Here is a 66,527-nt window from a genome sequence, read left to right on the forward strand (position 1 = left end):
CTTGGAATAATATTCAGCTAGTCCCAAAAAACTTCACACCTCTATGACATTCCTCAGACTTTTCCAGTTCACAATTGCTGAAATTTTATTTGGATAAACTCAGATACCTTTAGCTGATATCACGTGGCTCAAAAATCCCACTTATTGTAGCCAGAACTCACATTTTTTAAAATTTACATACAATTGTTTCTCTCGCAAGGTTTGTAGCACAGTTCTTTGATCTAATCATGATCATTTTCATCCTTTGAGTAAATCAAAATATCATCTATGAACATAATAACAAATCTATCCAAATACGATCGAAAAATTCTATTCACCAGATCCATAAAAATGGTTGAAGCATTAGTTAGACCAAACAACATTACTAGAAATTCATAATATTTGTATTGAGTTCGGAAAGGGTTTTTTGTAACACCCCTAACCCGTGTCCCTTACTGAATTTGGGTTTAAGAGGCATTACTAGTCAAACATAAATCAAAACAGACATCCAATATAAAATAAGTATAATATATCAATTCTACTTTGACCATTTTAAACGAAACATAAGATTTCAATCCAGTTAAACTATAAGAAAATAAGCTATATTCGTATGGCTATTAATTACATATATTGTACATCAAAGTACGACTTTCAAAATATTATCCAGCCTATACATGCCATAAGTTAAAAATTTCAACATTTCAATACCGAGATTGTAAATAGAGTGATGATCCTGCTGACGATCCCCGAGCTTGTAACTTGTTCTTTAAGTCTATAAAACAGAGAGACGTAAAAAAACAAAGTAAGCTTTTATAGCTTAGTAAGTCTATAGCATAACTAAAATACTTATAAAAGAATCATATAATTCCTTTAGTAAATTTGTTGAGATCACAAATATCCAATATAATTACTATTCAAATATTAATATCTTAAGTCATTTTGTTGATATCTAAAGAATGTATATTTAACTAATACATATAAACGAACATATGTATATACATTATATGCATATAACCGAGTTATCAACATTCTCATTAATTGCATATATTGATTGCTAGTGTACTTATCGATTGCACTTTATCGAATGCATATATATTATTCAAATACATATGCCAAAAGCATATATTTATACTTATCAACCACATGTACCGAATGCACATATATATATACTTATAATCCACACATGTCGAATGCATACACATATTTATATTTCCAACAATTTCATGATAACCAATATATATATTCACTAAACACAAAGATTCAAACGTTTATATGCTCATCAAAAACATATAAACAGATGTTCATATATGTATCCAATATAAATAACCAAATCATATATATACCCAATGTATATAATCACTTAATTTAAACAGATTCATCGGCACTTAGCCTGCTAGGCTTCTAGCCTGATTCAGTTCACTGCCACTTAGCCTGCTAGGCTTCTAGCCTGATTCAGTTCACTTCCACTTAGCCTGCTAGGCTTTAAGCCTGAATTGATTCACTGTCAATATACCTGCTAGGCGCTGAGCCTGAATACTCAATTCACATAAGATATAATTCATTTTCGAACTATATACGTATACAAAATCCATGCATAAAGATTCAACTTAAAATTCATAACTTATATCTTTGATACACATAGTTATATAAAGTTCAATCACCAATTCCAAACTTGATAATTCAATGATTCAACCGAATACATTTATATATAGCTTTAAACTATAGATTCAACTGCTACTATCATAATATTTAACTTATTTTATACTTAAATAATATACATTTAACATTCGAACATATTAAAATAATCTAAGCTAACAATTTCATACTTTTGATTCAATGCAAATCTTAAACATATATATACATATACATTTGACCTCATATGTCAATATATAATTCCATGCCTAATTTCGATACAAGAAATTATACCTGTACATACATATATATATTCAAATTTATCATGTACTTATATAAATTCATACTTAATTTCATAACAAGAATTTATATATGTATAATGTATAATCTAACCTCATACACTTAAATAGAAACATATCTAAATTCAATACAGAAACATACACATGTATATTTGCATGCTTAATCGAATTTATCATATACTTTTATAACATACATATCATAAATCAAATCCAAAAGTTTACCATGTATATACATATAAATTCATTCGAACCTTTTGTATATATTTATGATATCTATACCTTTGATTAAATCAATAATTTATACATGTATATTCATACGTGAATTTGAATATTGTATATACATATGAAACCCTCATACTTCAACCATGTTCAAGAACATTTATATATATACTTATATACCTTTCATACTTTAACCATTTGCAAAAATTTATATAAGTATAAACTTATTTGTTCGAACATTAGAAATACTTATATATAAATCATTTATACTTTAAATTTATTAAATCAATATACTTTAAATTATAGTTCAGCAAAAATACAATACATATACATACATATATACTAATTTAATAACATTTAATAGCTAATAGACTTACCTCGAACAGTGAAAAATCGAAACCGGACAATTAATCGACGACTTTAGCTTTACCTTGATCTAACTCCGATTTCTTTGGTTCTTGATCTAAACATATTTAAAATGAGCTAGTTTAAATATTATTATATTCAATTTAGTCCAAAAACACATAAATGGGCAAATTACCATTTTGCCCCTAACATTTACACTTTTTGCAATTTAGTCCCTATTGCATAAAACACAAAATACACAAAATTTGCCTACACCATACAAGGGCCGAATATTCCTAGTGCTCATAAAAGTCCACACATTTCATTTATTTCACATTTTAGTCCCTCAAAAATTTAATTTCATAATTTAGCCCTAATTACTTAATTTCACAAAAAATTCAAATACAAAACATGTTAATCTTTCACATATCTTTCATATTTCACCATTAACTAACAAAAAGCTCAAGCATTCACCAATGGCATATCTCAAAATCACCATCAATTTCTAAAATTAAAGCATGGGTTGGATAGAACACGAAGCAACGATCACAAAAACGTAAAAATTTTCAAAAATCGAACAAAAACGAACCTTGAATCAAGCTCCCTAATGGTCGAACCCTAACTTGGATGTTTCTCCCTTTTCTTTTCTCAATTTCAGCTTGAGGAAGATGACAACTAACCAATTTTTATGTCTTTTAATTAAAGTATATTATATAATATATATCTATTTACCTATTTAACCTTATTTACATAATTTATAATATAAAATCATTAAGTTTAATTTAGTCCATAACCACCCACTATCTATATAGTGGGTTAATTACACTTTTAAGCCTCCTAATTAAAAAGACATCAACAAATAGATGATTTTAAATTAAATCCTTAAGTTTTCATTTTACGCGATTAAGCCCTTTTTATCAAATTGAGCACTCAAACGATCAAATTTTCATTCGAAATTTTCACACACTGTAATTCACATACTGCAAATACTAGAAATAATTTTAAAATATTTTTCTGACTTGTGTTTGTGGTCTCGAAACCACTTTATCCCATTAGGGTCAAAATCGAGCTGTTACAACTCTCCCCCCTTTGGGATTTTCATCCCCGAAAATCTTTCCGGTGAATAGGTTTAGATAACGTTCTTTCATTGCATCCTCTAGCTCCCATGTTGCTTCTTCGACTCTGTGTTTATACCATAGTACTTTAACTTACGAAATTCTCTTATTTTGTAACTCGTTAATTTCACGAGCTAAAATACGAATCGGTTTTTCTTCGTATGACATATCAGATTTAATCTAAACCTCTGATGGATTAATCACATGTGAAGGATTAGATCGGTATCTACGAAGCATCGAAACATGGAATATATTGTGAATCTTTTCTAGCTCAGGTGGCAACAACAATCTATAAGCAACCGGCCCGATAAGCTCAATAATCTCATAAGGTCCAATGAATTTCGGACTCAATTTACCTTTACGACCGAATCTGAGTATTTTCTTCCACGGCGAGAATTTCAAAAACACTTTGTCCCCAAATTGAAACTCTATATATTTTCTTTTCAAATCTGCATATGATTTCTGATGATCCGATGCTGCCATCAAACTATCCCGAATTACTTTCACTTTCTGCTCAGTTTCTTTAATCAAATCAACCCCATGTATCTTATTCTCGATAAGCTCGGTCTAATACAATGGTGTACGACATTTACGACTGTATAAAGCCTCGTAGGGTTCCATTTTGATGCTAGACTAAAAACTATTATTATATGAAAATTCAATCAAAGGAAAGTATCGTTCATGTACCTTTAAACTCGAGAATGCAACATCTCAACATATCTTTGAGTATCTGAATGATTCATTCGGACTAACCATCTGTTTGCAGGTGAAAAGTTGTGCTAAAGTGCAGTTTTGTTCCCAAAGCATTTAGTAGTTTCTTCCAAAACCATGATGTAAATCTCGGGCCTCTGTCCGAAACTATCGAAATAGGTACAGCAGGCAACCTCACAATCTGTGAAACATATATCTCAGCTAGCTGATCAAGAGAATATTCTGTGCGAACCGAAAGAAAATGTGTCAATTTAGTCAATCTATCCACTACAACCCAAATAGCATCTCTCTTGTTCGGTGTTGACGGTCAACTAGATACAATCCATCGTGACTCTGTCCCATTTCCATTCAGGTATCATGATCGGCTGAAGCAACCCTGAAGGTACTTGATGTTCGGCTTTTACTTGCTGACATATTAAACACTTCGAAAAAAAGTCAGAAATGTCTCGCTTCATACCGTGCCAGCAATAGTGTTGTTTAAGATCATTAAACATTTTCGTGCTACCTGGATGAGTGGATAATCGACTACTGTGAGCTTCATTCAAGATCATCTGAATTAACTCTAAATTTTTTGGAACACATAATTGGTTTTTGTACCTCAAGCAATCCTCAGCATCAACTAGAAACTCTGAATCAACGTTTAAGTCACACTGAGCCCGTTTTGCAATTAATTCCTCATCGGCTTTCTGAGCCTCACAAATCTATTAAACAAATAGCGGTTTTGCTTTCAACTCAGCTATTATCATACCATCATCAGACATAACTAAATGAGTGTTCAATGCATGCAAAGCAAACAATGATTTTTTACTCAGTGCATCAGCAACAACATTAGCTTTTCCTGGATGATAATCAATCATCAGATCGTAATCCTTAAGCAACTCTAACCATTGACGCTGTCTCAGATTCAGGTCTTTCTGTGTCATCAAATATTTCAAACTCTTATGATCGGAGTAAACATGACATTTCTCGCCGAACAGGTAATGACGCCATATCTTCAACGCAAATACAATAGCTGCCAACTCTAAATCATGTGTTGGATAATTCTTTTCGTGCGATTTCAGTTGTCTCGAAGCATAAGCTATGACCTGACCTTCCTGCATCAATACACAACCCATACCATTTAAAGATGCATCACTGTAAATAACAAATTCTTTTCCCGATTTTGGCTGGATCAATACTGGAGCTTCAGTCAATAAGGCTTTCAACTGGTCGAAGGTTTTCTAACACTTTTTGAACCACTCAAATTTAACATCTTTCTGCAACAATTTCGTCATCAGAGTCGCAATCATAGAAAAACCTTTCACAAATCTTCTATAGTAACCAGCTAATCCCAGAAAACTTCAAACTTCAGAGACAATTTTTAGAGGTTTCCAATCAAGTATAGCTAAAACTTTACTTGGATCAACCCTAATACCAGATACTGATACAACATGACCCAGGAAACCGACTTTACGTAACCAGAACTCACATTTACTGAACTTTGCATACAACTGTTTATCTCGTAAAGTCTGTAACACGTCTCAAATGTTCGGCATGCTCGGTCTCATCACGGGAGTAGATCAAAATATCATCTATGAACACTACTACAAACCGATCTAGATAGTGTCTAAAAATCTGATTCATCAAATCCATGAAAATTGCAGGTGTATTAGTAAGTCCAAAAGGCATGAGCAGAAACTCATAATGTCCATATCTCGTTCTGAAAGCAGTCTTTGGCACATCAAATTCTTTAACTCGCAACTGATAATAGCTTGACCTCAGATCTATCTTACTAAACACAGTGGCCCCTTTCAACTGATCAAACAAATCATCAATCCATGGCACCGGATACTTATTCTTTATGGTCACATTATTGAGTTGTCTGTAATCAATACACATTCTCATTGTCCCATCTTTCTTTTTCACAAACAAAACTGGTGCGCCCCAAGGGGAGAAACTCGGTCTCCCGAAACCCTTATCTGTCATTTCTTGCAACTGAGCTTTCAATTCTTTTAATTCTGTAGGTGCCATTCTATACAGAGCTATGGATATCGGAGTCGTCCCTCGTACTAACTCAATCCCAAATTCTACCTCTCTAATCGGCGGCAACCCTGGAAACTTTTCAAGAAACACATCCGGATATTCACACACAACTGGTACTGATTCAATCTTCTTGTCAGTCACTTTACTATCAATCACATATGCAAAGTAAGCTTGGCAGCCCTTTCTCACATACTTCTCAGCTAACATCGAATATATCACAGCAGGTAAACCATTCAAATCATTAGATTCAACCCGAATAATCTTATTATTCTGACATCTCAAATCAATAGTCTTCCTTTTACAATTTACAACAGCATCGTGTAAAGTCAACTAGTCCATACCCAGAATAATATCAAACTCGTCGAATGGCAACAACATTAAATCAGCCGGAAAACATCAATCTCGAAACATTAACGGACAATTCTTACACACTTTGTCAACCAAAACACACCGGCCTAGGGGGTTTGATACTCTAATGAAAAACTCAGTAGACTCAACAGGCAGAGTCTTACTGGATACTAAAGTCCCACACACATATGAATGAGTCGAACCAGGATCAATCAATGCAATAACATTAGTATCATAAAGAGTGAAAGCACCAGTAATAACATCAGGGAAGAAGCCTCCTCTCGAGCACGGATGACATATGCTCTGGCAGGTGCATGAGCTTCAGATCAAACTATCGTGTCCTTTGTCCCTCTCTGACTACTACTTACATTACCTGTATACTTGGGTGGTCTACCTCGTACTGACACATTACTCGGTCTGGTACTTTGTATTGTGTTTTGCTCGGCCACCATCGGACACTCTCGAATAAAATGATCCTTTGATCCACACTTAAAGTAAAACCGATCATGCAATCTGCAATCTCCTAGATGCCATTTACCACAATGCTTGCACTCCGATCTATTTTGTCGAACATTACCAACACTAGCAACTGAAGTAACTTGTGAACTCACAGGAGGTCGATCTCGATCCCTTCTAGAAAACCCTGCAGTAGCTTTAGATCGACCGTGATCTTCTCTGAATTTCTATGAAGTCGACTGAAATGATTTACTGAATGTTCTTTTACGAGAATCGCTAGCTTCAAAGTCAGCCTTTCTCTTCTCTTTTTCGAGTTCTTCAGCTTTGCAAGCTCGTTCAACAAGTACCACAAACTCTTTTATCTCAAGTATACCAACTAACAGTTTAATGTCTTCATTCAGCCCATCTTCAAATCTCCTACACATAATAGCTTCAATCGACACACACTCTCGGGCATATCTGCTAAGTCGCACAAATTCTCACTCATATTTAGTAACAGTCATACGACTCTGTTTAAGTTCAAGAAATTCTTTACATTTCTGATCAATGAATCTCTGACTGATATATTTCTTGCGAAACTCCGTCTGAAAAAAATCCTAGATGACATGCTCTTTCGGTACAACTGACACTAAAGTATTCCACCAATGGTAGACAAAGTCACGTAACAAGGATATGGCACATTTCAAACATTCTTCGGGTGTACATGACATTCTTCAAATACACGGATAGTGTTATCAAGCCAAAATTCAGCCCGCTCAGCATCATCATTAACTGTAGCCTTAAATTCTTCAGCCCCGTATTTTTTAATTTTATCAACAGGGGGCTTACTTAACCTTATCGGATCAATCATCGGAGGTATCAAAGGTATCGAAGACGGATTATTTTGAAGTGGGGGTTGTTGCACAACCAGATTGGTTCTAATATATTGAGTAAACCATTCATTCATCATTTGGTAGAAGACTTGTTTAACCTCCCCCTCTTGGCTACTCGAGCTAGGTCGGGACTTAACTGGCACTCCCTATTGTGTGGCAATAGGCGCTATACTTTCAACGTCATCAGCTACAGCACGACTCAGATCCATTACTATACGAAAACATATTTTCAGATGTCAAAAATTATCACACTATCGGAATATAAAATATGACAAGTATAGCTAGACTCACAGGCGCTACGTTAGTCCTATAACTGACTAAACGTTAGCTCTGATACCAATTAAATGTAACACCCCTAACCCTTGTCCATCGCTGAATTTGGGGTTAAGATGCATTACTAATCAAACAAAAATCAAAACAGACATCCAGTATAAAATAAGTATAATATATAAATTCTACTTCGACTATTTTAAATAGAACATAAGATTTCAATCCAGTTAAACTATAAGAAAATAAGCCATATTCGTATAGCTATTAAGTACATATACTATACATCAAAGTACGACTTTCAAAATATTATCCAGCCTATACATGCCATAAGTTAAAATTTTCAACATTTCAATACCGAGATTGTAGATAGAGTGATGATCTTGCTGACGATCCCCGAGCTTGTAACTTGTTCTTTAAGTCTATAAAACAGAGAGACGTAAACAAACAAAGTAAGCTTTTTTAGCTTAGTAAGCCTATAGCATAACTAAAATACTTATAAAAAAATCATATAATTCCTTTAGTAAATTTGTTGAGATCACAAATATCCAATATAATTACTATTCAAATATTAATATCTTAAGTCATTTTGTTGATATCTAAAGAATGTATATTTAACTAATACATATAAACGAACATATGTATATACATTATATGCATATAACCGAGTTATCAACATTCTCATTAATTGCATATATTGATTGCTAGTGTACTTATCGATTGCACTTTATCGAATGCATATATATTATTCAAATACATATGCCAAAATCATATATTTATACTTATCAACCACATGTACCGAATGCACATATATATATACTTATAATCCACACATGTCGAATCCATACACATATGTATATGTCCAACAATTTCATGATAACCAATATATATATTCACTAAACACAAAGATTCAAATGTTTATATGCTCATCAAAAACAAATAAACAGATGTTCATATATGTATCCAATATAAATAACCAAATCATATATATACCCAATGTATATAATCACTTAATTTAAACAGATTCATCGGCACTTAGCCTGCTAGGCTTAAAGCCTGATTCAAATCACCGGCACTTAGCCTGCTAGGCTTCTAGCCTAATTCAGTTCACTGCCACTTAGCTTGCTAGGCTTTAAGCCTGAATTGATTCACTGGCAATTACCTGCTAGGCGCTGAGCCTGAATACTCAATTCACATAAGATATAATTCATTTTCGAACTATATACGTATACAAAATCCATGCATAAAGATTCAACTTAAAATTCATAACTTATATCTTTGATACACATAGTTATATAAAGTTCAATCACCAATTCCAAACTTGATAATTCAATGATTCAACCGAATACATTTATATATAACTTTAAACTATAGATTCAACTGCTACTATCATAATATTTAACTTATTTTATACTTAAATAATATACATTTAACATTCGAACATATTAAAATAATCTAAGCTAACAATTTCATACTTTTGATACAATGCAAATCTTAAACATATATATACATATACATTTGACCTCATATATCAATATATAATTCCATGCCTAATTTCGATACAAGAAATTATACCTGTACGTACATATATATATTCAAATTTATCATGTACTTATATAAATTCATACTTAATTTCATAACAAGAATTTATACATGTATAATGTATAATCGAACCTCATACACTTAAATAGTAACATATCTAAATTCAATGCAGAAACATACACATGTATATTTGCATGCTTAATCGAATTTATCATATACTTTTATAACATACATATCATAAATCAAATCCAAAAGTTTACCATGTATATACATATAAATTCATTCGAACCTTTTGTATATATTTATGATATCTATACCTTTGATTAAATCAATAATTTATACATGTATATACATACGTGAATTTGAATATTGTATATACATATGAAACCCTCATACTTCAACCATGTTCAAGAACATTTATATATATACTTATATACCTTTCATACTTTAACCATTTGCAAAAATTTATATAAGTATAAACTTATTTGTTCGAACATTAGAAATACTTATATATAATTCATTTATACTTTAAATTTATTAAATCAATTGATAACACTCTAGAATAACGTATTTTTATGTATTAATTATGTATTTATTTTGAGTATGATCCTGCTAATTTGAGCTATTTATGATCTTTTATCTTATAGGGACTAAATTTGAGGCAAAAGCAAAATTAAGAGCCAAAAGCGTGAATTTAGAGATAAAATGGGCCAATGTGCGAGACAAGGAAAAGTCGGTGCCAAAAGTGCAAGCATGGAGGACACAAGGGTTGGAATGCAAAAAGAAGAGATTTTATTCTATTAAACTCTATTTTAATTATATTAGGATAATTAATATTGAGATAATTATTAAAGATTATTTTTAGGATTTTATTTTATTTATCTTTATTTATCTTCAATTAAATGTATTTATCTTTTAGGAATTTAAGTAGGATTAGACTATCTCCCCTAGCACTATAAATAGGGGGTGAAATGACTCAAAAGTGATCGATCTTTTTTTGGAAAACACTCTCTCCCCCAAAGTCTAGGCTTTTGTTCTTCTCATACTTCTTTTCAATAAAATTTCCATTTTTGTTTGATTTATTTTCTTTTCCACAACAACCATGAGCAACTAAACCCATTTAGCTGAAGGTTGTCGATATTCCTGAAAAATGGTTCTTGAGGCTTAGAGTCTGTACTTAGCCTCCTCACCGAGTATTCATCATTTCTCCGCACTACGGGACTGACGCTTCTGTCCATGTCCCTTAAGAAGTAAGCTGTTCGCTTTGTATGTTTTGGTAAGGTTGCACAGTCGGTTTGTTAGCTTACTGCGTCAGAGGTTGGCGAGCCCAAGAGACAAAATGGCGTGGGATTCACCATTGAGAAGCGTTGATCTAACATAAGACGATCCCACAGAAGTAATTGTTGGCTAGAGTTAGGTTCTACCAAATCGTAAGTCTAAATCCTTGGAGCTGGTGGTTGTAGGCGTCCTCTTCCACTATAACTGGTTTATTCGATTTGGGAAGGATCATCTAAAAGTCGAGGATTGAACCCAAGGCGAAACGAGACAACTGGAGGCTAGAATCTCCCATAAGAATTTCCTTTCTCTCAACTCTATTTTTAATTTCTCGAATTTTCGATTCAATATTCTTAATTCTGTTTTTATTTTATTTTTTCATTTCCAGATGCAAACTTTTAATTCTGTTATTTTCTTATTTTTTTATTTTTTCCAGAGCGCAGGTTTTCTTGGGCAAGATTCTGCTGAGATTTCACAGAACAAGATATTGTGCAAATCCAGTCCCTGAGGATTCGACCCACCTTCCCTTTTACTATTCTTTTTCATTATTTATTAGGGTTAGGATATTTTTGGTGCTTTCAACGACCGCATCATCAATATACTTTAAATTATAGTTCAGCAGAAATACAATACATATACATACATATATACTAATTTAATAACATTTAATAGCTAATAGACTTAACTCGAACAGTGAAAAATCGAAACCAAACAATTAGTCGACGACTTTAGCTTTTCCTCGATCCAACTCCAATTTCTTTGGTTCATGATCTAAACATATTCAAAATGAGCTATTTTAAATATTATTATATTCAATTTTGTCCAAAAATACATAAATGGGCAAATTACCATTTTCCCCTGATATTTACACTTTTTACAATTTAGTCCCTATTGCATAAAACAAAAAATACACAAAATTTGCCACACCATACAAGGGCCGAATATTCTTAGTGCTCATACAAGTCCACACATTTCATTTATTTCACATTTTAGTCCCTCAAAAATTTAATTTCACAATTTAGCCCTAATTACTCAATTTCACAAAAAATTCAAATACAAAACATGTTAATCTTTCACATATCTTTCATATTTCACCATTAACTAACAAAAAGCTCAAGCAATCATCTCTCAAAATCACCATCAATTTCTAAAATTAAAGCATGAGTTTCATAGAACACGAAGTAATGATCACAAAAACGGAAAATTTTTTAAAAACCGAACAAAAACGAACCTTGAATCAAGCTCCCTAATGGCCGGAACCTAACTTGGATGTTTCTCCCTTTTCTTTTCTCAATTTCGGCTTGAGGAAGATGAAAACTAACCAATTTTTATGTCTTTTAATTAAAGTATATTATATAATATATATCTATTTACCTATTTAACCTTATTTACATAATTTATAATATAAAATCATTAAGGTTAATTTAGTACATAACCATCCACTATCAATATAGTGGGTTAATTACACTTTTAAGCCTCCTAATTAAAAAGACATCAACAAATAGATACTTTTAAATTAAATCCTTAAGTTTTCATTTTACGAAATCAAGCCCTTTTTATCAAATTGAGTACTCAAACGATCAAATTTTCATACGAAATTTTCACACACTGTAATTTGCATACTGAAAATACTAAAAATAATTTTAAAATATTTTTTTGACTCAGATTTGTGGTCCCGAAACCACTTTGTCCAATTAGGATCAAAATCGAGCTGTTACATTTTTAACATATCTGGCTCTTTGAGTTTGAGTTGGTAATAACCCGATCGAAGATCAATCATAGAAAACATGGTTGCTCCTTTCAACTGATCAAATTAATCATCAATACGTGGAAACGAATAATTGTTCTTTATGGTCACTTTATTCAGTTTTCAGTAATCAATACACAATCTTAGGGTTTCATTTTTCTTTTTCACAAATAACATTGGAGCATCCCAAGGTGATACATTTGATCAAACAAATCCTCAGTCTAACAATTCTTGTAATTGTGGCTTCAGTCTTTCAATTTCGTTGGAGTCATTCTATAAGGTTCAATAGAGATCAGAGCTGTTCCTGGTGTTATATCAATAACAAATTTGAACCTTTGTGTCAAGTAGTAACCATGACAATTCTTTAGGAAACACATCAGTGAATTCTTTAACTGTCAGAACTTGTTCTATTTTTTACTCCGGCACTCTAGTATCCAAAATATAGGATAGATACGCTTCACAACCTTTGTAACACCCCAAAATTTCTAATTTTGTTATTGTAAAAATATGACACAACTATGTATCTGCTTTAGTGGTTAAGTGTTCTGGGTGAGTAAGAGGTCCCAAGTTTAAGCCTTCGCTTGGGAAAATTTTGGTATTTTGAATGAATTAGGCCTTACTCTTGTTTAGTAGGCTTTTATTTGATTGTTGGGTAAATTACATCAAAATGGGCTTGCTAGTTTGGTGGTTAAATGGTGTGTTATTATGGTGGAAGTATTGTGTTCGAATCCCTATACAGGCAAGGGTATTATTTTTGGCTCAAATTTCGGGATAGAGTTGTGTAATAGGGGGATTCTGAGTAGTGGATGTGTAGTGAGAATTAGGGGAGAAGATTAAGGGATTTTGGGGGTTATCGAGATTTTATTTTATTTTTTTCCCATAACTAAATTTTGACTTTCTTTTCTAAAAAAAAATCTACCGTCTATTGTTCTCCCTCTCCTCTTGCCAAAATTCTTTGATTTTTTCCATCTTTCTCTTCTTTTTCTTCTTCTTGATTTTTCTCAAATCCATTTATTTTTCTTCGTTTTCGCATGCGGTTAGTGCTCGCTTAGTTTCGGTAACTGTTTCTTTTCATTTCTGTCATGAATCTCTTAGAGACTGAAGTGGTAATGTTTTTGCTCTGCGATTTGGGTGTAGGGGAAGGCCCGGACTGGTGAATTAAATTTTATTGTCTTAACAATAGTTAAATGAAGGGTTATCGTTGGTGGTAAGTTGGGTTTCTGTTCGTTCTTGGTTGTCAATTTGATTTTAAATCTGTTAAATTGATGTTGAGTATCTTAATTATATGCTTTGGAGTGCTTGGGGACTGTTTTAGCATCAAACAAAACCAAGTGTGTACCCAAAACTCAAAAATAAGGGATTCGGAGAAAAGCTAAAATTGCTTACTGTTTGGACAGCAGCAGTAGACTAACTTTGAAAAATCGCCATAAATTGTGGAAATCGAATTAGAGAATTAATGAAATATAGAATTAAAGCTTATTGAGTCTTGTTTCTCATAGAATAAATAGTGTAAGTAATGGAATTGTAAATCGTGAGATATAATAAAATTTGTGAGACAAGGTCAGAATGAATTCGGGTTCCCCTGTTTTGACTTTAGAAAATTATCAAAAATTGGAGAAAAATAATTAGGGGTTAAAATTATCAATGAGTTTATTTTCAATATAAACAAATAGAGACATCATTCAAATTTTGTATTATGATATAATTAATTTTTAGAAAAGAAGGGTCGAAGCTATTGGACAACAGAACCGAGGTAAGTTTAAGGATTTTACTGTACTTATTGGCTGAACCAAAAATTCTGAAAATTTTATGGTAGAAAGGTATTTGAGTCTAGTTTCAAAGAAATCAAGTAGAACTTAATTCAGAATTCTGTATCTCAAGATATAAATAATTTAGTAATAGTGACTCAAGTTGATAGCTTCAAAGGAACATATAAGTAGAGAGTGAAAACCTATATGAATAATTAACTAGCACGGATTACATTAAAAACGGATCATGCGGCTAAGGCCAATTTGGGCCTAGTGGGTCACATGGGTGTGTGAGCCCATTTTTCTAAAAAGTTTTGTAAGGTTGCACGGGTCACCCAAGTCAACTGTGGACCTACTGTAGGGTCGGTAAGCTTTACTTAGACCCCTTTTTGTGTGATCTGTCTGTCTGATTACTATACCGAGCATGACTTATGATATCTGAATGTATGTGCTATTAATTGCATAATGGCATGACATATTTTGTATATTGCATTACATCGGGGTGGGTTGATGATATTTGAAGAAAGTGTCTGAAAGACTATTAAGTTTGTTATTTGGCAGCTCAGCTGCAACCTTCTAATTATGTGCCGCATTTTAGCATAGCATAGTGTGTAGGGATGGGTGGGTTGATTTAATCCCCACATGGTGTGTAAGTTGGACGGAGATGGTGTATAGTAGCTGGTGGGTAGGATTCTAATTTACTGTATCTGTATTCTGTATTTGATATGGGCCAAGGCCCTAATGTATTTTTGAGACTGTATCTGAACGGGTTAAGGCCCAAACTGATTCTGTGATGGGCACAGGCCCCAGACTGTATCTAACTGAATTCGGTTGATTATCTGTATGCATGATTTATGTGGGGATTACACACTGAGTCTGCGAAAACTCACCTTTTCTCTGTTTAATTTGTACAGGTAATCTCCAGACTTGACGGGTCGATGCAGCGATGGACTTGACGTTGGCCAAACATAAATTTTAGACTATTTTCCATTAATGCCTAGAATTTATTACTTATTTTGGGTTTTTGATGTATCTTTTGGACTATAGACTGGTTGGCTTTAAATTTTGAACTTTATACTGTTTTTATGGATTTTTTTAAAAATTGCAACTCCACAAAACACAGATTTTTTTGTAAAAACTAAGGTTTTTCGTAAATAGGAACGATTTTCCCTAAATTAATTGGTTACAAAGGCTTCCGTTAAGAGACAAGTTTTAAAGCAAATCAACTACTTTTTTTTTCGAATTAAATGAAAGCTAACTTACTGTAACGGTTTATAAACTTGACAATCTTATCTTCAAATCCCTTTCCATGTGACATCGTCAGATTCGACCATAACGTCTAGGCTGGGTTTGGGGTGTTGCAACCTTTTTATCAGTTCTCAACCAGACATTAGTGATAATATATTGGTCAAACAATTAGATCTATCTGCCCTAACGTTTACCAATTCACCATTTTTACTTCTTATTGATATTCTTTTCTGTCTAAAGTTGACTACAACATCATGCAGAGTTAACCAGTCCATATCGAGAATAATATCAAACTCGCCAAACGACAACAACATCAAATTAGCTGGAAACTCACGAGTCTGAATTCTCACTTGACAGTCTTTAGATATTTTATTAACAATGACACAATGACCTAATGGGTTTGTTATTCTAACATTGAATTCGATCAACTCTACTGACATATTACTTTCAGGTACAAATGCAATGTATATGTAAGATTGTGTTGATTCAAGATCAATCAAAGCATGTACAATAACATCAAAAGGAATAAAATGTACCAGATATGACATTAAGAGTATCAACTTCTTCTCTGGCCCGTATCGTATAAGCTCTCGCAGGTGAACAAGCTTCAGATCTTACTGTCATGTCTTTGGTTCTGCTTCAACTGGCTTCAACATTAATACCAGTTACCGGTCTCCTACCCCTCGTTAGAGTTAACACTAGCGTTACACTCTGTTCTTTACTTTAATATGGCCTATTTGAAATGTCGTCTTAAATGGTTTTTAGAGCCACATAGAAAATAGACTCCACTTTTCAGTCCACATTCACCCTCGTGAATTCTTCCACAATGTCCATAGGCTACTGTGTAGTCTGCGATCGCATAGTATTCAAACTCGGTCCATCTTTTCTGAAAATATCTGATGGAGTAAAAAATCAACTTTGAACATCTCTCGAATTTTTAGATGTAGAAGTCGGAAAAGATCTGGTCGTAGTCTATTTTTTTGGAATATAAAATCTTGTATTTGTCTTGCTTCATCTAGTTATGCATGTCCTCTATTTACTAAACCCTCTCAGATAGGAAAATAGACTCTTTTAATTCTAGGGCTCCCACTAGCATACGTATATCTTCATTCAGTCCCTACTCAAAATGGGTACACATTTCAACTTCGGTAGGCACAATCTCTCTGGCATACTTACTGATACAGATGAATTCTCGTTCATACTCATCCATAAACATGTCTCCCTATTTTAGTTCCATAAATTCTCTTTTTTTCTTCTTGAGATACAATTGGCTGACATATATCTTTTTGAACTCGATTTGGAAGAAATCTCAATTTACTTGGTCTTTTGGAATTATATATATTAGATTCATCCAACACTTGTATGTTTCTTCTTTCAATAGAGATACAACACATTTCAAATAGTCCTCTAGGGTACACTTCAATTCATCTAGAACCTTCAAAGTAGTTTCTAGCCAATACTCAACTCTCGTTGGATCGTCATCTTTATTGCCTTGAAAATTTTTTCCCCACATTTATGAATTTTATCGATCAGAGGTCGATTAAAAATTACCAAATTAGGATTTTGAGGGCGAGGGGGTGCCACAGGAGGCACAATCAAAAGAGGAGGGTGCATTTGGGATTATGAAGTTAAAAGGGTAGCTCCTGTGAACTATGTTAACCATTGGTTCATCATCTGAAAAATGTATATCTTGCCTCATTCTCAAGCCCTTGCAGATCAAGTAGAATATTAATAACTCTCTGATTGGAAGCAAGAACGTTACTATTGACTTCATTTGATACGACACGGTTAGATTTGACCGACATGGTTTATCTATACGAAAATAGAGTTAATTTGGACCAGAGGGCATCACACTATCGCAAATTATTATGCCCTGTACTTCTAGGCTTAACACGCACTACGTTTTAGTCTTAAAATCCACTCAATCTTAGATCTGATACCACCAAATAAAACACCTTTCACCCAAACTGATCTCCAGGTTTGAGCTATAGGATTCTACATTTGTTGTCGGAGCAACTATCGTAAAATAAACAGAAAAATTCATTCAAACATACTGTAAGAGCCCATTTTTTCCTGGGCCCATACCAACAAAATAAAAAATAAAAACAGTTTAGTTACAAGCCCAAACCCAATAGGCCCAAAAATTAGAAAAACCCACAAAACTTAAAAAATTTTTCAGCCAAAGGAAACCCTAGGTGCGCCGCACCTAGGTCTGCCCATGGCCGCCGCATGCCTTGCAGCTGTAGCCTCGCACGCCTCTGCCGCCGCCTGTATCCACGTGTCTAACATCTGCAAAACGAAGAACAACATGCAACAATGAATAATCCAAATAGCAAGACGACAAAAAATAGAGATTAACAGTTGTAATCGGCTATAAAAAGGCCAAAGATCCTCATTGTAATTTTCTTCTTCCTCTCTTTTCACGAACAGAAGAGAAATAAAAAAAAGTAATATTTCAATGTGATATTTCATTTTTTAGATCTAGTGTTTCATTTTTTAATTTCTTTTTATCTACGAAAATAAAGAAGTAAAATAGAAGTGAAAAACGGACCTGACTCGGCTCATTGACCCGCCGTCGATGATTCGTTGCTGTCGGCGGATTCGGGCTCAGGGGAGGGCCAAAAACCTTTTCTTTCCTTGGGATCTCCGTCTTGAAGCTCTAGCGGTTGAATACACTTCATAGCGCTGGTCAGAAACAACTTCGCGCGATGCCGGCCAGCGAATATGGAGGCGCTATGGTGGCGGCGCGGTCTACTGATCAAGAGGGTGAGGGGAGAGAAGAGAAAAGAGGAGTTTAGCTTTTCTTTTTTTTTCGACAGAAATGAGGATTTTTGAATTTTTTTTTGTTTTTATAATGTAATAAAACGGTGCCGTTTGAAGGAAGGGAAACCTGCGCACTCTTGCCCTAATGGGTAATTTGCGCATTTGGTCCCTCCAATTCTGCGGCACATTCAATGCAATCTTTTGTTTCTTTAATTCTGGCCCCGCAAATTTTCCGCATGTTTCAATTTAGTCAGTGCTTAAACACTGTGCTTTGGCGTGGGGAATATTAACCTGGAAGTCCCTCGCGCTTTGAGCGCGCTTTATTTCAGTCCCCTGGCACCCTGTTTCATTTATTGCAATTTTGAGCCTTGTTTTTTTAGCCCGGTTTCAATTCGGTCCTTATCATGTTTAATTAATTTTTTTTATATTTTTTAAAGGAAGAAAAAACTCTTTCATTAATATTTATTTATTTACTCATTTTCAATTTTTAATCAAACTTACACTGTTATTTATCTTATTTATTATTTTTTCTTTTACATATATGCATCGATTTGTGTATGTTATTTACGTAGTTATTATTACTATCATTTCATTATCAAATTGCTTGCTAATCTTCAAGTATTTTCAAATGCTAGATTCCTTGGTATCATCTTTATCATAGTTTATTATTGTTGTTGTTGTTGGGTATGTCACTCATATTATTATTATTGTTACTTGTATTATCGTTAGTATCATCCTTATTATTTTTTGTGCTTGTTAACCTTGTGATTCATTGGTATTAATGTTATGTATGTTACATTTTGCTATTTCAAATGTATGATGCATTATCATTGCTTGTCACGTGCAACCTTTTACGTATGAAAAGATTTCCCAAGGCATAACCGAAGAAACTACGCATGTACTATTCTTAGAAATTCCATCGGCTTTCACCCATTATTCAAAAGAAAGAAGAATTTTAGAGTAAGACAATATTTTGCGTTTGGAAGTTTGAGGAAACGTGCCCTAATGTGCTGGGTTCGATTTCTCTTTCGACCAAGTAGCCAAATATCCTTTTAAAATTTCAATAATAAAGGTAATATTCCGTATTTGGAAATTCGAGAAGTCGTGCCCTAACTTATTGGGTTTCGATTTTTTCTCGCATTGAACCTAAATGACCGAATATCCTTTTTAAATTAAAATAAATGAGGTTTAAATAAAAAATAGAAGGCAAGCTTACTCTAAAAAATATGAGGTGTCATGTCCTAACTTACTGGATGTGACATCTTGTTACTTCGAGATAAGGAGGCATTTTCTATTTTGATTTATTTGAGTATTTTTAAAAATATAAAGATGATCGTATTTTTAAATTCTTTTCGAGTTTTTTAATCTTTGACACTAAGACATTAACTAATCAACTAGGTACCAATTTTTGGGCGTTACGAGGGTGCTAATCCTTCCTCGTACGTAATCGACTCCCGAACCTATTTCTTGAAATTTCGTAGACCAAAAGCATTGTTTTAATAAATCTAAACCGTTTATTAAGAACAACCGTTTTACGAGGTGAACCGATCACACCTCACCAAAAAAGATTGGTGGCGACTCCCATTTTTGTTTTCATTTTTTAAAATCCAAGCCGACCTCGTTTCATCAAAAAAATGGTGTCAACAGCTTGGCGACTCCGCTGGGGACAAAATAAGAGAGTTAAGCCACGTGTTTATTATTTCTTGTCTTTTTGTCAAAAGTTGAAAATTCGATTTAAATTTACGATCCTCTCATTGCATCTCTTTTGTTTTGAGTTATATTTTTCATCATGTTCTGTATTTTATTTTTATATCTCTGCACATTGCATTGCATGACCACTGGTCACACCCTTTTAAGTGGGAGTGAGAAACTAGTCCTTCGTGAGGTTTTCACCTCCATGTAGGATAGTGAATTGCTTTCGGGATACATCAGTACCTATGTCTTCGTGAGATTTTCATCTTCGTGCAGCCATAAAGAAATGTATTCCCCTGAATCGAACTCAATCTGTATGAGCCTATAATGGGTGAGGATCGAGGAATCTACTGGTTCGGGTACCCTTGCTTTAGAACTAAACCACATGTAGAAGACCTTAAGAGCCACCCTAGGTAGAACTACTTCAAACCCCTAGTGGTCACCGGAATATGTATTCTATTTATTCTTGCTTGCTTTTGCTTTGTATTAACCTGTTATCTTTTTGGTTATGATTGCATTGCATTTTCATCATAAAAAAAGAGGTGTTGATTCACGTTCAGTTGCTAAATAGAGAGCTTGTCATAAGAAAATTGGTTTTTTGATAAAGTGGATGACAATACGGTTGTCCGAATATAGTTCAAGAAAACGTGATAAGAGAAGGATGATAGTTTAATAGAGGACTACACGACTATTGCTCCGTTGCCTGAGGATTCAAGATGACAAAGATTATTTGAGAGCCGCTGAACTTTCATAAAGAGAAGCCAACGAGCATCACGAGGATGAGTGAGCAACGAGTCGCGGCCCGGATCAAGCAAAAAGGAGATAGAAGAGACATCTCTTTTGAAAAGTTCATGAGATTTATCTTAACGCTCGAATGAAGAAGAGGATCGAATGTCCCTGCCTATGAGGGCAAAGCCGTATATATATCTGCATTATGTAAAGAGATCTATTTTCTAGTAAAGTTGTTCTAATGGAATTGAACCGAAATCAACGTCTCTTTTTGCATTCATGCATCTGCATTACATTTTATTGCATGCATCTTTTCATTCATTAACATTATATTTCATTGCATACAATAATTTTCCTAAAATCCAAAAGTGCATTGAGTTCAGAACTCTAGTACAGAGCCAGATGGAGGATAAAGAATTGGAATTCTTTGGAGATATCTATGGTATGGAAAGGAATGATGTTCGTGCCTTTGAAGAAGGAACTAAAAAAATTATCAAGAATTTGTTTCTACATCCCTAGAGGCGTTCTAAACAACCGGACTGTGAAGGAGATTCTTGTAATTATTAGGACCATTTCAGAGTAATATTTGGAACGCTCTTATTGCTCTAAGCCTGGGAGCAATAGAAAATCCTTTTGTGAAAAAGGCACATGTCCACTTTTTTTTTATTTCAATGAAATGCATCTTTGTGTTTTGTCTTCGCAAACATTCTTTTGTTCCTTTCATTTCATTCATACTCATACCACACAGATAATTTCCCTTTGATTCATTGGTTCTTTGAGCCTTCTTTCGTTCCTATAACTGGTCTCTAGATATCAATGATATGAACGACACTGTTATTGACTCAGAATCTCCTTTTGAGCAAGATGTGTCCAGAGGAACCTCAGGACTTTGAAGATGATCGAGACTGTAGTTTATCTCCTAATTTATTAAAGATGGTAGAGCAAGTCGAAAAACAGATCCTACTTTACAAAAAAAAATCAGTTGGAAATTGTGAGCTTAGAAGAAGAGAAAAAAGTGAAGATCAGAGCCTGTATCACCGCAGAGACAAAGCGAGATGTCATTGAGTTACTCCAAGAATTCAAAGATGTTTTCGCATGATTGTACCAAGATATGCCTGAGCTACTAAGACGTGTGGACGCTCTTGAGGCTAACAAGATCTTGGAAGAGGTCTATAAGGGTGTCTGAGGAACACATGCATTGATTTTGCAATAGCCAAGTAAATCATGAGATATGGTATTGCTGGTCCACCATGGAAGGGGATTGTATCAGTTATACCAAGAAACGCCACAAGTGCCAAACTTATGAAGGCAAGATTTATGTACTTCCTTTATCTCTTCATATTATGATTTTTCCATAGACTTTCTCTATGTGGGACATGGAGGTCATTGAGCTAATCGCGCCGAAAGATTTTAGCGGTCATCAACTCGTCTTTATAGTCGTCAATTATTTTGCTAAGTGGGTAGAGGTTGCTTCATATGCCGATGTCACAAAGTCGACGGTCAGCAAATTCCTGAAAAAGAAATCATATGTCGGTATGGAATGCCAAAGGGCTCATATCAGATAATGCACTAAGTTTGAACAACAACACGATATCAGAAGTTTGCAGTCTGTTCAAGATTAACACCACGTCGCCCCAAAATAAATAGTTCCGTGGAGGCAAAAAAAATAAAAAAACAAAAAAAAAAAGAATACAAGAAAATAAAAAAATAAAAAAAACAAAAAAAACCTCTACCAGGGCAACTCATTTGTCATTGGTATACAGAATAGGGGCAGTTTTACCCATCAAAGTTGATATTCCTACCCTTCGAGGCTTGTCAGAGCTGAAGTTGGATGAAGCAGAATAGATCCAGACCCGATGTGATCAGTTTAATTTGATTGAAGAGAAAAGGTTCAAAGTTATCCGTCACGGTCAAACATACCAAAAGAGAATTATGCATGCTCACCAAAAAAGGTTTACCCCAAAGAATTCCATGAGGGGGACCTAATATCAAAGAAAATCCTTCCCATACAAAAGGACTTCAGATGAAAGTGGATGCCAAACTGGGGATGACCTTATGTGGAAGGTCTTATCTGAAAAAGCGTCGATATTGACCAAGATGGATGGCAAGAACCTGCCTAATCTTGAGAATTCTGATTCAAGCAATAAATACTTCACTTGAAAAAGAAACGAAAAGAAAAAAATGAAAAAGAAAAAGAAAAAGGAGAGGCCAAGGTGAAAACCCGCAAAGGGTGCCTTGAGACCAAAGCGGTTTTGAATTGAAAACCCAGGAATGGACAATTCAATTTTTTTATCAAAGGTGGGGCATGTGGTAGTCTTGTCCTTTCCTAAATTAACAAGAAGGAGGGATGCTACATCGCGGGGCATCAACAAAGTCTTCTAGAACTTCTAGACAGATATCAAGTTCAGAAGGGTCTTCAAGGAGCTTGGGGCAGAGAAGCTCATGCTGCGATATTTGGGGCACCTATTTCCATTTTATTCATTTTTTGTATTTTTGAAAAAATACGCCATCTTGATTAATTTATTCTTATTTTTTATTCTAGCAAAATTTGCTATCTTGATTGATTCATTCATTTTGAGCTTTGCTCTCGACAAAATTTCATCTTGTCTATTTTGATAATTTTTTTCAAGCATTTTTCATTGAAATAACGATTAATGGACTGATAATATTCAAGCAGAAGGAGTTCTGCATATTACTCTGAAAGCTTCTAAATAGTACGATGACTTGAAACAGGGTTATTATTTTAAACTAACCAACTTAAGGGTTAGAAGCATTGGAGAAAGAATAGTCTAAATTGTGACTATTTCTTTGGTTTTTCTGTCAAAGATACCAGCTGAACAAGCATCAGTGATAGAACATTGATGAACAGCGAGTAATGACAACCTAAGCATTAAAAGATGATCATTCTCAAAAAATGACATTCTGCATTCATACAAATATCATTCATACACATCTAGTTAGGAGCATTTGATTCATTCTGATCATGTCATCCTAAACACTAGGCATAAATAGGTCCATAAAATGGATTTTACAGGTCATGTTCCCTAGAGAACAGATAAAAAAAATCTCATACCTCTAAAGTTGCAGTGGGATGGATTGAAGTCATCATAGCAAGTCCTGTCTTCCTGTATTGGCAGCGAAGTAGAATGAAGGTAGCAGATCTTGTCTTCCTGTATTGGCAGCGAAGTAGATCGAAGATAGCAAGTCTTGTCTTCCTGTATTGGCAGCGAAGTAGATCGAAGATAGCAAGTCTTGTCTTTCTGTATTGGCAGCAAAGTAGACTGAAGATAATAGATCTTGCCATCCTGAATTGATGGTGAAGCAGATCGAAGACACCATAGTTTGCAGTAAAGAAGATTGAAATTGCAACGGCGAATCTTACCTCCCTGGCAGTGCAGTGGAACAGATTGAAGCTACAACGGCGAATCTCGTTCCCCGACATTGCAATTTAAAATATTGAAGCTGCAACGGCGAATTTTACTTTCCTGGCGATACAGTGGATCAGATTGAAGCTACAACGGTAATATCGTTCACCAACATTTCAATTTAAAAGATTGAAGCCGCAACGGCGAATCTTACTTTCCTGGTGGTGTAGTGGAGCAAATTAAAGCTACGACGGCGAATCTTGCTTCCCCGACATTGCAATTAAAAAGATTGAAGCCACAACGGTGAATCTTACTTTCCTGGCGATGCAGTGGATCAGATTGAAGCTACAACGACGAATCTTATTCCCCGACATTGCAATTAAAAGGATTGAAGCCACAACGGTGAATCTCACTTCCCTGGCAGTACAATGGAGCAGATTAAAGCTACGACGGCGAATCTTACTTCCCTGATATTGCAATTTAAAAGATTAAAGCCGCAACGACGAATCTTATTTCCCTGGCAGTGCAGTGGAACAGATTAAAGCTACGACTGCGAATCGTGTTCCCTGACATTGCAATTGAGGCCGCAATGGCGAATCCTATCTCCCTGAAGTTGCACTGGAGTGAATTAAAACCACAGATCTTATCTCTCTGAAGTTGCAGTAGAGTAGTTCACATCTAGTTTTATCTCCCTGAAGTTGCAGTGGAGCAGACTGAAGCTACTAATCCTATCTCCTTGAAGTTGCAGTGGAGCAGATTAAGACCACAAATCTTATCTCTCTAAAGTTGTAGTAGAGCAGATCGCATCCAGTCTTATCTCCCTGAAGTTGCAGTGGAGCAGACAAAAGAAACCAATCCTATCTCCCTGAAGTTCTAGTGGAGCGGATTAAAACCACAAATCTCGTCCCCATGGAGTTGCAGCAGAGTAGATTGAAGTCATACTCTCTAAATATGCCGTAAAGTGGATCAAAGCAATAAGACGCAGTTGACTAGAGTGAGGCTACTTGAAGAAGAAAGGCACCAAGAAGTCAAGACCCAGCAAGACCGGGTAAAATTGGTCTTTCTTAGTCTTTGCTCTATTCTCGTTACACGAGAATGAGCAATGAGGGGCAGCTGTAATAGCCCATTTTTGCCCAGACCCATACCAACAAAACAAAAAATAAAAACAGTTCAGTTACAAGCCCAAACCCAATAGGCCAAAAAATTAGAAAAACCCTAGCCCACAAAACTTAGAAATTTTTTCAGTCAAAGGAAACCCTAGGTGCGCCGCACCTAGGTCTGCCCATGGCCGCCGCATGCCTTGCTGCCGTAGCCTCGCACGCCTCTGCCATCGCCTGCATCCACGCGTCTGACATCTGCAAAATGAAGAACAACACGCAACAATGAATAATCCAAATAGCAAGACGAAAAAAATAGAGATTAACAGTTGTAATCGGCTATAAAAGGCCAAAGATCATCACTATAATTTTCTTCTTCCTCTCTTTTCACGAACAGAAGAGAAATAAAAAAAAGTAATATTTCAATGTGATATTTCATTTTTTTAGATCTAGTGTTATATTTTTTAATTTCTTTTTGTCTACGAAAATAAAGAAGTAAAATAGAAGTGAAAAATGAACCTGAATCGACTCATTGACCCGCCGTCGATGGTCCGTTACTGTCGGCGGATTCGGGGTCAAGGGAGGGCCAAAAACCTTTTCTTTCCTTCGGCTCTCCGTCCCGAAGCTCTAGCGGTTGAACGCGCTTCATAGCGCTAGTCAAAAACGACTTCGCGTGGCGTCGGCCACCTGATACGGAGGCGCTATGGCGGCGGCACGGTCTACTGATCGAAGAGGGTGAGAGGAGAGGAGAGAAAAGAGGAGTTTAGCTTTTCTTTTTTTTTGACAGAAATGAGGGTTTTTTGAATTTTTCTTATTTTTATAATGTAATAAAACGGCGCCGTTTGAAGGAAGGGAAACCTGAGCACTCTTGCCCTAATGGGTAATTTGCGCCTTTGGTTCCTCCAATTCTGCAGCACATTCAATGCAATCTTTTGTTTCTTTAATTTTGGCCCTGCAAATTTTCTGCATGTTTCAATTTAGTCAGCGCTTAAACACTGTGCTTTGGCGTGGGGAATATTACCCTGGAAGTCCCTCGCGCTTTGAGCGCGCTTCATTTCAGTCCCCTGGCACCCTGTTTCATTTATTTGCAATTTTGAGCCTTGTTTTTTTAGCCTTATTTCAATTCGGTCCTTATCATGTTTAATTAATTTTTTTTATATTTTTTAAAGGAAGAAAAAATAGTTTCATTAATATTTATTTATTTACTCATTTTCAATTTTTAATCAAACTTACACGGTTATTTATCTTATTTATTATTTTTTTCTTTTACATATATGCATCAGTTTGTGTATGTTATTTACGTAGTTATTATTACTATCATTTCATTATCAAATTGCTTGCTAATCTTTAAGTATTTTCAAATGCTAGATTCCTTGGTATCATCTTTATCATAGTTTATTATTGTTGTTGGGTATGTCACTCATATTATTATTATTGTTACTTGTATTATCGTTAGTATCATCCTTATTATTGTTTGTGCTTGTTAACCTTGTAATTCATTGGTATTAATGTTATGTATGTTACATTTTACTATTTCAAATGTATGATGCATTATCATTGCTTGTCACGTGCAACCTTTTACGTATTAAACGATTTCCCAAGGCATAATCGAAGAAACTACGCGTGTACTATTCTTAGAAATTCCATCGGCTTTCACCCATTATTCAAAAGAAAGAAGAATTTTAGAGTAAGGCAATATTTTGCGTTTGGAAGTTCGAGGAAACGTGCCCTAATGTGCTGGGTTTCGATTTCTCGTTCGACCAAGTAGCCAAATATCCTTTTAGAAATTCGAGAAGTCGTGCCCTAACTTACTGGGTTTCGAATTTTTCTCGCATTGAACCTAAATGACCGAATATCCTTTTTAAATTAAAATAAATGAGGTTTAAATAAAAAATAAAAGGCAAGCTTACTCTAAAAAATACGAGGTGTTGTGTCCTAACTTACTGGATGTGACATCTTGTTACTTCGAGATAAAGAGGCATTTTCCATTTTGATTTATTTGAGTATTTTTAAAAATATAAAGAGGATCGTATTTTTAAATTCTTTTCAAGTTTTTTAATCTTCGACACTAAGACATTAATTAATCAACTAGGTACCAATTTTTGGGCGTTACGAGGTTGCTAATCCTTCCTCGTACGTAATCGACTCCCGAACCTGTTTCTTGAAATTTCATAGACCAAAAGCATTGTTTTAATAAATCTAAACCGTTTATTAAAAACAACCGTTTTACGAGGTGAACCGATCACACCTTACCAAAAAGGATTGGTGGCGACTCCCATTTTCGTTTTCGTTTTTTAAAATCCAAGTCGACCCCGTTTCATCAAAAAAATGGTGTCAACACATACAATTAAGTATTAAACTCATTTACATTAAGTTACACAATCAAAACCAAGCCTTAGTCGAGCTTACGAAAGCTCTTTTATTGACCCAAGCTCAAAATAGGACCATATTGTAATGTTTTAAATTTTCAAGGTTAACGTCGTGACGTCAACAAATAATTTGTCATGTTACGATGTTAAGCCACTCGACGTCACTTATTATCCACCAATGTTTTGACGAAGAAGAATGGTTGTTGAGACAATGACTCTTTTATTGGTAAAAATGAACCATTTGGTATTTATTTTTGTAACACCCCTATACTCGATAATATTGTCAGGTCAAAGTATTAGAATGTTACATTTGTTTTCGGAGCAACAAAATATTAAATTTAATATATTTTTAAACATTTGCCTAATCAGTGGGTCAATATGTATTTCCTATATACCTCATAATCATTTTCGAGCTCTATATGGTTTATAACAATTTTCTAAACTGTCTAGGGTTGAATAGGGATTGAATTATAAAGTTTACAAAAATTTTCGGTTAGAAAAGAATCTCATCTTGTTCCTAGGGTTAAAGAATTGATGCCAGATTGAGCTTTGATGTTTTGAAAAAATTTAGCAAAGATAAAAAGTTTCGATACTTGTTAACAAAGTATCGATACCTTCCCCAAAGTATCAATACTATTTTACAGTTAGATGTTTTAGAAATTTAAGGGAAAATTTACCTGAGCAATCCACACAATTTTAACCAATCCAATCTTTGATCAAAACTCACAATTTAACTAGCTCAGATCACAATTCAGGCATATAAACTCAACTATAGTTTCAATAATCCCATAATTCATCAAAATCAGTTCATTACGATTAAGTTTATAAAACTATATAAAATATTCAAGTCCTTCAATTTGATCCATCAAAACATCTCGTTTACTCTTAATTCTACCTATGTACATGCCATATCTAAAAACCAAAATGTCTGAATTGTAATATTTAAAGCTCGAGGATATGATGAGATGAGTCGACCTCGACCTTCAGACTAGCACTTTGAGCCTAGCTTCTACCTACGTGTTGAGAAGAAAATGTATTAAGCTTGTGACAACTTAGTAAGTACTACAAGAACTAAACTCATCATTTAAGGATCAGTTAACATCAATTTACATATTTATTTATTTAGAGATGCACCTTTCTAATTCAATACCATTATATATATAAATAAATACAAAATATTTCATGAATTACTTACCATCCCACTAAACTTTTTCTTACCATGCTTCTTTTTAGAGCCCAATATAGACTAAATAGAACACATAGGATGTTCGAAACAGTTTCAGTACTGCACCGAAGTGCTCAATTACAGTTTCACACCAAAGTGATTAGTCTCAGTCGCACACATCATTCTTCCAAATGGCATGCCATTCATATCCTAATAGTTCACACTTCGTCTACAAGGGCTCTAATGCTTTTATGCCATTGCATTCATTCAATCCATAAAATACAATTCAAACTTTCCATTTTACCTCAATTTAGTCATTGTTACCATGAATTCAATATAACTAATAGTTTTACCATACAATCATTTTTCACATCACCATTACTTCATCATAAGTCAATTACTTTTTCATGTCAACACTCAAAATCCACATGACTTATTTTGCTAAATTTACAATTTAATCATTTTTTACTACTTTAATACACTAAATCAATTTCATAACACAATTAAAATTTAAATCAAACTTATCTCTTTTCACTACTAAATTTCATACATAATAACAACATATTCACAATAGAATCAATTAATTTAATATGGTTTACACCTAAACTAAAATTAATTAGAGAATAATTCTTGAGTACTTATAATTAGAGCTTGACTGAAATACTTTCTTCTTCTTCTTCTTCTTCTTCTTCTTCTTCTTCTTCTACTACTACTACTACCACTCTTTGGCAACTTCTTTTCCTTTTTCTTCAATCACTCATTCACCTTTCTTCCTTTTTTCTTCATTTACATATCAAAAAAATATACCATCTATTTGTCAAAATCATAATCAATTAACATGTTTATTGTAACACCCCAAACTTGACCTAGGCGTTATGGCCGTATCTGGTGTGTCACCTTGAAGTGTCTCTCGAAAACTAGCTTGTTGATGAACCCATTTCTTATTTTTTGAAAACCTCTTATTAATAACAAACGGAGCACATAATCATATGTTTGCTTTGTTAACAAATTTTTGTTATATTAAGTTGATTTAAAACGCGGAAGCATTTTGAAAACTCTAACGTTTAAAGCTCGTGTCTTTGAAAACAGTAACTATTTTGAAAAAAAATCTGTTTTCAATCAACTAGCAATATAAAATATGAAAGTAAAACCCCAATTAAAATTTAAAACCAAATTAAAGGCCTTATTACAAAAATAAAACCCAACTTATTAACTAAAATGAAAATAAAAGCTAAAGTGGATAACAGTGATTATATGGCCACCTCCGAGACCCTCGCAGCACCGAACCGCTTATGGCTGAGGATTACCTGCACAGTTAGAAAAGAGGGTGAGTTTACGAAAACTCAGTATGTAATCCTCTACCAAACAGTCGACATGCAACATACAAAATCAGTCTGGGCCTGAGCCCTATACAGTAGCAGTGTGTGGGCCAAAGCCCAATACATTATCAGAGTGTGGGCCTTAGCCTAATACAGTAACAGTGTGGGCGTTAGCCCAAAACAGTAATCAGTACAAATGCACTAATGCAACCTATCCCAGTCTAGCCAACACACCACTCCATACCACCAACACACCATTTAGGGATAAAATTGACCCACCCAGCCAACACATCAATATTGCAGTAAAGCTACCAGTAATAGTAACACAACAAAGCTGCCAGTAACAGTAACGTAGCAGAGCTGCCAGTATCAGTATCGCAGCAAAGCTGCCAGTAACAGTATTTGTGGCAAAGCCACCAATTCAGTACATTTCCCCTATATCAGAATCCCAACCCTATGCAGTATGTCATTTCATAAGTCATACGTGTATGCAATGTAATGACCCAAAATTCACGGGCATCGAAAAAGTATAATATCGGGCCTCCGTCTTAGTAAATTGAGTCCGAAAATAATTATTAGAAATATTTACGAGACTAGTTGTATGTTTAATTAAGTTTTAGATAGATGAATTTAATCTAATTAAGAATAATTAGGAAAAATGATTAAATTGAATAAAGGGTAAAAGTTTAATTATAGATCAAAAGAAAATAAGAGGGACCAAATGGGCAATTAAGCCACATTTGGAAGTTGAGGCGGCATAACATTGTAAAAATCTTAGATTTTTATATTATTTATTTATATAAATATATAAATTAATTATAAAGGATATTATTAAATTAATTATATTATAAATATTATATTAAGAAATAAATTAAATAAAGATAAATGTATGGTGATATTTAATACAAGTGTATTAATAAAATACATACATTTGTAATACTTATATTTAATTACTAAATAGATATTTGTTTTAATTATTATATTAAAGTAATTAAATAAAAGAAAACAAAAGAAATAAAATAAAGGAAATAAAGTAAAGTAAGTTAAAATAAAAGAATAAAAGAAACAAAAGAAGAAAGAAATAGAATAGCCAAAGACGAAACAGAGAAGAAACAGGGGAGAAAGAAGAAAAAGAAAGAAAAAGGAAAAATTGAAGGTTTAAGGTTTAAAGTTTTGATTGGTAAGTCAAATTAGCCATTTTCTCTTAATTCTAATGTTTTAAAAGCTTTAAAACAAAGTTTTGATGGAATTAAGTTGATATTTTGTAAGTTCATAGGTTTTCAAGTATAGTTTATGTTGAACAAAAGAGATGAATTAGGGATTAGCTTGAAGGAATTTTAAGTTAGAATTGAAAAAGGGATTAAATTGTAAAAGAAACTATAAGTTTTATGTTTTAGGGACTAAATTGAGGGAAATTCGAAATTAGCAAAATATGCTGAAATTTTGATAGTTAAATTTTAGTTTGGATGAAATTTGAATAGAAATAGAGTGTGAATTGAATTAGGAAAGTAAGTGAATTTAGTTAGGATTAAATTGAGAATTAGGAAGAAATTGAATAGAAATTCAATTATTTATTATAATTAGTGTTGTAATTAATATTACAAATTATTATTTTCGTAGCTAACAAAGAACCCGAGGCATCGGCGTCAAAAGGAAAGGAGAAAGTTATCGAGGACTAAAACGGGAGAATAACGGTTTGTATTACTATAATTCAAGTTATTTATTATTAAATGCTAAATTTTAATTTATGTGTCTAGTAAATGAAATGTGAGGTAAGTATAATATTAGTATTAATTTATTATTAGTATTATTATTATTATTATGAGTGGGAATTAAATTGAATAGTTTATATGAATTAATATTTGAATTGTTTGTTGATTGAAAGCGGGAAATGAATTTGAATCGAATTGTGAATGGTATTAAATTGTATGGAAATGTATTGAGTTGTGAAAATGTGTGAATTTGTGAAATAATTATTGATTGAAGGTGGAAAAATGATTGAATTGAAAGTGTGAGAAATTGTGATTGAATTGAGAATATATGTGATTTAAATACCCTATTAACTAGTCGGGCTGAGTCGGATATAGTTGGCATGCCATAGGATTGGAAGAGTTCAGGGATACTTCGACCTCGAGTCGATGAGACACTGGGTGTCACTATATTTCTTCGGATAGATTCGATGAGGTACTGGGTACCAACTTTCTTCGGCTTTGTCGATGAGACACTGGGTGTCAACTATTGCTTCGAACTATCCGATGAGGCACTGGGTGCCATTCTGGTGTGTTTGGTTGGATCCGTGTATCCGCCAAAGTCCGAGTTTTGTTAATAGGGTAAATGATGAAATGATAAACCGAACGAGTTGGTCAAACGAGCTATTGAAATGATATGAAAAAGTTGAATTGTGAATTGAAATGTGAAATGAGATTGAGAAATGAACCTAAGGTTCATGATTTATTCAAACTCAAATTGTGGATATACGATATTGGTTGATGAATTGCTATTGTTGAAATATTGAATTTAAATTGTATATACGATTTATGCATTACATGTACATTATTGTTATAATTTGAATTATGGTAATACCACTGAGTATGAATTACTCAGCGTACGGTTGTTTCCGTGCGCAGGTCGATAGAAGTCAAAGGTCCTGGTTCAGCATCCAGATTAATCCCGGCTTCGGCAAAACTTGGTGATGTATTTTTCCTTTGGTAAAGGTGGCATGTACATAGATTGTGTATAAAGGTTATTATGTTTTAATATATAATGGTTAAAAATGTTAGTATTAAAAGTTTATGGATTTTAATGAAAGAAGTCTATCTATTTTATCTAATTAGTACATTGTTAAATTTTAAATTGATATTGTGTAGATTGAGTTTGATTAGAAGTATTTAGAATAGAAAATGTGAATGTGAAATGAATTGGTTGAATTGGTGATATTTGGGAACTGTATGGTTTTAATTTGCAGGGGGTTTTATGTAAAAATAAGCAGAAATGCTGCCGAAATTTTTATAAAAAAAAATGAAGTCATTTGGTAAACAAACTAATAAATTTTATGAATTATTTTAATATATTGGTTATTTATTTAAGAATTGTTGTAAATCGTTCGATACGTCCGGTAATGCCTCGTAATTCTGTTCCGGCGACGGTTCGGGGTTAAGGGGTGTTACACAATATGTCATACTCAGTAATAGTCATATAAATATCATAAAGCAAAATGGTCATACATAGCAAAAGGCCATAACAATCATTTCATTTCCTAGGGGTATAACGGTCATTTTATCCTATAGGGGTATTTTGGTCATTCTACCTTTCAAGGGTGTTTCAGTAATTTTACCCATCGAGGGTATTTCAGTAATTTTACCCATCAAGGGTATTCTAGTCATTTTACCCTTCGAGGGTATTTCGATAATTTTACCCATCGAGGGTATTTCGGTAATTTTACCCTTTGGAGGTATTTCGATAATTTTACCTATTGAGGGTATTTAGGGTTTAGGGTTTAGGGTTTAGAGTTTAGGGTTTAAGGTTCAGTAATAGTCATATAAATATCATAAAGCAAAACGGTCATACATAGCAAAAGGCCATAACAATCATTTCATTTCCTAGGGGTATAACGGTCATTTTATCCTATAGGGGTATTCTGGTCATTTTACCCTTTGAGGGTATTTCAGTAATTTTACCCGTCGAGGGTATTTCAGTCATTTTACCTTTCGAGGGTATTTCGATAATTTTACCTATCGAGGGTATTTCAGTAATTTTACCATCGATGGTATTTCGATAATTTTACTCATCGAGGGTATTTCAGTCATTTTACCCATCGAGGGTATTTTAGTAATTTTACCTATCAGGGGTATTTCGATCATTTTACCCTTCGAAGGTATTTTAGTAATTTTACGCATCGAGGGTATTTTGGTCATTTTACCCTTTGAAGGTATTTTAGTCATTTTACCCTTCGAGGTATTTCGGTAATTTTACCCATCGAGGGTATTTCAGTAATTTTACCCATCAAGGGTATTTAGGTAATTTTACCCTTCAGGGGTATTTTGGTAATTTTACCCTTCAAGGGTATTTTAATAATTTTACCCTTCAGGGGTATTTCAGTAATTTTACCTTTCGAGGGTATTTCGATAATTTTTTCCTTCGGGGGTATTTCAGTAATTTTACCCATCGAACGTATTTCGGTCATTCTACCCATCGAGGGTATTTTAGTAATTTTACCCATCAAGGGTATTTCGGTAATTTTACGACCCAAACCCATGAAAACGCCCATGGAGGCCTCAGTAATCCTACGCCCAGTCTCGTGGGCTAGATTTTCTCGCACGAGCGATTGTACGCTCATGTGGCCTCGATTTCCGTGTTTTCAGCTTTTTGGCTTTTGCCGATTCGCAATAGAGAGGGTGTGATTACACCCTGATTGCGAAGGCGCACCTAAATCCGCGAACACCTAAATCTGCATTCAAACATGTTTTCCATTAGATGCTAAACAGGAAAGGCTAATCTCCTTCTAAACATCCTTGATCAAAACCAATCTATTACTTGCCTCGACTAACAAAGGAATTGCTTAGCCACTTGCAAACGATGTCGACTGATTCACTCTTGCTGATAGATATCTGCAATACTACCACACATTAATCAATATTGCTTATTCATGTGGTTGAAATCCACACATAATCAAATATAGTACCAAGAAAATTCGGCCCTCATATAAGAATACTAGCCTACCTATCTTGATTGAGGGATGAGAGGATGATTTCAACGACTTTACAACGCTTGCACCATACCATTGCTCGAGGAAAAACCGGTAGTCGATAATACTTGTTACACAAAAATGAAAAAGGAGAAAAAGAGAAGTGCAGCGAAGGTTCGGCACAAAAGAGAAGAAAGGGATAGGGATTCGGTAGATAGGATACCAAACACCTATTCGGTCACTCCAACAAAAGAATAAAAGGGAAAGTAGGAGAAGGCAGATGAACAAACCCGAGAGGTTCCCAAGATCCTTTGTGAAAATAGGCATAAAGAAAACAGAAGGGGAGAAAGAAAAGCCAAACAAAACCGAAACTGACCAAAATTTCAACTGCGAATGAAATAATACACTTCAATACTGAAAACCTCAACAACCAAATGACTAATTCGACACTGGCATTACCCCCTAGCCCAATTTTCTAGAGTGCTAGAGTCCAAATTCGGCACAACTCCTCCTCTCAACAGCTCCTCAATTTTCTCCCCTTATCACTCCACCATTTCCTCCTCAACTTCCTCCATGACCAATTCAAACTTCAAACTTCTTTCTGCAGTATTTCACTCCAACACTGCCACTTACACGGCTCAAGTAGCAAAATAATAATTCATTACACACCCCGGGACTTGAACCTCAAACCTCACAGTTACACAACACACCACCTTGCCACTTGACCACAAACTCTTTTTGTGATATAAAACAAACACTATTACTTATAAGACCTATATGCCAGTGTCTAGATTCATTTAAGAGCAAAACTAAAAATTTTGCAAAAGCTAAGACTTGAACCTAGGCTTCTCAAACATTCCCAAACACTCCTAAATCACTTAACTACTGAAGCAGACATTCATTTATGTTACTTCTTTGCACAACTAATTATTTATGTATAGCCTTCTAACTGTTCCCTTGTTCAAAACCTATTTCTTCTAGGCCCAAAATTCGGGATGTTACATCTATGCTATTTCAATAAAACTAACATGAATTTCATGTAGAAACCTATTATCCTTACCTTAATCACTTGAAATCAAAGCCTAATTCTTATTTTCTCTCACCTTTAAGCTATTGATTCTTTTTTTCATGAAACTAAATAGGCCAATAGGCTTCTCTATTGATTTTACTAAGAAATCATGAAAGAAATTGAAGAAATTGAGCTTGGAAAAGCTTAAAAATGGTGGAAGGACATAATTGTAATAAAATAAAAAGTTGAAATAGGTGAAATATGAAAGTCGCGTGGATTGAAGATGATAATGGGATGATTTTTTTATACCATTCTATAAAAATATCCTATTATTTTAATCACAAAATGATAATTACCAATTTAGCCCACCAATTACCATTTAACATATTTAGCCCATAATTATCTTATTAACTAACTACTATTCTACCATTCATCTTTCTTCATAATACCGTGTATGAATCATATTTTATTTTGGTATAATCCCACTTCTAGTCCTTCCTCTTTTTTCCTCTAATTCAATTTAATCTTTTCAAACTTTTAATTTCCTCACTTTTCCCCCAATACTTTCCATTATCTTACAACTAAGTCAACATTCCAAATTAATATTCTTGTCTCAAAAGTATTTTTAATTCCTTATCGAGTCTAATTATTTTCTACACTAACACTCTAAAATTCCTATTTAATCCGTTTCCAAATTCTCTAATATTCCTAACCCAACATAGCACTGATCCTAACTCCGAGGCATAACGAGGATGTTACAATTTCGATGATTCCAACCATACCTAACATTACATACACCAAACACCAAATGCAAAAGATCCAAAACATGTTCGATTTCATACCAAATAAGCTTAAACATTCAACTTAACTTCCTTACGAGATATTCAAACCAAACTCACCAATTAAGCTTAGGTATTTCATTTCCATGACATGCATTTCAATCAACTATCCAAACACGTATCATTTGCCAATACCAAACCATTCTAAAATATGTTAATTTATGTGCCCTATATGTCTTAACATCCTAATCAAAATACAACCATTCATCTAGGCATCCCAAATGCCGATTCATGCATTTTAAGCCATATGCAAATCCAAAAACTAGTTCACAAATATGTATATCAATCAGTCATCCAAATACCAACTTGTCACTACCAATTCATACCCAAATATGCTAATTCAATTATCACGTACACATTTCAAACCATTTACTAAATCATACCATTTCAACAAGGCATTAACATTACCAAAATCATGCATTAGGTAAGTTAATACTATATACAACATTCAAAGGTAACATTTGTAAAACACCTATGTACATGCCACAAATACGGACTTAAAATGATTAAAAGCTACGGATTCAGAAAAGGGATAGTGTGAGCTTCGAAAGATCCGCTTGACGTATTTCGCAAGGTGAAATCTACAAGGGAAGGGAAAACAACAGGGGTAAGTATAATGAATGCTTAGTAAGTTCATATGAAACTTACTTAACTTACCTTGACAATCAATAAACTAAACATTTAACATGATAATAAGTCAATTTGGCATTCTTTGGCATATGCTGAGATGACTAATGCATAACATCATGTACAACCAATCGGTTAGTAAACTTTCATAAAATGAACTTGTAACAATGATTGTATATATAACAACTCACATTAGAAACATATATGATTCAATTCGTATCTAAACCATTTCAATATTTCCTATTTCATTAGGTTAAGATTTCGCTTGAGAGAACTGTAGTAAATTGAGCTCGGCCACATGAGACTATTTTGCTCACAGAAGTTGACAGTGATCAGGGTTGTGTTGGAAAAATCTCGGTTTGATAATGGTTTTCTTGCATAACAAAAAAATAATATTTTGAAAACCAACCCGATTTGTGATATTTATAGCAATAAACCTTAACTGAAGTCGTACATGTGTTTTTGGCTTAATGGATGTTCGTTGTTCCTGACTTTCAACCAAATGATCTTCTTCGCTATTCTCGTACCATGAACTTCTTTGAGTGTGGGCTCGAACAAATTGGATTGGATTAAAACACAGAACTAGAAAAAGTGTTCTCTCCTTTTGGGGTGAAAACAAAAATTCTCTCTTCTTTTTAGAAACTGGAAGAACTATTATTCCAGAAAAATATATGTAAAATTTTAGAATAAATTCTCTCTATTTCTCGACAGAATAATAATCTCTCAAAGTTGTGTTAATAGTTCTATCGATGCCATATATACGGGCCATCACAAATGAAATGGGTTAATGGTCGTCTCTTATTCTTTTCCCATGGCTTTTTGGACTTGGATTTATGAAAAGTTTGAGTCTTACCATCTCCAGTCTTTGTTAACTTGTTTTTGTATCCCTCAACATTGCCCATTGGTTTGAATTTGGGCTTGGAAGACTCAAGCTTGTCTTTCTTTAGAACAAGCCCAATAAAAGATTCTGTTATGGTCATGGTTTTGGTAAGCTCTTAAACTCTTCAACATTGCAACTCTTGTTTCACCCATGGCTTTAGTCTATCCATAAAGGAGAAGAATGCCTCTTTCTTGCCCATATCAGAAATCTAGAGGATCAGTTCGCCGAACTCCCGCACACACTTCCTAACTGTGTCTTGTTGCATAAGCCGACGCAATTTTGCCGAAGCCTCATCCTCAGCATACTCAAGGTAAAAATATGCCTTGAATTCCTTTTGGAACTACAACACCATCATACCAAAGTGACATCAGTGAAATACATGGCAATAGTTTTTACCTTAGTAGCATTTTCCATGATGCCTTTGGCACAAAAGTATTGCTCAATTCCCCACAAGAAGTTGTCCATATCTCTTACAAACCTTGTCCTCTTGAATTCTTTTAGCTTGGGGACATCCATGTTGGGCTTGGATGCTGCAATAAACACCCCATTACCCAGAGCGACCTTGTAGATTGCGAGCTCACCCTTGAGCTCCGCAATCTCTTCCTTTAAGGTCATCACCATAGCCTCAAGAGCATCATCCCTTCCCATCATTTTGTTCTCAGTGGAACCAAGAGATTCCAACTTATAGTCATTGAACTACTCCTTAATGATTCCATGATTCCAACCTATTAGTGAGTTTTCCCTCGACTTCCTCGTGTGTCTCCCTTACGTCCCTCATGGATTCCTCGAGAGTGACCACTCGTCCTTCTAAAGTCGACGACATGTACTTTGATCAACTTGCTTTCTTGGCCCTTCCACGAGTTTCTATTGATTTAACTTGATCGACAACTTATTTCAATATCTCAAATAGTACATTCAAAACCTTTGCTCTGATTCTCATAATCCGTGCCACCTTAGGCAATTTCTTAACTTAAGAATGAAGTGATTACAAATTAGGGGAGAGGTATTTATTTATAGTTGAGCTTCCCTAGATCCAACAAAACAGATTAAAATATATCAATGGCCAAGATTAAAGGCAATCTACAAATTAAATCTCTTAAGATTACAAATCAAATTTTCTAAGATTATAGATCTTCAAAGATTGCAAATTTTCTAATATTACTTTCCTTGTTTCCCAAGCTATGTAGATGGGGTGTTCAATTTTTCCAAGTAATAGGCCAATTCGGTTGGGCCATGTGGTCTTTCATGAACAAGATAATTTTGTAACACACTATACTTGACCCGATTGACGGGTTTGAATACAAAGAGTCACATCATACTAACTGGACTAAGACAACCAACTAAGAATTTTAAAAAAAAATACTTAACTTATTGTTTAAAATGACCTGAAACCCTCTTATCAAATTTGTAACTAACTAATCTACCAAAATAAAGCGTTATAGTTACAAATTCCTAGTTTAAGTTATTAAAATGCGAATTTATGAAAAGATTTAAAAAAATGACCTTTCAACATTTGAACAATTACTCATCATAGAATAATTATACCCAATTCATACGCAGCTATAAAAAATTTAGACCTTGAGGCTTGACCTCTAGGTCACCCTGCTATATGCATTTACAAATAAGAACACATGTTTGTTTGAACTTGAGCGAATTCTGGCTTGATCCCTCTTTAGCTCCTCATATAAACCATTATACTTGGAAGACAAAACAAAACTAAGTAAGCACAACGAAACTTAGTGAGTTTCTAATATTTCATACATTTATGAAACTATAAGTTAGAATTTCATGGGTTTGATCTCTTGTTTAGCATCATTTACACCATTATAGTTTGCACTTCTTCTTGGGTACTATTATTTTCCCCCTTACGTTGGCTCAACTTAATAATCTGTACACTTTCAGCACTGTTACAATCCTTTATTGCAATCACTCATGCTATAAGCTACAATGCAGAATAACTTCGTTTACCCATTCGCTCTGGTTCCTTACAAAATGAATCATTAGCTTTTTTGCTTGCAAAATGTACGTAATATAACTTAGTGATTTATACCATTGCGGACTAACGTACGACGGATTGACCTCAGAGAACTCATGCATGGGGATTCACACGTAGCAAGCTTTTACATACATATATACACATAAAATCTTATATATGTGGTCTTGAGCTTGGCTAACACATACTGGTGGATCTTTATGTGCGGAATTATCATCATATATTCATATAGGCGGTTTCTTACTTGTGAACTCAATCTTAATAGATAGTTGCTATAAGACTCTTATTTGAAGGAGTCACTACTAAATTCTTATTTAGCAGATAGTCATTGCTGATTCTTGACTTAACGCTAATTCTTGACGGACTCTTGGATAATAGACATACTAAATCTTGTGAAAGATAGTCCTCTTGAATTCTTAAAATTGAATCATGAATATAAGATCAGCGAAATGTCAACTTGAATCATCCCGATAAGTCCATTGTAAAAGAACTCATAACATAGGAACACTTCACATCAAAGGCTCGTTCGAGCTAACCATGTACAGATGTGTCAGGTTACCCGTCCGAGCTATACCTTTATCAACACAATAATAGCCTGGTCATGGCTGTATATACATGTAAGGTTACTGGTCTAGGTTAAACCTTTAAAACGACATCAGATTACCAGTCTAGGCTAAATCTGTGTCATATGTATCTTTGAGTCCGCAAAAAATATTGGACCTTGGAATCATCAAGAAAAAACCCGTGACCATGTGTATGAATCTTTTACTAAGTTCACTGAGACACTTTCATTTATATCTTCGATTTTATTCCTTTGTATTAGTGGACTATCATACACACATATATATATGCGGATTTATATACGTGAGCTGTTGAATTGTAAGATGGAGATGCTTGGTGCCTTATTAAGGAATTCTCTTATTTGCTAAGAGTTTGAGATATAACGAAACTGAAGCATGAGGTGTTATTATGTTGGGAAAATCCAAAGGCTGACTGGTACAAACTTAACACTGATGGTAGTTGGAAACCATACCAGAATTTCGTAAGTGCCAGCGGTGTAAGATGAGATAGTTTAGGGAATTGGTGTGTTGGATTCTCAGTTGCTCTTGTGAATTGTAGCATTGATCAAGCAGAGCTTTGGGGATTGATTCATTGTATCGATTTGGCTTAGGGTAAAGGTATTCGTAAGATATATATTGAGTCGAACTCTTTTACATCTGTGGACATGATTAATCATGGTGTTTCTGCACTGCATCTACTTTTTTGCCTAGTTCAAGAAATAAGGGAAAGGGGTAAGATTGGTTGCCTTCACTAAACTATGTGCCGAGACAGAAGAATAATGTGGTCGATTGGCTAGCCAAACTGCACTCTTGTATGGATGAAAAATTCTAGTTTTTGATATGCCTCCTACAGTGTTTGGTCGTTGTTGCTTGTAGATGTTGTTCGAGTAGTTTTCTGAGACTTGATGCTAGTTAACTTTGTTTTGGGCTTTGGTCCTCCTTTTATCAACTAAAAAAAAGGTTATTATTAAATGAACCAATTTAATCACAGTATTATTAAAAGAAATTAAATAAGATTAAATTTTAACATATTTATTGTTTTTAAAAAGATCATCTACTATTTAATAGAATTAATATTTCTAAAGCTTTTATTGTTTTACAAATAGGTTTTCTTTTGAAATTGAATTGCAAATAATATATATATATCTATTTTGAAATAGTAAAAGTTTTTATTAAAATCTACCTTATTTATTCTTTTAATATAAAAAACTAAATTAAATCATTTAATAATAAAAAGGTAATTTAATCTCATTACTATATTTTTCATGCTTTATCTTTGGGTAGAGTGCTTTTCTTTTTTCTAAAATTTCAAACTGGACTGAAAATGTGAAAGGGAAAAAAGATGGTGTATTTTTTTAATCTAATTGCAAAGTTCCTGCATGTCGTCCATGTGCCAAATGCATGGGAACCTAAGGAGTCGTGACGGCATCAAATGTTAACCATTGCCGTTAGTATGCTTAGAATATCATGACTAAAGTCCCACATGATAAACATAACCAATAGATTATTCACATGCTTGGAATCCTTTTGTACATTGATTCTAGATATATAAGACAATCCTCGTTTGTGTATTTTCCTTTTATATTTAAAATTGTCAAATCTATTTCATTTCACCCATAATTGAAGTTTGGATCAGGAATAAAATCTCTCAAAACAGAATATTTTTAGATAAATTATAAAAATAGTCACTTTTATTTGACTTGGATTATATTTTAGTTATTTATATTTGAAATATTATGTTTCAGTCACTTATGTTATCGTTTTGTTACGAAGTGGTCACTCTACCGTTAAGCTCCGTTGCCTCCCTAACGGTGGTCCCATGTGGCAGTCCAAATGAGTTTTAAATGCCAACTTGGAAGTCCAAATTAAATTTATTTAATTAAAAACTTATTTTCATCTCAGTAACTAGACATTCAAGTTGGCATTTAAAATCCATTTGGACTGCCACGTAGGACTGCCGTTAGGGAGGAAACGGAGTTTAACGGTAGAGTGACCACTTTGTAACAAAACGATAAAGTAAGTAGCTGCCATGTAGGACCGCCGTTAGGGAGCTTAACGGTAGAGTGACCACTTCGTAACAAAACGATAACGTAAGTAACTAAAACGTAACATTTCAAACATAAATAACTAAAATGTAATATGAAGCAAACAAAAATGATTATTTTTACAGTTTATCCATTTTTTTCTCAACCTTAGGGAATTGGATAGATCCCTAGAATTAACGGGGGCATATGGTACCTTATTTTTCCTTGGTTTGAAATTGTTGATATTATATTAATATGGATTAAATTTATAGTCGAGTCAAACTGAATTTTTAAATGAAAATTTTTAATCAATTTAAAAAATATTAAACTCTTTATTATTTGATCTGATAAACATTAATTCATTTAATAAATCTTAACTTATTTTGGATAGATTTATAAATGCTATTGGTTGATCAGGAGAGAAACTAAGTATTTTTAGGAGATTGAAATAAAATTATAAAATTTCAAGAAGTCAAAAATAAATATATTGTGTTAAAAATATTTAAGTTAAATTATTTATTTTTTAGAGAAGACAAAATTAAATTTTTTTATATAACTAAAGGATTAAAATGTTTAATTGAGGGTTTTATATAACAATTTTACTATTTGACCAAGGGGCCAAGGCTCCAGGCTGTTCCGGCTACCCCTCTGTGGCTGACAACGGCGTTCAATAGTTTTCCGCCGGAAATTTGGAACACCTATACCCAGTGTATTTGTACACAATTTTTGCTTGAAAAATGATGCAACAATACGCATTTATTTTAGAAAAGAAAAATCTAAAACATGAAAGCCAACATAAGTGGTTTACAATTATCAATGTGCTTTGCATTAACATTGTGGAATTGGGCCTAATATAAGGTAACGTGTTTACCAGAATATAACTATTAAATCCTAATATGTATTTTATTTCATTTTTACCAAAATAATCATTAAAAATGTTATAATAAATATTGATAGTAGAACGATTGCAAAACAATAAAAACGAAAAAAAAGAACATACCGATTTTACGTGAAAATTCTTTCGGGAAAAAAATCACAGGTAGAGGAGAATAAATTCAATAATGTTAAAAACCGAATGATACAAGAGGAGTTTTGACTACCTCTATTTAATGGTTGAAAACCCCTGTTCCAATCAAAGTCAAATAATAGAAGCGTAGTTCTATACACTCTCACCTTGTATGGTATGGTCTGTACCGCGCTTCCAGTTGCGGCCCGAGGCTAAAGCCCGCCACAGTTCCCCTTATTTTGCAACTATATTTATTTCTTCAACAAGTGGTGAAATTCAGGTCATGCAAACTCTAACAAAAAGTATTGAAGTTCTAAATACAAACATGATACATATACTAATTTATTGTATTATTTAATGTTTATTGAACTATTTTTATATTTATTCAAAAGGATTGTTGTAAGAAAATGTGCCCCTGTTTTCTTTAGTGATTATAAAACAAAATTAGATTTCAATTTTATATTTTATATTTTTAATATGTTGACATTCGAATAATTTAATTATTTATTTTTATAACCACGTTTAAATGATTAATATCTTCAACCATTTTAGTTAAAATGTTGAAGTGAATTTTTTTATAAAAAATATTTTTCCAAAAAAAAGGATTTGGTATAATAAATTCATAATAAATTGAAATGTGTTTTTTTTAAGAAACAAATAAGTATCAACATTTTAACTGGAATAATTAAGGGTATTGGCTATTTTGAATGACAAATAATAATAGAAGTAAAAGAACCAAATTTTGTCAAACTAAAGTATAGATGCTAAATCTTAAATTTAAACATAATAGAGGGATCATATAACAATAATTTAACCTATAATGATCTATCTAATCATTTTATCATTAAATCATTTTTTAAAAAAATTATCTTTAATCAAAACTTCTAATTAGTAAAAAATAAATTCAGTCATTACAATTGTTTTAATAAATTTATATTAAAATTCTATAATCATACAATAAATAATTATAATATAATTAAAATTATATAATAAAAAATAATACTATGCAAATTAAGTATTGTTCATTTATGTACACTAATATTATTCATAGCGTTGGGTTGATTATTTATTTGTATTAAACTAAGGGTATAAATTTGAAAGTTAAAATATACTCCAATCCTCTTTTTATTTTCAAAAATTTAAACCATCTATTTTTTATTTAAAAATTTAGGTTCAACTGTCACTACTATTAAAATCCTTCTATTAAATTTACTGGTGTAACATTTTGAAATAAAAAAAATCTGATAGTCATGTAACAATAAAAATAATACTAAAAATGTTTATATAATTTTTTTCTTAAAAACATTCATTTGAAGTCATCTTGATAAAATAAATCTTTTTATTGGAATAGTATTCCTAAGAAAAATTAACATCAGTATTTTGATTGAAATAATTAACAATATTAAATATTTAGACTAAAAAATGACATGATAAAAGTAGAAGGATCAAATTATATAAAAAATAAGATATATAGATTAAATCCCAAGTTTTAACATAGTATAAGGGCTCAAACTGAAAGACATTGTTTATAACATAAAAAAAGAAGCAGCAAGGCAAACCTAAGCAAAATAAAAGCTACGTACATGTATTGTTTTAATTGAAAAACTAATGATGTTAACTATTTAGATTAACTAATAACATTATAAAACTACATGGATCAAATTACAATAAAAATTAAAGTGTAGCAATTAAATATCAAACTTAAGCATAATAGAGAGACTAAAATTGAAATTTAACTATTTTTCTAAAACTGCCAGAGAAAGATAAGAACTGACAACCTAAAAGAAATAGGAAGTCATGCGTCTGTCTCTAAGACTCTTGAAGTATTCAAATTATATATATCCACATAATGTTTTAACCGAAAAGTTAAATATATTAATTATTTGAACTAATTAATAACATTAAAAAATATACGGAACAAATTATGTTAAAAATTAAAATGTATAGATTAAATTTCAAATTTAAGCATATTAGAGGGGCAAAGATGAAATTTAACAATTTTTTAAAATGAAAAAAAGAAAAGAGATGGAGAATGTATGAGAGAGCCACGTTCATCACAAGGAAGGTCCTTTAGACCTTTCTTTTTATATATAGGTGTATAGATAACCATTAAGTTCAAGCGTATACAAAAAATAATAATGGTTCTGTTCAGGCATTCCTTTCATTTGCTAGCTTCAAAGAACAGTAAGTTGTCTTTATAACAAATCCAGTTAACTCAGTAATTTGATAAGAAACTTTGTTGAAATTAAAAATTTTGCTTTCTGTACTATATGAACAAAGTAACAAGTTTACAAAGATGATAATGATGTAAATATCCATTCAATCACTCACAATTGTCTGCAACTCAAGAGTTGCTAAAGCTAGAAGATGCCATCACCCACCTTTGGTTCTATATGTCTCATATAGGCCAAACCCCCCCTTTTTTTATTTTTTTATTTTTTAAATTGTTCTAATTCTTCTTCTTCCCTTGTGTCAATGTTACAGCAAGTTCTGACTGCTGTGATTATATCCTTGCTAATGGTTGCCTTTTCCTTTGAAGAATTCATGGTTCCCTCCTTATATACTGCTGTCTGATGGAGATGTTTGCATGTAACAAAAATTCTCTCCTTTAAGAATGCTGATTACCTGTTTGATTTGGTGTTTTAAACAAAACAAAGGGTCACTTATAAGTCATAGCTGTAATTCAAGGAAGGGTTCTCATTGTGTAGAATATAAATACCTGACTCATATAGGGTCGAGAAACCGGCTTGGTCCTTGTACATGCAGTTGCAGCAGTCATGACTCTATAAATTCCATGTAGGTCTGACCACTCTGAGTCTTCCTCTAATAGCTCATAGAATTTTCTTTGTAGCATCAAAGGCCGAGCCTATCATTCCCGAATTATGTACCGTATATGTTATTGGAATTGATAAGTCTGAAAGAGAGCTAGTATCGAACTCGAACAATAAACAAAGAATTGACCACTAACCCACTCAACTAAACTTTTGTCATCCTCAGGTGCCGATGTCCGGCAAAACAGTCTCAATAGCAGAATCCCGAACGATAGGACATCGCATTTCACTAGTTCTGTTGTTTCGTGACCTAAAGGATCCTTGAGGAACCTTTTATCAACAGAAGTTAATTTTAGATTATTGCCCAAGAAAACAAATAAAGCAAGTTGCCCTAATGATGAAGGTGTGTGTGTGAATGAGTGTGTGTGTGTGTGTATATATATATCAGAATATAGAGTGAATCTTGCATACCCATTCTTGGAGTTAAAGGATAGTTGTTCATTGTGAAGCCATGTAGCCTTTCCAAAACCCAAAATCTAACCAAATTAAGGAAAAGAAACATCAAGATCAGAGGATAAGAAGATGATATACCCTGCATAAGAGATTTTGGTTTTAAGGTATTTCACCATAGGCTGCAAATCAAGTCTTAGAAAAATGTTTTGGGGCCGCAAGTCGCCATGGACAACTGGCCATTGTGGACATTCTTCGTGCATGTATCGAACGCCTTGTGCTATAGCTATGGCAATATTCAGTCTGGCTTGAAATTTCAACTTCTTTCTTTCCGAGCCTGTAAAAGGAATGAAGCCTTTAGCAAATTTAAAATGGTCATAGTGAACATTTAAAAAGGAAGGGTTATACATATAGGAGGAGTACACTCACCCCAAATGTATCTATCTAATGACATTCCTTGTAGGAGAGGAAAGATCAAAATTGTTCCGTTTTCGCTCTGATGGAAACCCGTAATAACCTTTATGTTCTTATGGTTCATAAACAAGGCTGCTTTCATTTCTGCTTCAAGAATGCATCCAGAGTGTGGAACAAACCTCTTTACAAATACAGATTGATGGTCGAAGTATCCAATATAGGTGCTATAATTTTTCTCATGTTCATTCCTAGTCCTTGTTGAAAACCTTTTTGTTATTTGTGTAATCTCTTCCCAACTTAGCTCCTGCGGCCTTTTTACTGTAAAATCAGCCGCGGAAACTCTTGAGCTGAAGTTACTACAAGGAAGATTATGACCGGCTTCGTTTTCTTGAAGTGGCTCTGGCTTCATTTCCTTACCGGTGCTTGGCCAAATGACCATCTTCTCTTTCGATGTTGATCCCTTTATCAGCTTTGGAGACTTGGGATTATGTATTACTTCCATCAGCGTAGAACATTCTGATGACTCATCCTCTGCAATCCAATGATCATCAACAATGGCTCTATCCTCATCACTCACCAGTGATACATTACATCCGGTGCCACTCAACCGGAAAGTTAAGTGTTTGGTAAAACAACTGCAAGAATAAAATGGACGAAACATTTGACACTTCAGAGTATAATCTCCTACTTAGCTAATATACAAGAGAAATTGGAGAAAACTAACCTATCAATAATAATCCAAGTAGCACCAACATTGTTGGCCTCTTCTGTTATGATATCCTTTGGTTGGTAGCCTGCAGCAACTTTTACCATAAACTTCACCTGTAATACAGACATTAAATTCGCTTATACTATTAATCGACTGAACCGTGACAAAGGACTTGTGTTCAAGTTTTTAAGTAGACACCAAGGAACAGCTAGAAGAAGACTTACTCCATTGCTTTTGCATCTCTCATAGAAGGGTCTCAAAATTCGCCTATAATTCTCCTTTTTTTGGTTGACTTGATCACGAAGGAACCTGACGCGGGGATCATCTTCACATGTATGATTGCACCTATGATCTCCACGAAAACCTTTGCTGGAAGATGGTCCGGAACAATCGACGGAGAGAAGGGTGAGAACTAAAATCTCATCCACCGTATTATTACTCATGTACGTCGAAGCCTTCTCCAGTGGTACGATGCCTGTCTTGTCGGCGGCGGTGACTTTTTCTCCTTCTAAAACAACAATCAATCTTTGTACACTCTCCCTCCTTTTTCTAGTCGTCATTGTTTAACAAGGTGGCCCGAGAGTATATCCTTACACGTTACTCCCTAAACATGCTAATAATAATAACCTGTTGTGTTGCATTTATTTTGAATTTTCAATGGCTGCTTTGCTTTCTATTGTATGTCTACATAGTTATTCTTGTTCCTTGTTATTAACGATGCCGTTCACACTCTGGGAATGTCCGGTAACCTTGTTTATTCCTTTGGCTATACGCCGCATCGCGTTTTGGCCGACTTCCGTAGAATTTGACGTTTTTTGAAGACGTTAATTCAATTCCCTCGAAATTGTTCCTGGCGTGGAATTTGCAATATGGACAGCTCGGGGGAAAGTGTTTGAAGTTTGAAGTATTGAAAATAGGGAAGGAGGATGAAACAAAGCTTTAGTTTCGTCTACTTTAGTCTTGATATTTTTTTTATTTATTTTACCTCTAACTTAAAAAAAATAGCTCATTTAATTTTAACCCTTAAACTTGCCCTATTAGATACGTGACATATACGTGAATTGTTATATGAAAGTCACATTAGCAATTAATTAATTTATTAAATTTTAAAAATTCAAAAAATTTATAAAAATTAAAAATTATTAAAAGTATTTTTTAAATTTTAAAAAATTAATTAATTGCTAACGTGGCATACATGTGGATGCCACATTAATAAAGTTAACAAGTGTTAACTTTTTCATCCATTTTGGGGTGATTTGATAAATAATATAAATTCAAGGGCTAAAAGAGAAAAAAAATAAATGGAGAGCTAAAATGACTTTTTTTGTAAAGTTGGAGGGCCAAATAAGTTATATGCCTTTTTCAAATTTTGAGATTTCAATCATAATTCAAATGGTAGCAGTTAAGTGTGCTTTGTTAAAATTTGATATTAGTCTTGTACTATTTGTAAAGTTGCAAATTTAGTTTATGTTTTCCAATTTGATCATTCTTAGTTTCTATACTTTCCGAATTTGAAATTTCATTCTTGATAAAAATGATAAATGTTAAATCCGTCGGTTGATTTTTGTGAGTAATATGTGGAAACAATAAGTTGACATGGTATTTCATATGTGTTAATATGTTTATCACATTAAATTTTGGAAATAGTTAAACTTAATAAACTTAATATCCAATTTTGGAAACAATAAGTTGACATGGTATTTCACATGTGATAGTATGTCTGTCGCATTAAATTTTGGAAATAGCTAAATTTAATATTCAATTTTGTATTGTAATATTTCCAAAACTAAGTGAGAGGATTTAGGTAAAAATCTAGACTCGAAAAATAAGTTTGAACAAAAAATAAGGCTCATTTTTTAAATGGGTCGGGTGTAACACCCCTCGCCCGACCTGATCGCTAAGTCCGACCTACGGAATGCTACACTTGTTGCCGGAGCAACCACAATCATATAACATTTAATTTGATTCGTTATACCAATAAATACATGCATTATAAATGATAAGTACACTATTCATTCATTCTCAAGTCTTACATGAGCTTATGAAAGCCCAATACCATCCCTAAATCAAACAAGAGTTAATCTGTGAAGTGTTTCAAACATTTAAGGTCAATGTCATGACTTTTAGAGTTTGGTGTCACGACATTGAAGATCAAATACAAGCTTCCCTGATCGAGGACCATATTGCTAAGCTTTCAAAATAAAATAGTTAATGTCACGACATTCAGGTTGTGAAGTCGTGGCATCATAGGCAATCCACTAAATTCCTATATCAAAAGACTTCTACCTAACAAATTCAAACACTCAATTTCAACTTAACCATACCATACCAAAAACTTGTTAAAACAAACCATCCTATATGAACAATGCAATATAAGTTCCATTTATCATAATTTATACCATTTCAACTTATTCAATTTCATATCATTCGAACATGCTATTTTAAATCACTAAACATAACTCAAACATATTTACCAAAACCAACCATTTCAATTAAGCATTAACATTGCCAAGATCAAGCATTAGATAGGTTTCAAACCACGGCTAACATTCAAAGCTTAACAAATATATGATACCTATGTACATGTCACAATTCCAAACTTTAAATGATTGAAAAGTGATCGATTCAAAAATGGGATAGCGTGAGCTTTGAATGATCCATTTGACTTATTCCACAATGTGAAATCTACAAGGGAAGGGAAAACAACAGGGTAAGTATAATGAATGCTCTGTAAGTTCGTATGAAATTTACTTTACTTACCTTAACAATTCAATAAACTAAATATATAACATGATAATAATTCAATTTGGCATTCTTTGGCATATGTTGAGATAGCTAATGCATTACATCATATACAATTAATTGGGTAGTAAACTTTTATAAAATAAACTTGTAACAATGATCATATATATAACAACTAACATTAGAAACATATATGATTCAATTTGTATCTAAACCATTTCAATATTTCCCATTTCATTAGGTTAAGTTTTTACCCCAGAGAACTATAGTAAATTGAACTCGAATATACAATACTATTTTGCTCACACAAGTTGGCAGTGGTCAGGGTTGCTCATACAAGCTGACATTTATGAATCTTCTCACACAAGTTGACATTTTATAAATTTGCTCACACAAGCTAACATTGTATCAATGTTACCAATCCAAGCTAAACCAACTATACATATAACTAAGAATCCGCAACAAATGTTGGATCTCATATCATCATGTAAATCCCTGATCAATTTCGTATCGTTACCTTGTACCCTTCCGTATAGCCAACATTTTCACGTTTTACAATTTAGTCCATAAATAGCCAAACATGCCAATTTCCACATTTTCACTCAAATATAAACATACAATTGAAACAAATACAATTCAAAAAATAATTTAGATAAGTTCCATAAGAACTTACTTGGCAAAACAACAATAAACTAGACTTTAAAGACTAATCAATAATTTTTGCTTTTCCCTGATTATCTTCAGTTTGGTTCAATTTCTGATTTATACAATTATCTAGTTTAATTTATAAATATAAAACACTTTTAAACATTCTATTATATGCATGTACCAGTTCAATTTCATTTTTTGAATGTCCCTTAAGTTATTCATTTTATTCAATTTAGTCCCTAAAACCGAAATAGCAATATCTTCCAATTTTGAGCTTCGATTTCGAAACCGATATCAATTACATCCTTGTTGCAATTTATACACTTTAGTCCTTTTTCTATCAATTTTGACCCTCTACTATCTATAATTACTAAAATTTTGCATCAATGTTGCAATTTATTCACTTTAGTCATTTTTTACAAAACTAACAATTAAATTTCACAATCTAATCCTTTTTCACATCTAAGCTTAGAATCTAACAATTTAACATCAATTTCTTCAAGAAACCATCAATGAAAATTTTCAAAAACTTTAACAGTTTTACAAATTATACATGGGCTAGCTAAATCAAGTTCTTATGGCCTCAAAAACATAAAAAAAATACAAAAAGAATGCTTGAAATTAACTTACAATTGAGAGACCAAATAACTTGAAATTTTTCTCCAGTTTTCTTATCTTTCTCACTTCAAGGGTGAAGAAACTTTATTATTTTAACTTATATACACTACACCAAAACAGGTTTTTAGCGGCGTTTTTTTATGCCTTTAGCGACGCTAAAAAGCACCGCTAAAAGTATTTGCGGCGTTTTTGAAAGTGTCGCAAAAAACGCCGCTATTGTAAACGCCGCAAACTTTTACAGCGTTTTTAGAAATAAACGCCGCTATAGATCATGACCTTTAGCGGCGCTTTTCCCACAAACGCCGCTATAGGTCGAGACCTTTAGCGACGCTTTTTCCAAAAACGCCGCTATAGGTCAAGACCTTTAGCGGCGCTTTTCCCACAAACGCCGCTATAGAACAAACCTTTAGCGATGCTTCTCACAAAAACGCCACTAAAAACATAATATTTTAAAAAAATATTTTAATCAAATAATATTTATTTTTATGATAAATATTATATTTTATTTTATTTTTTAAATTTGAACTTTAAATATACTTTGAAGAATAAATAAAAATATTATTTAAATTAAATTTTCTATGAAAATTTTAACTTTAAAACTACATATAAAAATTAATGAATTTAGTTTTAGAATTTAAAATAATAAATTAATAACACAATTAAAATCCAAAAGTTAGAACTCAAGTTGTCGTATATATTAAAGTAAAAATAAAAATTTAAAATCAAAATTAAAATAAATCAATAACAAGGGTTTTAACAAACATGTTCATATATCCAGCTCGCAATTGAATAACATATATCATACATCCAATATTTTCAAGCAGTAAGCAAATCAATGACGAGACAAGGATAGCAGTAAAATATGTAATGCCCACCGGTGACCAAAAGGAGCCCAGAAGTATGTTGCTTCAAGAAAACAACTCTCTTCCCCATAAACCTTCCAGCCAACAAAATCAACACAGTCCCTGGTGTAATGCTTGCTGTAAACAAATAAAAAGCAAGTAAAAACCCAAAAATAAGGAACATTTCTTCAGAAATCTATAAAAATTTTAAGTGCCTCAATAAGGTATGTTTGAGGGGAAAATTTATAAACAAATTCCTGCTCTAACTTTGCTACGGTAATCTCGAGAATAGCTATGCTATATAAAAGCTCCTTTTTTTAATTTACAGAAATAATTCAATTTAGATTGGTATGCAATATAATTAATATTATTCTGTATTTTCAAAGGTTAAAAATTGGTATGCAATATAATATTAGAAAAATGGAAATTGACTCATATCATTCATTTAATTTTACCATATACTTTTTCATGCAATAAAATGGAATGAAAACAACATAAGCGGAAGGTTGGTGGACAACACCACCAAATTGTGCATGATGAATCGGAGTCAAGGCACGTCATCTCCTATCATCAAACCTACTGGCAAATGGCAATGGAACCTTCCAACATTTTTTCTTTCTTTCATATTTTAGATTAAAATACTCATAAATGTCAATTTTTTTTAAAAAATATTTGATTAAGCTGATTTTTGAAAAATATATGGAATATGTCATTTTAACAAAAACACTTCCCGTCATAAGCATTTTTAGGTGAAAAGCAAAAAAAATACTTCTGGTTATATCAACGTCAATATTTTTTTTTACAGTTGAAGCGTTTTTATAAAATCAACTTATTCCTATAAATTTTTCAAAAATTGATCTAATTAGGTTTTTATTATTATAAAAATCGACATTTATAAGTATTTTAATCTATATTGTGAGAATCAAACCCTCCATTTTTAATTCTAAAAATTTAATAAATAACTTCAGTAAAATTGAATTATGTAAATTAAAAAAAACAAAATTATTCAAATAATTAATATTACTGAGATTATTCCAGACTGACCTTATCTGGAAGCTTGCCTGGAGAACTAGAAGAAGGTGAACCAAAATGTTCAACAGCACTTGCTAGAGCTAAGTGCAAATCGGTCTCTTCCTGCAACTGCTGCTGCAACTTTTTAACCTGTATCACCCAAGTGGTAGCATGTTTCATGAGAATGAGATATAAATCCTGCACAAAGCTGGCTGTTACCGATAAGAAAAAAATGAAAATCAAAACATGTATATCATGATAACGACATGTCATTCATTAGCAAAACCGTTAATTCTCAACGAGTAAACAATGTGTTTCATGTTTTCATATGTCTCCCCTTAAAAGTCTATTGTTATGCCGATGCTTCTTTGCTTCCTAATAGAATACATCAAATCAACCCTCGATAAGCTTAAGATTTATAAAGACGAGGAGCGAGAGTGATGTAAATTCGAAGACTAAAAACGAGTTCAAAAACCCTTACTTCTTGCAATCTCCATCGTTTTGGGGGGACAAAAACATAAGAAAGGGAAAATTTTCTAGAGAAACCGATTTTCGAACAAATACGCAAAAAAAAAATAATGAAATAGAATTAGAATGCTCTTACTTCTTGCTCAAGCTGGTATTTATAATTACACATCTGTTGATTTGTCTCTTGTCCACTCCTTTCATGGGACTTACCATCCTGGTATAACAACATGATTTCAGAATCTAAAACTCTTTTCAACAAACCTAAACAAATATATCATAAATTCATAATAAAAACCCTTTCTCTCTTAGTAAAACTAACAATTTCCCCTCATAATAATTTGGATTTTGGAAATTTTAAGGAACATAATAAAATTAGCTATTGCAAATTACCTCCAATTCAGAACAAGAATTACAAGAATCATCCCCAGCTGAAAATGACTTGCTCCAAACCTTACCACTCTTCCATTGTAAATACCTATTAATAGAACTTCCCCTGCAAAACCATCAATCATGCTGCATTCACCATTACAAAACCAGAAAAAAAAAAGCAGAAAATGAAAAAGGACCAAAAAAAAAGACCCACCAACTGATTGGTAGAATAAAACCCCCATTATAACCATCTCAAAAATGAAAAGCTATTAAACTAAAATATGAGCATGAATTTGATAGTAAAAACAATTGCACATAAAAAAATCATGTAAACCAAACCTTATTGGTGAGAATTCCTTTGATAATCCTACAAAGCACTTCCATTGCATATTTGTTCAACACAAACTCAAATGTTGAATATCCTACCATGGTACGATACAGATTTGCACAAATAGAAGCATAACACATTCATATCAAAACACCAATTTCAATAGGCTATGCCTAATTTCCAATTTTTCATATTTGGAATGCAAAGACATATATAATTTCAACTTAGATATAGGTATAACAGGGAGTAAATCTATCTAATTCACTAACAGTATAAGCTATTAAAAAAATAAAGCAAGTAATACATAATTCCACAAATTTTCAACTAAACTCAATAGATTAAATTGAAAAAAATATATATATATTATAATCTCGCATTTCCAGATTAAATTCTAAATGTTAAAGCACTTGAGTTTAGAAAAGTCCAAATTCAGAAAACTTCAAATAAATAAAAAAAATATGATAATCTAAACCAGAAATCCAATGTCGATGAAGAAATTCAAACCTAAAAATTCTACACATGAAAGTAGCTTGAGTCTAGAAAAGTCCAGATTGGTAAAAGGAAATTAAATTACATTTGAAAAGAAACTGAGAACGCCGGAAACCCTTAACGAGGAGAATAGATAAAAAAAAATATAAGGTTGGTAAAAGGTTTTAGGTTTTGGCAATTATTTATAGATCTGATTGAGGGTTTTAATAAACCCTGATTTAGAAAGGGTAAGGAGAGGAGAGGAGGAGATTACGACGAGGGGTTGAACGAGAGGGGAGCTGGTTTGAAGAAGAAGGTTGAAGGCGAGTTCGTTGTTTCTTGTTTGGATCAGAGGAAAATGAGAAAGGAAGGAGGGATATTTTTAGGGGGAAAAATTTGGGGTTTCAGGGGAAAAATTAGGGATAAAATTGCACCATTTTTTTAAAAAGTGAATGATTTTTGCGGCGTTTTTTCTATTTCTTACCTTTAGCGGTGTTTTTCATAAAAGTGCCGCAAAAAAATTCATTTTGAACAAAATTACCCCGTTTTGCTATGCTATGCTAAAAGGGGCTATTTTTTAAAAGTAAAATTATTTTGTGGCGTTTTTATATAAACGCCGCTATTGCTTACCTTTAGCGGCGTTTTTCGTAAAAGCGCCACAAAAAAAATTCATTTTAAACAAAACTACGCCGTTTTGCTATGCTATGCTAAAAGGGGTTATTTTTTAAAGTAAAATTATTTTGTGGGGTTTTTTTATATAAACGCCGCTATTGCTTACCTTTAGCGGCGTTTTTTGTAAAAGCGCCGCAAAAAAAATTCATTTTGAACAAAACTACGCCGTTTTGCTATGCTATGCTAAAAGGGGGCTATTTTTTAAAATAAAATTATTTTGTGGCGTTTTTTATAAAAACGCTGCTATTGCTTACCTTTAGCGACGTTTTTCATAAAAGCGCCGCAAAAAAATTCATTTTGAACAAAACTACGCCGTTTTGCTATGCTATGCTAAAAGGGGGCTATTTTTTTAAAGTAAAATTATTTTGTGGCGTTTTTATATAAACGCCGCTATTGCTTACCTTTAGCTGCGTTTTTCGTAAAAGCGCCGCAAAAAAATTCATTTTGAACAAAACTACGCCGTTTTGCTATGCTATGCTAAAAGGGGGCTATTTTTTTAAAGTAAAATTATTTTGTGGCGTTTTTTATAAAAACGCCGCTATTGCTTACCTTTAGCGGCGTTTTTCATAAAAGCGCCGCAAAAAAATCGTTTTGAACAAAACTACGCCATTTTGCTATGCTGTGCTAAAATGGGGCTATTTTTTAAAAGTAAAATTATTTTGTGGCGTTTTTTATTTAAACGCCGCTATTGCTTACATTTAGCGGCATTTTTCGTAAAAGCGTCACAAAAAAATTTCGTTTTGAACAAAACTACGCCGTTTTGCTATGCTATGCTAAAAGGGGGCTATTTTTTTAAAGTAAAATTATTTTGTGGCGTTTTTTATAAAAACGCCGCTATTGCCTACCTTTAGCGGCGTTTTTCATAAAAGCGCCGTAAAAAAATTCATTTTGAACAAAACTACGCCGTTTTGCTATTCTAAAAATTTTTTATTTTATTTTTTTATAAATTGATTTATTTTTTATTTTTTTCTTATAATTTGGTCCTCTCCAAAATAAATAATTATACCTAAATATCCATATCAATCTATTACTTTTTTTAACTTATTTATTAATTCTATTTAAACTAATATTTAAATATCAAATGGTTTAGATTAAATTTTTTAAATATAAAAGCATTAATTAATTGTATAAAATTTTATCATTTAACAAATCTCAAGTAAACCCTAAATTAACCATTCAATACATATAAAATCTATCTATTATATATCTCTTAAATAATTTAAACTATACACATAATTTCAATATATTTGATTATTATTATCGCTTTTACAATTATATAAGAACATATTTAAAATGTAAATTAAAAAAATAATTAATCTAAACTCAAAACCTTAACTCGACCCCTAAATCCCTAAACCTTAAATCCCTAACTCTTAACCCCTAACATCTAACCCCTAAACCCCTAACCCCTAAACCTTAAATCCCGACACTTAAACCATAATCCCTATTTCATAATCCCTAAATCCATACTCCCTAAACCTTAAAATATGAACTCCTAAACCGGCCTTAAATATTAAATTAATCACATACCTTAAACTAAAAACCCTAAACAAATTTATTATTATCTCTTTTACAATTATATAAGAACATATTTAAAATATAAATTAAAAAAACAATTAATCTAAACCCAAAACCCTAACTCACCCCTAAATCCCTAACTTTTAACCCCTAGCACGTCTAACCCCTAAACCCCTAACCCTCTAACCCCTAAACCTTAAATCCCAACCCCTAATCCATAATCCCTAATCCATAATCTCTAAACCCATACTCCCTAAACTGACCTTAAATCTTAGATAAATCATATACCCTAAACCAAAAACCCTAAACAAATTTATTATTATCTCTCTTTTATTTATTTTAAATAATAGTATTTTAATTTTTCCACGTGTTTTGTTTCAAATTATTTGTACGTGTCATTATTTTTTTGGCCGCTAAATCCCCGAAAGCTCACAAAACGGCATCGTTGGGCTTAGGTTATTTTGCGGCGCTTACTCAAAAACGCCGCCAAAGCCGTAAGCATTAGCGGCGCCTTCTTAAAAACGCCGCTAAATCCCCGAAAGCTCACAAAACGGCGTCGTTTGGCTTATGTTTTTTTGCGGCGCTTTCCTAAAAACGCCGCTAAAAACCTAAGCATTAGCGGCGCTTCCTTAAAAACGCCGCTAAATCCCCAAAAGCTCACAAAACGGCGTCGTTGGGCTTAGGTTATTTTGCGGCGCTTACTCAAAAACGCCGCTAAAGACCTAAGCATTAGCGGCGCTTTATGGAAAATGCCGCTAAATCCCCGAAAGCTCACAAAACGGCATCGTTGGGCTTAGGTTTTTTTGCGGCGCTTTTTCAAAAACGCCGCTAAAGCCCTGAACATTAGCGGCGCTTTCTTAAAAACGCTGCTAAATCCCCAAAAGCTCAGAAAACGGCGTCGTTGGGCTTAGGTTTTTTGCGACGCTTTTTGGAAAACGCCGCTAATGCTAATTTTCAGCGGCGTTTTCCATAAAGCGTCACTAATGATCGATATTTATCGGCATTTTTTATCGAAACGCCCTAAAAACGCCGCTAAAAGCCTGTTTTGGTGTAGTGATACTTGTAACTAAAGTTTAATTAATCATAATTATTTAATTAAACCTTAATCAATTAAAATTTAATTACATTTATCTAAGTTAGTGGGTTTTAATATTATGTGCCACCATTTGAAGAACTAAAATGGTCTAATTTCCATTTTGATCCCTTAGCTATTTAAAAATCTATAGCGATAATACTTTTACAATTTAGTCTTTGTACTTGAATTAACTATCAATTTGGCAAAATTACTAGACCAAACTTTAATATATTTCTACAATAACCTCGTAAATATTAAATATTAATATTTATGGACTTGGTTTATAGAAATGAAGTTTTGAAACCACCTTTTTCGGCACCACTAAAAAATTGGGTTGTTACAACGGGCTTCGGGTAGAATTTTTTTAACTTAGGCTCGGCCCAACCACTACACCAAATTAGGGTATTAGCGGTGATTATAGCGGCATTTTTTATTAAAACGATGCAAAAGATTAAGTTTTAGCGGCGTCAACCTAAAAACGCTGTAAAAAATCATAATTAGCGGCGATTTTAGAAAAACGCCGCAATAGGCGCTGAATTAGCGGCGGTTCATCTTAAACGCCGCAAAAAATTTCACCGAAATGGCTTCGTTTTCATTTTCTTTTATTTCATTAGTGGCGCTTTTACAGAAACGCCGCAATAGCTCCTGAATTAGCGGCGATCCTTCAAAAACGCCAGAAATTTTTTTAGCAAAATGGCTTCGTTCTATGCTTCTTTCATTTCTTTAGTGGTGCTTTTAAAAAAACGCCGCAAAAGAATTTGAGCCAAACGACTTCGTTTTTTTTTCCTTTTATTTCTTTAGTGGCGCTTTAATAAAATCGCATCAGTAGATGGGCCTTTAGCGGCGCTTATGCAGAAACGCCGTAAAATAATTTCAGTAATACAACTTCATTTTATTTCCATTTGATTTCTTTTGTGGCGTTTACTAACAAATGCCGCAATATATCGCTCTTTCGCGGCGTTTTTTACAAAAACGCCACAAAAAGTTATGCAGTACGACTTCGTTTAGTGATCACCTTTGGTGGAAAGTTTGACAAAACAACGTCGCTTATCTTGAGGTTTACTTGCATTAGCGGCGTTTTTTTGGAAAACGCTGCAAAAATGATAATTTCATGTTTTAAGGGTTATTATATATATTTAGTTTATCATATATGGTTTAGGTTTAAGTTATTAGGTTTAGTGTTTTTGATTTAGGGTTTGAGAGTTTGGTGATTAAGGTTCAGTGATTATTATAAGTTAAAGTTTATCGCATATGGTTTAGGGTTTTAGGGTTAATCATTATATAATGTTTATTATTTTGTGATTAGAGTTTTGAGTTTAGGGTTTATGATGTAGGTTTAGTGTTTTGGGTTTAAGGTTTAGGAGTTTGGGGTTTAAGGTTTGAGGTTTGGAGTTTAGGCCGCTTTAGTCATGTTAAGAGGTTAGTGTTCAAGGCTTATAAGAGGTTAGTGTCTTAGGCCTTGATGCTTGTGGTTTACGGTTTGCAGTTTATAATTTAAGGTTTAAAATGCATGGTTTTAGGGTTTGGGCGATTTAGGGTTTAAGGTTATGAGTTTTAGGGTTTAATGACTTTTTTGGTACCGAATTCAAAAAAATGACAAATACGTATTGTTTTTTAATTATTATTATGATACTAGGGTTCTAAGTGACACAAATGATTAGTTTACTAATTGACGAATGGCATATTTATATGTTATAGATGATGAAACAAATTACTTAATTGTGTTATTTACATATCTATATTAATCATTTATATATTCACTTAAAAATAGAGTATATATAATTTTAAAATTATAATACATTATTTGAATACTATAAATAATTAATAATTTTGAATATTGATAATATTTAAATTATACACTCTCTAAGATTTATAAAATTTATAAAATTTTAACAATTGAAAATAATAAATCTGTATAAATTTTTTAAATAATATTATTAATATTAATAATGTCATAATTTTAATGTATCAATTAAAAATAATGTCTAGAAGAATGTATATTAATAATTTGAAAATTTATTTATAATATTAATAAAAAGTTAATTAATCAGTAGCGGCGTTTCCATTAAAAAACACCACAAAATCTAAATATTAGCGGTGTTTGTTCAGAAAACGCTGTAAAAAATATATAAAAAATGAAGCAAAACGGCACCGTTTCGTTGACGAGTTAAAGGTTAGTGGCGTTTTTTGTCAAAACGCCGCAGAAGTTGTGAAACTAGTGGCGTTTTCGCGTAAGTGCCTCAAATATTATAATATAAAACGAGGCCGTTTTAATAGTAATAAAAAGTTAATCATTACCGGCGTTTTGATTTAAAATGCCACAAAATTTAAAATTAGCGGCGTTTTTTGGTAAACACCGTAAAAAACATATTAAAAATTAAACGAAACGGCACCGCTTCGTTGACGAGTTAAATTTTACTGGCGTTTTTATCAAAACGCCGCAAAAGTTGTGAATCTAGTGGCGTTTTTATGTTAGCGCCGCAAATGTTAAAATATAATACGTTGTCGTTTTTAACATAAATAATATTAATAGAAATTTAATCTGTAGCGGCGTTTTGAAGTAGAACGCCAGAAAATCTAAACAGTAGCGACACTTGTTCGTAAAATGCCGCAAAGAACATATTAAAAATTTAAGAAAACGGCATTGCTTCGTTGCCGAGTTAAAATTTAGTGGCATTTTTTATCAAAACACGCAAAATTTAAAATGATAACAACGCCGTTTTTGTCCAAAATCAGCTTCTTTCTCCTAAGTCGTCGCCCCCAGCCTGAAATCCCCCATTTCTCAAAATCCCTAAACAGCCAGAGGGAAATACTCCAAGAGAGCAGTTCGTCAAGAAGTTTTGCCCTTGATTCGTCGATTGGTTGTTTTAGCAGCAAGGAAAAGGTTTATTTTTTGGGTTTCTTTCAAAGTTACATAACCCACATAGAGCAGAAGGTGATTTTGCAGTCGGATTCTATTTTTTGGGTATTCATTATTTAAGGTACCATTTTGATTATATTTTGTATTTAAAGGTTGCATTTTCTTATTTTTGTTAAATTTCTTGTTTGTAATTTGTTGATGACCCGTTGAATGAACTGAAATGCAAGTGTTCTCTGTGTTTAGGGTTTGTTCGGGGCTTTCATTTCTGTTCATCGCAATCAAGGTACTGTAATGCTTTAATTTCTGTTATATTGGGAATGTGCACATTGCTTTCTTGACGGAGTTCAATTATTTTTAGGGTTTTGGGAAGTTTAAGGTCTTCTCTGTGTTTAGGGTTGGTAGCATTGTTGATTTTTAAAAACACATTACTTGGTATTCTGTTTTGGCACTACAGTTAAGCATATGAGTTTATGGAGTTGAGAGATTTATGTTGTATTGCACATTTAAGCATGGTGTTGATTGGCACAGTTTCTTTAGTCTTCTCGTATTGCACATTTTGAATGTTAAGCATATGAGTTTCTTCACTTGGGTTAAACATAAACATAAACATAAATTGAACAAAATTATGATCTTTGAAAACTATGTTAAGCTATGTTAAGCTATGTAAGACAAAAACAACCCTCGATGAGAAATTGCAAAATGTCCCGCCAGATATGCTGAGGTACCAATGGGAAGATGCAGTTAGATTTTGGCATTCGAAGAAAGGTGAGGTATGACGTACTTCCAAACTCTTGTAATTATTTTGGTTTATAGTATTTACTATTTACGTACTAAAAATTTCATAACGTAGGATCATGAACGAGTTGGAAAAAGCAGCAGACAGAAACAAAAATTCACTCACACAGCCGGGTCGAAAAGTTTTGCATGTGTAGCTGAGGCGAAGGTATTTTTAATTTCTTAATATTGTCAAATATGTATAACTTTCCATTAAATAATATTTTTACTACTATATTGTAGGAACTGTCGTTCGGTCAAAAAGTTGGACGCCTTCAACTTTTTGAAATTACACATAGAAAGAAAGATAGATCTCCTATAATTCCTGAAGCTAGTGAAATTATGGTACGTTTACTTAATACGATTTGACTTGTTTTAGTTATATATAGTGTTTATTTTCTAATGGTTTAATTCATTACTTGTAATGCGACTATTGTTAAGTTATGTTGCATTTGTTTTTTTAATATATATTGCATTCCTAACTATGTGATTTATTTATTAGGAAAAACTAAATGATAAAAGGCGGAGTACGAAGCGATTGCTTCTAGTGATAGTTCTATTCATCTTGAAGACATTGATAACCGGATTATTACTGAAGTTTTGGGTCCTGGTATGGTCGGGTTCGATTTCAAGGATCTTTTGTTAACCCAACCCAATATTTTGGATCCAGCTCGCAGCAATACATGCCTTCGGGGAGTCAGGCTCAAGCTGAAGTTCAGAGGTTAAAAGACCAGATGGCTCAGATGCAAGCGACTACAGTTGAGGTTCAAAGGAAATATGAAGAACTCCAGCTACAACTTAAAGCAGAGACGGCAGCGAGGGAAGCAGAGGTTGCAGCAAGAGAAGAAAAGGTTAAAAAGAAATATGAAGAACTCCAGCTACAACTTAAAGCAGATGCGGCATCGAGAGAAGCAGAGCAGAGCCGAAAGTACGACGAACTCCAACAGCAGCTTCAGAATATGATGAAGATGTTTTAGCAGTCGCAACTTCTGCCATCATAGTGTATTGTATAATTATTTTTATCATTTTAACTTTTAACATTTTTGCAAAAATAATATGAACTCTATTTTATTTATTGATATTAATATTATTTTATTCGTTTAATTTGAAATATTATATAAATTTATTGCTTTTGGCTGGTTTAGATTTGGTTGCTTTTGATTTGTTGCTACAGGAGGGCTGAAAAAATGAAAAATTTTATTTTACAAAAATCCCAAAATTAGTGGCGTTTTTATAAAAGCGCCGCTAAAAGTCATATTCTATAGCGGCGTTTGTGGAAAAAATCGCCGCTAACGAACATGACCTTTAGCGGCGTTTGTGGAAAAAAACGCCACTAAAGAACATTACTTTTAGTGGCGTTTGTGGAGAAAGCGCCGCTAAAGAACATGACCTTTAGTGGCGTTTATTTCTGTAAACGCTGCAAACGTTAGCGACATTGTCCATAGCGGCATTTTTTACAGCGCTTCCAAATACCTTTAGTGGCACTAAAAAGCACCGCTAAAGGCCTAAAAAAACGCCGCTAAAAACCTATTTTGGTGTAGTGAGCCTGAATCGCATACCTATACTCTTTTTGTATTTTCAATTTATTGAGAAACATTTATTTTAATATTTTTAGTGTATTTGGTGTAATCCTTATAGAACTGTTTTATGGTTAGCACAAAGCACTCCTTTTTTAGATTAAAAAAAAAAAAAAGAAGCCATTTCCTTACTAACTAAACAAACCATTTTTTTCCGTAGATATTTCCCATTAAAGTTTACAACAATAAAACGAACAAAAAAAAAAGATTACAAACAGATAAAATCTGTGAAGTTACTGATAAACCTAGAAGATGTATCGATGTAAGGCCCTAAAGCTGGCCGAAAGAGTGAGCCCTACAAAGGGTTCGTTGATATAAGTTGCTGCTTCTGATAGCTCATAATCCAATCGTTGATATGGGAACCTGTCCTTCTGGTCTGCATGCGGTTAACGACTTAGTGAGCGGAGGTTAAGTACTTGGCATAGGTTTAGAAGAAGAAATGAGGTGGAGTTCACGTATTGCATAAACAAACAAAACTCCACCTGCTTATAACATGATCAGAACCAGGAGAGTTTTTATTTTTTATTTTGTCTATTTTGAAAACACTCCTTGGGGTGTCCATGTCTTCTGGTCTTCCTCAACAAGAATGGTCCTTGTTTGCATCACCAACCTACACAAACAATCACAAAAGCCAATGAAAATGCAATGCACATTCTTTGCAAAAATAAAGCACAATTTTTAAGAGTTGATGGAAATAATTCTTAAAATAAAAAAGAAAAGAAAACAATGAAAATAAAGAAGAAAGAATTTTGGACAGTAACACAATTATTGTTCAGGAAGATTAACCATTTGCGGCTATCACTCTGTACAATGTTATTTTAACTTTTTTATTATTTATTAAAATATGTATATGAAGTTATTTTTCAAGTTTAGAAAATTAACTCTATGCGTAGATAGTTTGATCCGAGAATTTATTTGGTTGTTGGCTTAATTAATCTATTAAATATGCAGAAGTTGACTATTATGAGAGTTGATTTTCTCTTTACAAATACCTCATTTGTTTCACTTTTCTTTCCACCAAAAATCTCTTCAAACTCTCTATATTTTTTTTCTTCTTATTTTCTGTGGAAAAATGGTGGAATCAAGGCTTCAGGAAGAGCACACTGTAACTAGTTCTCAATGTGGTGAAACTTCAAACTCAATTTTTTTTAATTTTAATTTTTTAAAAATTTTAAAGACTTTTTAATTTAAATATTATCCTTTTGTGATTTTTTAAATAAAAAGAAGAATCAGTTTTCCGAATCTAACATAATTTAAAATTCTCGGAGATTGATAGTTGTATAGTAGAATGCTTGAGGAGTGTTGGCTTACATGTGGTGTAACAACTTGATTTTCAGTGGTGTCATAATCGATGGTTTCGAAATCCCGTTATCCGATGATTGAGTCCATAAATATTATAAGTTAATTGTTTTATTATTAAATTTTGGTTTGGTGAAATTCGTTAATCGGATAGTTAGTTAGGATAGAAGTAGTTTGACCCTAAAGTCAGTGGTCTTGAAAAATGAGGTATCAGAACCTCATTTCTATAAACCGAGCCCATAAATATTTAAAGTTGTTATATAGGTGAATTAATTTTTTATCCTAAAATTTTATTGAATTGATGGGTCAATTAAGATACAAGAACTAAATCATAAAAATTATAAAAATGAATCGCTATTGATTTTTATTAATTAAAATACTTATTTAATAAACGTTTAAGCGTATAAGTGGCAATTAGACCACTTTTAAAATATAGTGGCCGGTTTGTGCCTATTTAAAAGATTATACATGTTAAAAATTATATTTTTATGATTAATAATATATGTTAAAATGAAAAAAAATACAAACATCATCATCATTTTACATTTCTTCACCGTTTCATCAACAAGAAGAGAACCAAGAAGGCCATTTTTGAAGCCTGAGGTTCGGCCAAACTCTTCCTCTTGTATGTAGGTGTATTCAAGGTCCCTTTTTAATAATTTTTTATGTTTTTGATATTATAGTAGCTTAATCTAGATAGTTCGAGTATTAAATCGTAAAACTGTTAAAGTTTTGAACTATTGTTATTGATGGTTTTTGATTTTTTATGGGTAAATGGGTTAATTGTAAGCTTAGAATTGATTAAGGACTAATTTGTAAAGTGAAATTTGTTAGTTTTGAAGTTAGGGACTAAAATGAATTATCTCAAAATTTGCATGAAACTTTCGTAATTATTGACAATAGAGAGTTGTTATAGGATGAAATAAAGTAATTGAAACTGATAAATTGTAATGAATTCGGTAACAAGC

The 66,527-nt window shown here is 33.0% G+C and overlaps 2 protein-coding genes and 1 long non-coding RNA gene across 14 annotated transcripts; 1 reads left to right on the forward strand and 2 right to left on the reverse strand.

Annotated features, from left to right (window-relative positions):
* Positions 1-31,769: 31,769 nt before the first annotated feature.
* Positions 31,770-33,085, forward strand: LOC121224138 (uncharacterized). The gene is made up of 2 exons (XR_005921680.1): positions 31,770-32,018; positions 32,952-33,085. It is a non-coding gene; the product is annotated as an uncharacterized lncRNA (long non-coding RNA).
* Positions 33,086-46,181: 13,096 nt separating this feature from the next.
* Positions 46,182-48,327, reverse strand: LOC107943206 (receptor-like cytosolic serine/threonine-protein kinase RBK2). The gene is made up of 6 exons (XM_041106831.1): positions 47,597-48,327; positions 47,344-47,504; positions 47,189-47,253; positions 46,915-47,047; positions 46,666-46,812; positions 46,182-46,571 (listed from the first exon to the last, which is right to left on the reverse strand). The coding sequence occupies exons 1-6, from the start codon at positions 48,240-48,242 to the stop codon at positions 46,503-46,505; spliced, it is 1,221 nt and encodes a 406-aa protein (XP_040962765.1). The 5' UTR covers positions 48,243-48,327; the 3' UTR covers positions 46,182-46,502.
* Positions 48,328-53,013: 4,686 nt separating this feature from the next.
* Positions 53,014-56,210, reverse strand: LOC107946058 (uncharacterized). 12 transcript variants are annotated; one of them, XM_041106833.1, is made up of 6 exons: positions 55,891-56,200; positions 55,328-55,410; positions 55,010-55,112; positions 54,756-54,833; positions 54,185-54,349; positions 53,014-53,278 (listed from the first exon to the last, which is right to left on the reverse strand). In XM_041106833.1, the coding sequence occupies exons 2-6, from the start codon at positions 55,375-55,377 to the stop codon at positions 53,252-53,254; spliced, it is 423 nt and encodes a 140-aa protein (XP_040962767.1). In that variant the 5' UTR covers positions 55,378-55,410; positions 55,891-56,200; the 3' UTR covers positions 53,014-53,251. The 12 variants fall into 12 exon arrangements, 11 of the variants coding, with proteins under 11 accessions (XP_040962767.1, XP_040962770.1, XP_040962768.1 ...); XM_041106836.1 differs by having other exon boundaries at positions 54,185-54,301; positions 55,891-56,189; XR_005921681.1 differs by lacking the exons at positions 55,328-55,410; positions 55,891-56,200 and adding an exon at positions 55,203-55,257 and having other exon boundaries at positions 54,185-54,301.
* Positions 56,211-66,527: the final 10,317 nt, after the last annotated feature.

Source organism: Gossypium hirsutum, chromosome D12 (assembly GCF_007990345.1).
Source record: "Gossypium hirsutum isolate 1008001.06 chromosome D12, Gossypium_hirsutum_v2.1, whole genome shotgun sequence".
Taxonomy (NCBI): Eukaryota; Viridiplantae; Streptophyta; class Magnoliopsida; order Malvales; family Malvaceae; genus Gossypium; species Gossypium hirsutum.

Bases quoted from the DNA above. Each gene is read 5' to 3' on its own strand.
- LOC107943206 (XM_041106831.1), bottom strand. From the start codon at position 48,242: ATGTTTCGTCCATTTTATTCTTGCAGTTGTTTTACCAAACACTTAACT. The intron at 47,505-47,596 runs GTGAGTGTACTC...TTCCTTTTACAG, and splicing joins ATTAGATAGATACATTTGGG to GCTCGGAAAGAAAGAAGTTG. The intron at 47,048-47,188 runs GTATGCAAGATT...TGTTGATAAAAG, and splicing joins TCCTTTAACTCCAAGAATGG to GTTCCTCAAGGATCCTTTAG.
- LOC107946058 (XM_041106833.1), bottom strand. From the start codon at position 55,377: ATGCAATGGAAGTGCTTTGTAGGATTATCAAAGGAATTCTCACCAATA. The intron at 55,113-55,327 runs GTTTGGTTTACA...ATGGTTTTGCAG, and splicing joins AAGGAATTCTCACCAATAAG to GGGAAGTTCTATTAATAGGT. The intron at 53,279-54,184 runs GTCAGTCTGGAA...ATTTGTTTACAG, and splicing joins CAGGCAAGCTTCCAGATAAG to CAAGCATTACACCAGGGACT.